Raw genomic sequence first — 59,180 nt, 5'->3', positions numbered from 1 at the left:
GTGGGCATTGGGTCAAAAGATTCTTGAAACGATCAAAGTACTTTCAAAATGATTCACCAGCTAGTTGGTAAAATTGATTTATTTCATTCCTAATCCTAGCTGTTTTATGATGGGGGAAATACTTTTTCAAAAATATTCTCACAAAGCCTTCCCAGGTAGTGACAGAATAGTTTGGCAGACTATAAAGCCACTTCTTAGCATTATCCTTAAGGGCAAAGTTGATTAATCTAAGTTTGACCTCATCCTCTGTCAATTGCAGTTTCATGGTTGCGCATACCTCCTCAAATTCTCTAATAAATATATAAGCATCCACTAATCCTGTGAATTTTGGAAGCATATTTATGATTTGAGGTTTGATTTCAAAATTGTTAGCTGTGGGTTGTGGCAACCTAATACAAGATGGTTGGATGGAGCCAACTGGATAACACAAATCCTTAAGGGTCATGGGTTGGATTGGCTCAGCCATTGGAACAACAGGAATTGACTCAATTCTAACTAGACGATCCGACACTCTTCTCCACACACGAGGTGTACGGTTCTCGATGTTTATACAATTTTTTTATTAATTTTTATGTATAAGAAAAAGAAAGAAAAGAGAAAAAGTTCTAAAGAAAAGATCCTAAGGAGTCCTAAATCTAAAGAAAAGTAACCAAATTAATTTAAATTTTAATAATTTTTTTTTTATTTTTCAAACAAGTGAAACAATAAATTAAACTCAATCTATCCTAGGGTTAACCTAAATCTAGACAGCTCCTAACTGTTCCAAGATGACCCTTCAAGCCTTCCAAGTGGAGATTGATCAACTAGTTAGCCAGGTAAGTATAAGAGGTGGGAGGTTCACTCATCGTTGCCTTTCTAGACACCAAACGAGTTGGCCAGGCCAGCAACTAAACCAATTTAACAAACCACCCTCAGGAACTTGCCTAGACACCAACTAATCAAACAACTCAAACTTAGTAGAACTCTTAAGGTTCCTTGTCCTATTGAGCTCGAATTCCTTAAGGTTGACGTCTAATTGATTTTAAGATTAAAGGTCTAGGTAATGCAATATGATGGAGATGGTTTTTGGACTAAGGAAGGGTAATGAAATCCCCACCTTATCTTGTTAATGGGTTGATGCCCTTAGATTAATTATGAAAATGCAAATGCAAATAAACAAGATGACCAAGAATGTAAAAGATTTTAATTTAGATTTTTTTTTTATTTTGATATTTTACTTCACGATTATGAAATGTCTTTTGTTTTGTTTTATTTTTTTTTATTTTTTTTTTGTGATTAAGTAAATTCAAATGATTAGGTCTAAAAAAAAATAATTAACTAAAAATAATAAAAGAGAAATTAGAAGCGTACCTGAGTTTTCCAGCAATCACCAACTAAATCTAGAAACTTAAAGGAAAAAGAAAGAGAGTTATAAAGCACGAAGAACAAATATTTGAAAATAATTTAAAACGCCAAATCCCCGGTAACGGTGCCAAAAACTTGATGTGCAAATCTTAAAATTTGTTTATAAAACTGCAAGCGCACAGTGTGCAGAGTAGCATGACCAGCGAGTACGGGTCGATCCCACAGAGACTTGGTTTAAAAACGATTTTCAAATCTATGCTCAAGCGAGCTTTAACGAAAATCGAAAATCGAAAGTTGTTTGCTAAAGACAATAAGACTAAGGATCTAGGGTTTTTGAATCCACTAGATCTAGATTAGGGAATTCTACCTAGAATTTTTCTTATTGATCCTAACGACTACTCCTCTTGTCTTTTCCAAGCATAGATTATGAAGGGACTAAGGCCCAACGCTAACCCATCAAGATTCTTTACAGGGAAGTAGTAACCAGGATCCCTTAGGATTTTCTCCTCCTATGCATTGAATCAAGCATGAACTATGAAGGGACTCTGACCCAACTGTAGTTCATCAAAAATTCTTGGCAAAAAAGGAAGAAAAAGAAACCCTAAGAAAAAGAAAGAACCCTATGTAAAATCCCTACTCATGATCTAGCTTCATCGCAAACCCTAGAAGGGATGCTTAGCTAGACATGATCTAAATCTACTTGCAAAATTTAAATATAGAAAAATAAACTACCATAATTTCATAAATTAAACTATCCTAATTGCATAAATTTAAACTGCATAATTTAAACTAACCTAATTGCAAGAAATTAAATTGCATAAATTAAACTATCCTAATTGCAAGAAAAATAAATTGCATAATGTAAAGAGATAAAATTGCATAAAAATAAGATTTTATATAAAAAAAAAATTATTACAAAAATTTCAAAGCTCGAGGCTTGAGAAGAAAGCTAAAAACCCCACTATCTAGGGTTACAAGCTTGATCGGAAGGAAAGAATCATTAAAACAAGGGCCTTTGGGGGCTTTTTATAGGCATTTGGGGGTTATAAGGTTTTCAAAACTTTAGATGTGGGACTAAGAAGTTTTAGAGGGCTGTTAGGGGGGTTTAGGGGCTCAAATCTCACTCAAAAAGCACTTAAATCCATCAAGAAACCCTAGAAATTGTTTCAGCCGTCTGATCTTCATCTAAAGGATCCAATTTATCTAATAAATCAAGCCGGGAGCGATTCTGGGCCGTCGGATCATGATCTGGGTGAAGCGCTGTCGTTGGATCATGCTGCAGAGATGGGATCAGGTCGGATGCATCGCGGACCGTCCGATCAAGGCGCTGGAAGATTTCGTCCGTTGGATCGCGCTGCAGAAGGATCCCGTGTTGTCCTAGTGTTTATTGATTCTTGCAATTGCCTTGATTACGGTTGGATCTTGACCGGCTGCGATGGTGGCCGTCCGATGGTGCAAAAATGTGGAGCGTTGGATCTTGATCGGACCATCGAGTGATGTGAAGTTACTAGGTTGCCCTTCGGACCTTCTTCTCTCTCCTCATGAGCCCTGGACCGCGCGCGTGGACCGGGCTCGCGATGTGTTGCGGTGAGCCGAGACTCGCTGATTGACTGGTTTATGGTGCACCGATGGGTCCATGGTCCAGGCGCCTATTGCTGTGGACCAGGCGGCTAACCAGATCACCAAATCATTTGATTTTTGACCAATTTTGACCTGATTTGACTTGGGTTTGACCCAATTGAGTCTTCTTTCTTCATTCTTCAATTCCTGGGTCAATGTAACTCCGTTTTGCGTAAAATTTGCGCCATTGAAATCCTCTTTCCTTGTTCTTTCTATTGATGATCTCTTCTTCTGCAAAATATAATAACAAGTATCAATTTCCTAATAAAGTTAGATAATTTAGATATTAATTGATATTTTTTATGTCAATTTGTGACATAAATCAGCTACCGAGTTTTACTTCTTGCTAAACAAAGATATTAAGTTAACTCCAAAAAATTGACAAGTTTCATTAGTACTTTTTCTATCTAATTTACATCCAGCAAAATCAGCATCTGAATATCCGATTAAGTCAATTGATGAGTCTTTAGAATACCATAATCCTAGAGTTTGTGTACATTTTAAATATTTAAGAATTTTTTTTAACTGTATTTAAGTATGATTCTTTTGGATTTGATTGAAAGAGAGCACATAAACAAACACTCAACATAATATCTGGTCTACTAGCAGTTAAATATAATAAATAACCAATCATCCCTCTATAAAGTTTTGAGTCTATATTTTTACCTTCTTCATCCTTGTCAAGCTTACATGATGGGCTCATGGGTGCACCAATTGCTTTGGAGCTCTCCATTCCAAATTTTTTGAGTAGTTCTCTTGTGTACTTGCTTTGGATGATGGAGATCCCTTTTTTTGTTTGTTTGATTTAGAGTCCGAGGAAGAATGTAAGTTCTCCCATCATGCTCATCTCTAACTCTCCCTGCATGAGCTTGGCAAAATCTTGACAAAGAGTTTCATTAGTAGATCCAAAAATAATATCATCAACGTATATTTGTATAACTAAAATATCATCATGATTTCTTTTAATGAAAAGGATTGTATCTACATTTCTTCTTGAAAAATTATTCTTAAGCAAAAATTTACTTAACCTTTCATACCAAGCCCTAGGTGCTTGCTTTAGACCATATAGAGCTTTATTTAATTTAAAAACATGATTAAAAAAAGTATGATTTTTAAAATCATGAGGTTATTCTATAAAAACTTCTTCAACAATATAACAATTTAGAAAATCACTTTTGACATCCATTTGGAATAATTTAAAATCCATAAAGTATGCATATGCAAGTAAAAGCCTAATTATTTCTAATCTAGCAACAGATGCAAAAATCTCATCAAAATCAATTTTCTCTTCTTGATTATAATCCTTTGCAACCAATCTTGCTTTATTTCTAATTATATTTTCATGTTCATCCAATTTATTTCTATATACCCATTTTGTGCAAATTACTGGATAATTTTTAGGTCTTGATACTAAAGTCCATACATTACTTCTTTCAAATGGAATAAGTTCTTCTTGCATTGTATTTATCCAATTATAATCTTTTTCAGCTTCATCTATGATTTTAGGTTCAAGATGAGAAATAAATACAAAATGATTGTATGCATCTCTAAGTGAAGAACGAGTTCTTACTCCATGTGTAGGATCACCAATGATTAGTTTCTTGAGGTAATTGTGATCATACTTCCATTCTTTGGGTAGATCATTTATACCTTGAGATTGTTCTTGTTGTTCTTCACCTTCATCATCCTGTTTGTTTTCATGTTCTTCTTCATTTTGAATTATTGAGTCTTTTAGGGTGAGCTCCTTCATCCCTTCTACAAGAGGATCTGCATCATCAATATCTTCATTCTTCCTTGAGAAAAGATCATTAGTCTCATCAAAAACAACATGTATTGACTCCTCTACTACTAAAGTTCTTTTGTTGAAAACTCTAAAAGCTTTGCTAGAAGAGAAATAACCAAGAAAAATAGCTTTATCAGATTTTGTATCAAATTTTTTTAATCTTTCTTTACCGTTGTTCAAATCAAAACATCGGCAACCAAAAATGTATAAATATGCAATATTTGATTTTCTTCCTTTTCAAAGCTCATAAGGTATTTTCTTTAGTATTGGTCTAATTAAAGCACGATTTAATATGTAACATGCTGTGTTAATTGCTTTCGTCCAAAAGTATCTTGGGAGGTTGCTTTTATATAGCATGGTACGGATCATTTCTTCAAGAGTCCTATTTTTTTCTTTCTACTACTCCATTTTGTTGGAGTGTCCTAGGTGCTGAAAAGTTATGGTCAATACCTTTTTCATCACAAAATTTTTTAAAATCTTAATTTTTAAATTCGATTCCATGATCACTTCGAATATGTTGAATTGAAAAGCTTTTTTTATTAGTAACTTTTCGATAAAATTTTGAGAACATATGAAAAATTTCATCCTTATGTGCTAAAAAGAAAATCTATGTAAAATGAGAGAAATCATCAATAATTACAAATCCATATCGTTTTCCATCCAGACTAGTAGTTCTAGTGGGTCCAAATAAATTCATGTGTAATAATTCTAATGGCCTAGAAGTTGAAATAATATTTTTAGATTTGAATGATACTTTTGTTTATTTACCTAGTTGACATGCATCATAAATTCTATCCTTTTCAAAATTCAATTTAGGTAAACCAATAACTAATTCGTTTTTAATAAATTTTGAAAGTAAATGCATGCTAATATGTGCAAGCCTATGGTGCCAAAGCCAACTAGTCTCATTAATTTTGACATTCAAGGCTACTAGACATTGCATGTTTATCTTGAAAAGATCATTCAAATCTACCATATAAACATTACCATGTCTATGCCCAACAAATTTAATGCCTTCTTCATTGGGACTAGTTACTATGCATAATGAAAATTCAAAAATAACTTTGTACCTTTTGTCACAGAATTGACTAATACCCAATAGATTATGTTTCAAATCATCTACTAACAAAATATTTTCAATATACTTGGAGGGAGTGATACCAATGTTACCTATACCGATGATTTTTTCTTTGCTATTGTCTCCAAAGATGACCATCCTTCCATCTTTTACATCAAGTGTGATGAATTAAAATTCATCACCGATCATGTGTCTTGAGCATCCACTATCAAGATATCATTTTTGATTTGTTCCTTGGGATGCAAGACACACCTGCATGCAAAAATCAAATTTTTACTTTAGGTACCCAAGCTTTCTTGAGTCTTTTTTGGTTAGTTACAGTGGTCCTTTTGGAACCCATATTTTTTTCACATTAGAATTTTCAGATTTGTTAAAGAAACAAGTATAAGATTTGTGTCCTACTTTACCACATTTAAAGCAAGTAGTATTTGAAAACTTGTTGCTTGATAAATTCGTATAGATATTTTTTAAGAATTTTTATTTCTTTAAAGAGTTGTAGCCAAGACCGGCTTTATCATAAATGGTCTTTTGACTATCTAGTATCATTTGAAGTTTAGTTGAACTAAGAGTAAATTTTTCTATCATAGATTTTAACTTAGTAATTTCATTTCTCAAGTTTAGATTTTCTTATGTCAAGATCAATTTTTCATTTGAAATTATTTTATTTTTTTTAGTAAAGATTGATTCTTTGATTTTAATTTTTTGTTCTTTATCCCTAACTTCTTTAGATTATCAACTAGATCATAAAATGCTTCTTGAATTTTTTTGAAAGTAAAATCATCAGGAATTTCAGTGTTTATCACATTTTCATATGCCATAAGGCACAAGTTGGCTTGCTCGTGTGAATCTTCTTCTTCAGAGATTGACTCATCACTATCACTCTAAATAGCCATCATAGTCTTTTTCTTGTACTTCTTGGAGCCCTTCTTAAGTTGTGGACATTCATATCTGAAGTGCCTTGGCTTCTTACATTCGTAATAAATAAAGGGCTGCTCCTTATCCTTCTCTTTGCTATGTTCTCCTTTTGTAGGTGGCATCTTCCTCATCCCTTGTCTTCTTTTCTTCAAGAATCTTTTAAACTTTCTAGTGATGAGGACCATTTCTTCATCTTGCTCTTCATTTTCAGTTTCTTCAGATTCCTCATCGAGTTGAGTAGTGGACTTGAGGGTGATTGTCCTCTTCTTCTTGACATATTCTTCTTGATGTTGTTTCATGCTTAGCTCGTGTGTCATTAGCGATCCTAGAAGCTCCTCCAAGGGTAAAATATTCAGATCTTTGGCTTCTTGGATTGCAGTCACTTTGGCCTCCTACGTCCTTGGTAAAGATCTAAGAATCTTTCTCACAAGATCGCTATTAGAGTAAGACTTATCAAGATTTTTTAGATCATTAATAATATCCGTAAAATGAGTAAATATTTCTGTTATTGATTCATCATTCTCCATTTTAAAAAGTTCATATTTGTGCACAAGCATGTTACTTTTTGATTCCTTAACTTGATTAGTGCTTTCATGTGTTACTTCTAATCTATCCCATATTTTCTTAGCTGACATGCATGTTGAAATGCGATGAAACTCATTAGCATCTAAAGCACAATATAAAACATTCATGGCTTTAGCATTAAATTGAGCAATTTTCTTGTCAACCACATCCCATTCTCTTTCGAATTTGGTTGATTCTACACCATCAATTATTTTAGCGAGTGTGTGTGGTCCATTAACTATGATACTCCACATATTATAGTCAAGTGCCTGAATAAAAATTTTTATCCGAGCTTTTCAATAGGTCTTGTTTGACCCATTGAAAAGTGGAGGTCGGTTTGTGGACTGCCCCTCAGCTAATGAAGTACCAACTTAAGTTGCCATAGATCTTTAGCTCTTTGATGGTTAAATCAAAGTAGGACTAGAGCACCGAGCTCTGATACCACTTATTGCCCAGCTATGCAACCCAAGAGGATGGGTGAATTGGGTTTTCAAAAAATTTAATGTTAATTTAGAACTATGAGGATTAAATAATAATGAGCAGGATATATGTAGAGAGTGATTTAAGCAAGGTGTAGAAATTAGATGCAAGAATGCAAGTAGATAAGAAAATTTAGAAAGAGAGCAAGTAAGCACAATACAAACAAATAAGATTTATAGTGGTTTGGTGCCAACCTTGCTCTTACATCTACTCCCCAAGCTCTTACTTGAGAATTCAAATCCACTAAACTGTATTCAACAAGAATACAACGTCGGTACTAGGGATGGCAATGGGTAGGGTTTGGGTCGGGTAGTATACTACCCATCCTCAAACTCGAACTTAATACCCTATACCCAAACCCTACCCGATACCCAATCGGATAAGAAAAGAGATACCCATCCCCATACCCAACGGGTTCGGGGATACCCGTGGGTAACCCATTTCCCCATACCCAATCCATACCCACCCCATACCCAACCTATACCCATCCATTCTATAGCCAAAAAAAAAGTAAAATAATTTTATGCATATTATCAATCAAAAATAGAATTACCAATTATATATATATACATACATACATACGCACATACACACTTCTAACACACACACATACATACATGCTTACATATATGCATGCATACATATACATACATACATATATATAATTATATATATATATATAGAGAGAGAGAGAGAAAGAGAGAGAGATCATATATATGTGTGTGTATATGTGTGTGTGTATATATATATATATATATATATATATATATATATATATATATATATATATATGTATATGTATATATATATTCGGATATGTATATATGTATATGTATATGTATATATATATTCGGATATGTATATATGTATATGTATATATATATATATATTCGGATATGAGTTCGGGTATTACCCATATCCATAGGTTCGGGTCGGGTTCGGGTAGAAAATAGCACTACCCATACCCTACCCATACCCGTACTATAGTTTTCGGGTTTTACCCAAACCCGAACCCAAACCCAGTCAAACCTTATTTTTCGGGTTTGACCGGGTTCGGGTAGGGTGTATACCCATCGGGTCGGATTAATTTTGCCATCCCTAGTCGGTACCTCCGACTCTAGCTATCCCAAACTAGAACACTTATTTTTCGGGTACAAACTAATCCAATACAATTCGATTAAGGTTCGGACCAACCTTTTCAAGTTTTGGAACCCTTCCAAAATTAAAAATCGAGACAAAACAGAGTATGTGAGTTAATCACACGAAAATACAAATTTAGCTCTTTTAATGAGTAAATAAAACTTTAAATGCACTTTACACAATAAGAAGAAAGCTTTTCTGATTTTTCTCAAGATAGTTGAAGACTTGAATGAGCTCTTGAGGGGTTGGTGAACTTGAAATAAAAGCTTCTTTAACTTCAAGAGGACTCTTTGCTTAGGGTTGAAATGAATACTTAAAAATCCTTCTTTATTCTCTCCTTTAAGTGCCTTTTCTAACTTCAAATGATGGTGGAGAGTAATCTGGATAGATTTAGAGCCATTGGAGATCATTAAATGAGCATTAAGTGTAGTCAAAACGAGCTGAAAACTAGCCGTTGCGGAGTTTTTCTGTCACAGGGGTCGACTCATGCACATGAGTCGACTCATGGGGTCGACTTCTGTGGCACAGAATAAAAAATGACTGTTCTGTAATTTTAACGTACACAGCAATAGAGATCGACTCATAGGATCGACTCATGCACAGAGATCGACTCATGGGGTCGACTCAATTGGGTGTGCCAGCCAAAAAAATCAGCGTACCGTTCAGCTCCTTTTGACATGAATCGACTCATGGGATCGACTCAATATTATAAATATGATTTTCTTTCAAAATATACATCCAAAAATTTTGAAATTGCCTCCAATAGATCATAAATCTTATGTTCTTGCTCTTGAGGCTTTCGAGTTAGGACTTGATGAAATTACGATTTTACCTCTGAAAAATAATAAATATTTTTCTAAGTCAAAATCATTAGTAATCCCCTCAAATACTTTGTAATCATCAAAATTAATTCAAGGAGCAACAGTAGGGTTGACCTGAGCATGAGAAGTATTGACCCTGGAGTAAAGTGGGAGGTATTGATATGTTATGTTGGATATATTCGATGACATTGGAATGCTAAACTTATATGGATAAAGGACATGATAACTTTGCTGATTTTGATATTAATTTTTTTGTAAAGAAAGATTGGTTTGAAAGTTGTGTAAATGATTGTAAGCTAAATCAAAGGTTAACTCAAATTAATTCTAGACATATTGGATTCTTGAGGAGTGGTGAAGCTTATGTAATAAGTTCAAATATAGAAAGTAGATGAAGATTTGATTTTGATATACTATGCCTAAGAGATAGTAATGACAAGAAAACTTAAAATTTTGTCCTAAGTTTTATATGAAATCTGAAAGTTGGATCTATCTTTGATTGATTTAACATACAAAGATATTTTTATTTTTGATAGACTTAGATAATTTGATAAGTTGAGATCAGAGTGTGCAGCAAAAGCATGGTGGTCTGAATTGATTAGAAATATTAATCCTTTAAATCAAAAGATATTATAGAATACATTAGTTGTAAATAAGAAAGGATTTTATTGATAATGAAAGGATACTATAGATCTTAATCTAATCTGATCATAGTCCGATAATTTTTGTCAGTAGGTTATTTTATTGTAGATACTGTCAAGATGAATCCTAGATATCTCAAACAACATAACTTAATTTGAGGACAAAATTATTTGAAGAGAGAGAATGTAATACCCAGCCCATTTGGGCCTTGGACCAGGCCCAAAATCTCAGAAGCCCAACAAAAAAAAAGAAAAAAATTGAAGAAGACTCCCACAGGGAATCTTCTTCTTCCTTCGACGGACTCCTAAATGGGATCGGAAACCTTACCGGGGAGGAGTCAAACTTCTCCCTCCGGCTCTATTTAAGGGAGAGATCCTTCTCCCTCCTTCCCACCAAAGAATCTTGGAGCGAAACGGCAAGGATCGTCAGAAATCACTTGCAGAAGCCGTCACCGTGCTCACCTTGATTTCTCGCCGGAGAGGTCACCGAAGCTCGAGGTAAGCCACGATCTCTCTTCCTCTCTTCTCTTCTCTCCCTTCTCCCGTGCCTGTGAGCACGATTGTCGATGATCGGAGTCATCAGATTTTGTCAGAGAAAAAGTCTCCTATTTTTCATTGTTTTCATATCTCTATCGATCGAATCTCGTCGCCGACCATCCTTCGCTCCACCGCCACCTTCACCTGTTGTCAGAGCTTCGACCATGCCACCGCCCTTCATTGGAGCCTGAGCCACCGAGCCTCTCCCCTCGGTCCCTCCTCCATTCGGCCAAGAAGGGAAAGAAGAAAAGAAAAGAAAGAAGAAGAGAGAGAAAATATTTTCTCTCTCCCCTCTTCCCCCCTCTTTTTCTCTCTTCTCACTCCACTTTCTCTCTCTATTTTCTCTCTCTAAAATTTTCTCTCTCCTCCTTTCTCTCTCTAAGAAGATCTATGGATCCCATATCAAGCCATCTTTTTTCCTTCTAGGGACCTATGACTCCGAATCGATTTAGTGCCTGGAGGGTTTATCTGACTGGTCATTCAGTCAATCACTTTCTATTATTATTTTATTTTTTTGAATATATGGAATGAAAATTGATCCTGATTTAATATTTTAAATAGGATTATCTGATTTATTTAAAGAAGACTAAAGATCTAAAATGATTGAGATAAGTAGATCTTATGCTCTTTATTTATTTTTAAATGATCATATTTCTGTACAAAGAATTATTATTGATGAAATCATATTTTTCATAAATTAAGGATCAGCAAATGTGAAGTTAAAAATTATGTTTTATTATGAGCATTGATTTCATGAATGTATTTTATAAAAATGGTATGATTATGAAGCATGAATTTCATTATTTTTTCCATCTATGTATACATATGTTTTAAAAAAAAGATATAAAGATTTCAAAAGCTCTCAGATAGCTATGAATGAATCTCTTCGGGAAGATCGACATCCGAAGCTAGTATCCACATGAAACATGACCCCGTCAATGGGTATAAAGTTGGCACACGAAACAAGAACTCTGTCGATTAAGAAACATGACCCTGTCATGGATATAATAGTGATCTTAGCATAAATATCTGAGAGCAATGTTTCGAAACTTGACATAAATACATGACAAAAATAATTTATGATTCATGATTGTAAAATATACATGATTTTATGCAAGCATTATTGGTTTATGATTTATTTTATTATATGCTCTATGAAATACTTTATTTTGTATTATCTATTATTTTTTAAATATTATATTATAATGAAAAATTTATGCTTGATCCGATAAGAAAGTGCAAGTTCTACTTACTGAGTTAGTGTAGCTCATATTCTTTTTATTTTTCTTTTCTTATACAGAAAAATAGGGATAGGACCAGTGAAGAAAATTCAGGCTCTAGAGATCTGCGATGCAAGCTTGAAAATTTTGTAGATGAAGTTTAGTTATATGATGATCACGAACTTATAGTAAATAATTATGAATTTTGGGATATGAATTTGTATTTGTTTTCAGATTTAGATGCTCAGAACCAATATTGATTTAATTATTTGATGAATAAAAAATTGAATATTTTTATTTGATGAATTTTAGATGATTATGATGAATTGACTTCGTGTTATCGTGGGCTCCATCCCTCGGTAGTATGACCGTGTTATGTCCCAGATTTGAGACGTGATACTTTATATCATGATTATTAATTTAATACAGATGTAACTATTTGTAGTTATAGTTTAGCTATAAATAAACAAATAGATAATTATTGCACTAGAGGAAATAGATTTATCTTACCCTCAAAATAAATGGAAATAGTTTTATTGCATTTATTATTTTGGCTTTTGAACTTGAAGATCAAATGAAATCTTAAAATGATAAAAATGAAAAATTAAATATTTAAGTGATTGGTATGAAAGAAATAAAATGTAAGGAGTACAAAAATGCATCATTTTAAAAAATATTAAAACCTATCATATTATTATAAATATGTTTCTTGAAAAGCTAAAAGAAAGCCGCATATTCAGTATCCATGTATACTGAATTAACAACTATAGGAGAGATACAATGAAGGGGAAAAAATGATAGCATGACCAATGGGGATATGTGTATCAAATTTTAATTTTTTTTTCTTCTTTTTTTTTTTTGAGAGAGGAAGGAGACTAATGGGTATAGTTTCCATTGGTCACCAAATTTTATTCAAAAAAAATGAAGAAAAGACTGTGTGGGGAGCATAAGTTAGAGCATAGAAAAGAAATAGATAATAAAAATATATATATAATTATAAGAGAAAATGAACTTGTTGCTTCTAAGAGATTCCAAAAGAAAATACTTCTTCATGGGTTGCAGACAAAAAAGAGACTCAATAGAAAGGCATCTAAGTGCAATAAGAATGTAGCAAGTAAAAATATCCCATGGATGATCACAAAGCTGCAGAATTCTCCATCATGGTCCCCAACAGAGATAAAGATTGAAGATAATAGTGTAAAATTCAAACAATGACGCAAAGGAAGAAGCTTCCCAATCATCACAGCCTCATATTGTAAGAGAAGCAGCAGCCTAAAATCCTGAGGGTTCTCCTGAAGCAGCAGCCTAAAATCCTGGAAGTTCTTTCGTTAGGAGAACCCCCCCCACAACACACACACACAAAGAAAAAAAAGAGTGGCTAAAGACTCAGAAATGCAAAGCAAAGTTCAAAAAACAGTAGGGAGATAATTGTAAAACTTCATATGGATTGTCCAATGATTTGTAAATGAATCAAAATATTATGAGTATCATTTGACCATTAAAGACTACTTTTTGTTTAAAAAAAAATCTTAATAAACACCAAGAAGAACAATATAGTACCAATATTTCATAAATATTGCAGCTCCTACTATAACGATTTTTTGAAATTCAGATAGGTCTCTTTTATAAATTATGGACAAACTGCTTAACATGGAAATAGCAAGCAAAAACCTCAACGTTCATCATGTTGCATGCGGGCTCTGAGGTGGAAAACAACCCTTCTTCCTTCACCAACAACAAGATGGCAACTAGAACTTGTTTAACTACCAAGCAATCTCAACCCTCTATGTACCTGAGGCTCTTCGAATCTCACACAGCTGGGTTTGCATAAGATTTAGACTTAAATTTAAATCAGTCTAAAAAATATCTAACACCTCATATGTTATGCTATCTTTTTTGGTAGGCATTTGTTATGTTGTCCTCGTGCAAGTGAAATTTAGACATGGGGGTGAGGGAGATAAAAGCATGGGATCCATGCATGTGATGGTTTGCAGGACCCACTAATGGTGATTGAGATTTTGTGCACTCCTAGGGCCTGTCAAGTAGAAACATACCCAGTTGCCATTAAACCAAAGGCCTCTGAAGAAATAGGCTTTAATCTTACCCAAAAAAAAAATTAAAAAAAATAAAAAGGCTTTATTGGGGCTGCAAATAAGTGCAGCAGGTCCATTAGGAAGTGTGAGGTGGACTGCAGAGCAAATAAGAAATTCTTTCCCAGATACTGCCACACTTGTCCAATCCTGATGAAAATAAAATATGAAGCCAAATCCCTGCTACAATCACCAAAAGAGCAGACTAGTCTGATAAATTGATCAATTTTGTACAAAAGTTGGACTGAGAACAATTCAGCAAAGACCAATCAGTGTCATATAAATAATTCTCTATAGAAATTGGTTGAGAATTTAGCAAAGGCAATTTGAACATATGAATAGGCATCACATATATTAATAAAAATTTCATACCCCTCTATAATTCAATATATAGTTTTAATGTTAACAATTTGCATGCCATTCTATTATGACATCATTAATCGGATCGAGATATAAATTATCTTAAAGAAAATATTTAGTTTTTACTGGACAAAATTGTTAGAATCAGAAAAATAGAATATGACTGATATAATTGAAATATAATATCCGGTGTTTGTTTGGATGGTATCACTTTTGCTATTTGAGCAAGATGCTGATGCTCGTTTTTGATCGGAGTAAATTTGTAAATTTTTTAAATATTAGACTATGGATCCAAACCCAACTTGACACAGGGAAGCGAGAGAGAGAGAGAGAGAGATTTATAACCTAATCCAATCTCAATTATCTCATTGGGTTTGGATTCAGCCAACCATCCAGACCCATAATAAGATCATCATGGGGGTCAACCATGTCAACTTAAGGTATTTACTAACAAAAGCACTATGGAAAACTACACTGTTTTATCCTAAATCTAGCAAAATATTTTTTTAATGGAAAAAAAAAAATCTAGCAAAACAGTTCTCTTCCTCCACGCGGCAGGTTCACAAATGTGGTATGACTTCAATAGAAAAAACAGTTGATTAAGAGGAAACTGGAAGCTGTCACTTCCAGCCCGTCCTTTCACTTTTGATCTCCTCCTTCAGCTGTTCTCTTCCAAGTAGTGGCTTCCACCTCCCCTATGTATATCCCTCTTGGTGGCCAATTCCATCCGAGAGAGAGAGCGAGAGGGGAAGGAGAGATCCCATTGCCTTCTGATCCATTGGGTTCCCTCCAACTCCTCTAGGTGGAGTGTTGGGTTCCTCCACTCCTGACTACTAAACTCTATATTTGCTTTTGGCCCTGGCCTAATGATTTCATCGGCCAACAAGAAGAAATCCCTCGATGAGTGGCTCCCGATCACATGGAACCGAAATGCAAAGTGGTGGAACTCAGCATTCCACATCTTGGATGGTCAGAAGAAAATGATGGTGCTATAAATTCTAGGCAGAACCTAAAGATTGTGCATCGAAATGATCACAACAATGTTTTATTGATTTGTGCAATCTGTAATGTTAATGATTGCTATATGTATGAGGGTTATGAAGTCTCTCTATGCGGGTTTGACAACTAAAAATTCGTTCAGAGAACAATCTCTAATCTTATTGTACCTTTGAAGGTTGAGTTTGCAAATAAGAAGGACGAGAAGAGTTTATGTAACTTTCAAATCTGTGCTTTACTCTTCTTTGTCAGATTCCAACATTTTCGACCAAAATATTTTTCATGATATTTCAATTTACTAACTCAGTATCTTTTTCTTGGTGATCATAGTTTTTCTTGACTTTTATCTATCTAAGGCATGTATATGATCCCCCCCTTTCCTCTTTCTAAGTTTGGACATAACAATTAGATGTAGTATAGGTTATTTCTTCCTTTGGTCTCTCTTCCTTTTTGTGAGGTTTTGTAATCTTTGGAGTTCTTTCCAGGAGTAAAAAGAAAGCTTTTCTGAGGTTAAAAAACATTTTTGATTCTGACCTCCATATGAAATAGAAAGATTTTCCCCCTAAGGAAATCAAGTTTTTACTCGTCGAAAGCAAAAGTTTATAATTCTACATTTGCATGCATCTAAATTGAGATATGCATGTGTTTTGAAGCTTGAACAGTTTTTCCATTTGAGAGTTACTATGAGATTGTTTGGCAATGGAGATTGGAAGCTTCCGAAGTGTCTATCAATAGAGTAATAAAGAAGGTATTGTTGTTGACCTCGTACTTGTTACTTTCATTAAACCAAGGTTGGCGAAGAAGTTTACTCTCTTGTGAGCACATTATCTGATTTCATGGCTAAAGAAATGATGGAAATTTTCTATTCTATGTGCTTTACCAAAAGTGCAGACCTTATGATTGAGAGGCTATTTCTAGCCTTAGGGTTTAAATTGGATCTTTCTACCAAGTAACATGATTAATGTTTCAAAGAGATTAAATATCACCTTTGTTAACAAAGAAAAAAAGATTAATGCTTTGCCATTGTCTTTCTGCTTTATTAGGAAGAGAATTATGATGACATTAATTTATCCTGCATAATTCTAGGGGATGCTAATGAAAAGTTATAAGAACATAAGAGATCTTACAATTTCTCACCAACAGTTTCCCAACTATTTTCCTATAATTCTCCTCTCATTTCCAGGGGTCCTGGTATTGCTGTGCTCATTCTGTTATGGGTCATAACCTTGTACACCCTTTGGCAAATGGTGGAAATGCATGAGATGTTGCCTGGCAAATGATTCGATCGATACCATGAGCTAGGCCAGCATGCCTTTGGAGAGAGTCTTAGTCTATGGATTGTGGTTCCCCAACAGCAAGTGGTGGAGGTTGGTGCATGCATTGTCTACCTGGTCACTGATGGAAAATCTCTACAGAAATTCCATGATGTTTTATGCCCTGACTGCAAATCCATCAAGCTAAGCTATTTTATCATGATCTTTACCTCTGTACACTTTGTTCTCTCCCAACTTCCCAATTTCCATTCTATCTCAGGTGTCTCCTTGGCTACTGCTATCATGTCGCTCGGGGAATCGAATTTCGCCACTTTAACTCACCCCAACTCCTCTTGCAATAGTTTAAATGACGAACACTTCTTAGTCTTGTTAGTATTTCCTTTTCCTTCTTTATAGTTGAAAGGCCTAAAAGAGCAAGAACAACTTGAATCGTAAGGTAGAAATATTTTGGTTAGATCATTACCTCTGAAGGTAGGGACTCTCAGTTGCTCTGCAATTAGATTATTTACCATCAATACATGCAGTTGTTATATACTCATCTTTTACTTTCTTTAGACTGATTCTCATAACTGGACCTGTTACTCCACTATTGCTTGGGTAGCTGCTGTTGAAAAGGGCCAGCAGGAAGGGGTGGACTATGGTTACAGAGCTTCGACCGCATCGAAAGTTGTCTTCAACTTCTTGAGTGCACTGGGAGATGTTGCTTTTGCCTTTGCAGGGCACAATGTTGTCTTGGAGATACAAGCAACCATTCCTTCTGTACCTGAGAAACCTTCAAAAAAACCAATGTGAAAGGGTGTTATTGTTGCTCACGTTATAGTTGCCATATACTACTTCCCTCTTGCTTTGATTGGATACTGCATTTTCAGCAATGCCGTCGATGATAACATTCTCATTACACTGGAGAGGCCAAGGTGGTTGATTGTAGCAGCTAACATGTTTGTTGTGATTCATGCTATTGGAGGCTATCAGGTGCTATTTCTTAAGTATCAATAATCCAGTACTGAAAATCACATTAATCTATAAATTTTGGATTTTGTTATGGTTTCTCCAAACCTACTCTAATATTAGTTCAACTTAAGGATGCTAAACATACTTGGAAATGGAGGCTACCCAAATGAAGGTTTTCCAGTAAGGTTGAAGAGATCATACTGTGTAACCAACAAGTCCTTTTTTTTTATATATCCCTGTGCAACCAAAATTAGTTTTCACATTCTAAAATCATGACATGCAAGAGTATCCAACTAATCAGATTGAATACATGAATTTTCACATACAGGCTCGGAGACTTTAAAGTTTGAATATGCGATATTGTTTTACTATTTCAAATAATTATGAATCCAATTGTGTGAGATCAAATATGTTTTAGAATATAACCTTCAGTTTTATTTTACTTCTTGTCAAGTATTTGATCTACTTAAACCATTAAATACAGAAACATATTACTTGTTTGATTTATTGCATCATGTTACACATTCAAGAACAAATAAATTATCATTAATTTGCATACAGGGTAATCAAAATGAAATAATAATCAATAGTGCACACTTCATCCATAACTAGGATCATTTTAATTTGATTTGCATGCCTTCTTTCTCTCTCTCTCTCTCTCTCTCTCTCTCTCTCTCTCTCTCTCACTCACTCACTCACACACACACACACACACACGCATACACACTCTGATAGTGATTGGCAGCTGAGTTCTTTGATCTAATCCAAGTGATTTATTGATGAGATTTTTGACATGCCTGTGTTTGACATGATTGAAACAATGCTGGTGAAGAAGCTTCATTTCCCACCTTGCATTGCTCTGCATTTAATTGCCCGGAGTCTATTTGTTGGTAATGTCCTTTTCCTTTGCCCATTTCAAACTTTTCACCTTCTAACATGTAACCAAAATGGACCCAAAATAACAATAAAAAGAAGCATACAATAAAAGTTGTTGACATTGGATTTATATGCATCTCCTCTTTATGCAGCTCTTACAATGCTTGTTGGTATATGCATCCCTTTCTTCGGTGGGTTGCTTGAATTCTTTGGAGGCTGTGCATTGACCCCAGCAACTTACTTCGTAAGTCATTATATCTGAAGATTTAATATTAGGAGCATCTTTATTTCTCTTTTCCTTTGTGACATTTAAAGGTTGGATCTTATGTTTCCATGTAAAACTATTTGGAGTTTGGACCTGTGTCTGCATTGAAGCAATAGCTATAAAGAGAATTATTGATCTTTGACATTTATTAAATCTGATTTTACAGCTTCCATGCATCATATGGCTGGTCATCTGCAAGCCTAAAAGGTTCAGCTTATCTTGGATCACAAACTGGGTAAGTTAGCACTCTTAATTTTGTCTCCTTTTCCTGCAGTTTTATGTTCATCAAAATGATACTTTGTTGTGGTTATGGTCTTCAGATATGCATTGTTCTCGGAGTCATGTTGATGATTTTAGCACCAATTGGAGGACCAAGGACAATAATACTTAGTGCAAAGGATAACCACTTCTTCTCATGAGCTTACTGGCCAAGAACTAAGTATGTCATGGAAATGGGATCACTGAAGTTAGATGACAGTGTCAACATGCTGAAATATTGCTTACTCCTAGTAAAAGATCCTTATGTTTATATTATAGAGAGTGGAAATTTAATTTGTTTAGAGAAGAAGCTTGTAAGAATGAAGCCACTAAGATGATCATCTGTACTGAATATTTTAGCATTTGAATGTGCAAGCTTGTGATTATAGGCATGTCAGCTTTGTGATGTCTTTTTTCTGGACAGATCTTTGGGGATGGATGTTAGGAGTGCATGAATAAATGGTAGCCACCAAATGATGTTTCAGAGTAAACCATTGTGCTGTTCTTAGAATGTAAATTAAAATTTTTGTATGATGTATAGCTGATGCAAACTAGGATTTGCACCTATCTTCAAAAGAAAAATGCTGCAGGACTGCTCGATCACTCCCCTAACATTACTCCACCAAATTGAGTTGTCTTGAGGTAATTCTTTGCAATCTGAAAGTAGATATGGATAGAGTCAGCATGAAATGAAGAAATCTTTATTCCACCTCAGTTGTTTGGAATTCATCTACTGCAAGATCTCAAAAGCCGGAATATCTAGAGTCTAGATCCTGTAATGGTGACCTAGTCCAATACTCTTCTCTTCATACAAACTTATGACGAGGGTCGTCTTCTAGTTTTTGAAGCCTCGCATGCTTCATGGACATTAGATAAGTCACTAATCTGATTCATTGGAACATGAGTATGCAAGTCAAATTCTTCCAATTCAGGCAGTTCCCTGCTGAGGGAAAGAAAAGTTTTTACTCTGCAAGGGCATTGGTCAAGGCACGGGATACACATGGAGGTAATTGAGTTAAGCTGCCAAGCCAGCATTAGCAGGCCTGACGAATATTTCATGCGCACATAGTGAGCGCCCCATAGCATTTTCCCCTCAACATTAATAGGACTCTAGCACAAACAAGGAGAACAATAGATGGCTTCTGGAATGCAGAAATTATACTAGGTATACATTATGTCATCAACAAGTTACTACCAAGTATGCATAAGTACATTCCTTGAGTTTCAAACATTAACAACCTTAATGATGTTGCTAACCCCTGATACTCTTAAGGTATATGGAATATGTCAAGCCATGTGCAAGGAACAAATCTATTTGGAAGGCTGGGAATGGCCAGCCCTTTTTAATTTCCCTCTCTTGCTAAAATATACCTGCACCAATTTAAAGGGACAAGCTGCAAATAGTTCAACCGAGAAAACACACAAGCTGTCATGGTACAAGGGAAGCTACTGGAACCTGCCCCTTACAAGTAAAGAGAGAACATTTAGCACCTTTGTTTACATAAAGTTTTAATTAGGACACATCGCTCTTGCATATTCTGCCAAAAATGGAACATCAATACTGCAGCAGAACTAGAAAAGAAAATGCTCCTCAAAAAAAAGATGTCATTAGAACCATACAATGCGCAGCAATAGAAGTATCAAGAACCAATATTTTCTTCTTCTTCTTTTTTTCCCATTCTAGTAGTAGCTACCTACAAATTACAGAGGTACAAACGCCCACTAGGAATTACATTAAATTACCAGAGGCCAACAAATTTGAGCACCATACCAAATCCAGCATATTGGATGCCAAAACATGAAATCTTGTTAAAGAAAATCCAGTACAAGGCCACTAACAATAGCACAAGTTGAAGGTCCCTTAATCCTTAACCTTGTTTGACTTGATAAATAGTAGAATAATAAAATAAACAGCAGAATGCTTTCCACATGAAAAGTACTCAGAAACTAACTTTACTACTTAAAGGCACTTTTGGTAAAGAATGCCCATAAATCTATGTCCATAATAGAATAACATCTTCTGACAAAGCAGTTAACTTGAAAAATCATTTTATTAAACTTATGCAGGATATGATAGAACAAAATTAGGTAACTTATTTCAAACATATATGTGCCACTAAATTTGTGGCATGTATTCACCAAGAATTAGCATTACTATAAAAAGTGAAGTACCGAGTGATCAGTGATTCTTGGTTTTTGATCCAAATTAACTATGAGCATGCAAATAGACGTACACTACTTTGTCTCCAGGCTTTTAATGCGGTTTATTCAAGGCAGTAGCAACTGGGTATGATTCAAGAAGAGAATAAGCAAGCAAACTTCTGGCTTAAAACTATTTGCAGAAGTCTTAACACTCACAAGAGAGAACAAACTTTTAAAGGTTACAAAAATGTATACAGAGGAAAACGTAGCTTTCTTCATGACTTTGGATTCTTGGACAACTGCATATGTAACTGGGGGCACATGGTAAAGAGGTGTGAAGGTGAATGCCTATTCGCATGAAACTTCAGTTATAAATCTGAAGATAAGCCATGGTTTCTGATTCTATAATTTGTTTGACATCATCAAGGTACTCTCTAGGCCTTCTTGGTAAAGAATCAAAATGAGAAGAAGACCACAACCATCGTGCCAAGGTTGTGTGTGCCCATGTGAACAAAAGGAATTGCAGTAGAAAGCAAGTTTGATTGGTATTCTAATAGAAATTCCAACAAAACACATAAAATTCTAATAAAAGTGAAAGCGGCAATTTGTTTTGGGTTCCTAGTAGAATCTTAATCGTTGGTTAAAGGAAGATAATTACCTGAAGATATAATAAAGGAGAAATTTTCTCAGAGAATAAATATACCTGTTGATCATTCTTTTCCTACCTAAGCTCTAAGATAGAGGCTTCTCCCTCTTCTTTTCCTCCCATCCATATAATACGGTATTCTCCCTTTTGATCTTTCTTCCAAAAGTAAATTAAGGTTTTCTGACCGTTCTAAGTAGAACAAAGTGATAACTAGCCAACAGATGAAAGTGGTTTATCTAGATGAAAATTGATTAGGCATTTTTATAAAAGAATTTCAAGTGATTCCATTCCATACTGCAAATTGCACAATGCCATTTGAAAAATAAATCTTGTTTAAGAAGATTAATAAGCAAAGCATATGATTTAAAAACGATCCCACTATATATCCCAGTTTTAAATGCCCAATTGACTCTTAAATACCTTCAGCTGAGCACAAGCTTTGCTGATGAAGAACTTCATTGAGTCATGAGGATTGGATACAGCTTATCCACCAAACTGCTGATCATCCTTCTCCAGCCAGCAACTACCTCCCTTTCTTCTCTTCTTTCTGATTCATCTCTCTGAACAGCTCCATCCAAAGATTTGAAATCCACAGGATACTGACAGCAATTGCCGCACCAACCACGACAATCCATGAGACAGAAACCCACATCGGAATCACATCACTAGCCTTCCCACTCAAATGAAAAGCACTCATCTTATAGAAGAACACGGGCCCTGCAAAGCACCTCATGGCAGTATACAAAGCATAGAAAGGAGGAGATAAGAACATATGTATTCTTGCTGCAATGGGCACTTCTTCTTTCCGGAGACCGGCCAGCGTCCATACATTCTGGCAAAAACTGGTAACCTCCGCAAACACCAAGAGGACTAGTATTGCAAAAGCACCATGAAGAACAAGGTAGCGACAGGTGACGAACACAAAGAGCGTCGCAAGGTGGTGGCCAATGAACAGATAGTCTCCAGGGATAAAAATCAGGTAGTGGAGTAGATCAGTTGTGAAGTAGGCAATGCTGAAGTCAAGAACCAGGTTCTGGAAATTGGTATTCTGGGAGGCAAATCCTCGAATAGGTTGTGATACAATTGCAGAAAGAGCCAAGAAGACAGCTGGCGTTCCGTGGAACAAAGAGATGAAACAACTCGAAGCATCCGGGAGCTGCTTTGGACTCCACTTATGGAAAATTACCAAGCGTCCAAGCAGATATATGAGACAGAACATTGCGAAGAAGGAAGGGAACAGCGAGTAATCAGGAATCACAACCTCCATTGCAAAATTAATGGAAAATTGAAGCTTTGAACTAAATAAATGGTATAAAAATTAGAGCTTTTCTTCTTCAAAGAGTTCCCGATAGCCCAAAATCGAATTTTGGGTGTAAAATCGATGTATAAACCTTCAAGTCGAGATTCTTTAATTTTTTTTCCAGCAATCAATGGTACCTACAATCCGCAATCCGACTCCTCCACGCAGAACTCCCTTCTTCTACTCTTTCCCGGAAAACCAAAGCTAGGGTTTCCCTTCCGAACACCAGACCCGTAAAGGCGCAAACTTTCGGACACGAGATCCTTCCGGACACCAGATCCAGATCGTGGCGATGACGAATAGGGTTAGGGTTTCAAGGGCCGCCCACCGAGAATGCCGGGAGAGCGGCTCCAAGACAACCCCTCCTCTTGAACGATCGGCAGCCAAAATGTACAGCCGAAGGCGCTCCGTTCCGAGCTCCAACTCCTCTCGAGGCCTTGGAGAGTTCGGGAAACAAAAGAAGAAAAGAAAACTACATATATAGAGCGACAACAGAGGAGGGAGAAAAAGAGGGGCTACACGAGAAGTCCTGTGTGGAGGCCTCACACGGAAGAAAAAAAAAAAATGGAGAGGCTTTTAGACAGAGATGTGGTGATTTAAAAAGGAGTTGTTAGGTTAGATGTTTGTTAGGAACTTTTTAAGTTAGATGGTGGATTTTGGTAAGGAGAAAAGGAGTTGAGATTTGTTTTGAAGTCAAGACAGCATGATAAATTGTGATGTTGATGTTGGAGATATGCTAAGATAGAGGAAAATGAGTGAATAAAAAATGGATAGCTGCTTAAAAATTTTGCTTGATGTGGAGGATGTTTAGTATTTATACACTATTTTTTGGTGATATTTTTCTAATAGAATAGCACTTCTAACCTCATCTCTCATCCTCATATGAAGAGTGGGAGAATTACATTATTTGCTTGGTTTAGGTATGCAAGTTTTTATTAGATTTGGTATCCATCTTTTTTTTGAAAAGTATTCATTCTTTGCCTACCAACTACCAAGCATATTTAAGGACAATTACATCATGCGCCACCGATTTTGTTTATCTATATAAATTTCGATCTACATGCATTAAAAGTAGCACTAATAATTTAGACCAAAAAATAATAAAAAATTTAAACTACATGTGGGTATGGGTGACTCATCAACCCTTTACAAGTTGGACCTCTATCATATCAATAATGATTCTATAGCATCTATTTCACTATTTATCTGAAACTTATGCAAATGCATTATATATTTTTACTATATAGCTTCATGTAAGAATTCATACGGATGTGTATTTAGTCCCACAATGATTATTCATTAGAAAAATCTTAAATATTTATATAGGATCAAGAAATCCAAATAATATCTTCTAGCTAGTCTTTTTGTGTGACATTCTAAGTTATTGCAAATGGTATCAGAGCTAATCTAGCCCATAGCTTATATAGATTAGGAGATCGTATAGCACGAATTCATTGAGCTAACAATAGATCGGTTGTAGTGTTTATGAATGAATGTATAGATCTGCATCTTTAGCCTAACGAAGATGTCAAGAGTTAAATGGAGGAAGTATATAAAAATCCATACAGATATATATTTAGTCCTATATTAGTTATTCATTAGGAAGATCTTAAATAATTATACATAATCAAGGAATTCAAATAACATCTTCTGACTAATTTTTTTGAATGAAGTCATGAATTTTTACACTTGATCTCCTTCTAGAATTGCCTATGAGAGATGCATCTATTTTCTATGTTCATGAGATACTTTGCGAGTGCCATATTCTATAAATAAAATATTATTTCTTATTATGCATTACGCATTTGCTCTCTATTTTGGCTAGCTATCTGTAAATTTGTCTCCTTCTCTCGGAAAACATATATAATAAAAAAAATATGTTGATAGCTCAATACTCTTAAAATATGTTTTTATGATGAATATTATCAAAAGTGCATAAATCTAGGCAAATAGAGCATTTGAATATGCCTAGCACGGTTGTATTAAATTATTTTTTCATAAAAGAAAAAGTTCTAAAAGCTTCTATGACTAGCTATTATGCATGTATGCAAACACACATATATACATGTATAAATGCGTATATCAGGTTCGTTTTCAAGTTTCCAGGTATAGTTCTCCATAAATCTAAACCTAACATAATAAAACTTTGGGTATAATTTTGGAATTCATAGCTAATATAACAACATAAAAAGTTTACTCTTTAAACTAAATTCTATATTTTAAATTAGTTTTTGGATCAAATTAGCAAGTTATCGGTCTTCATTGGCGCCTCTAGAAGCAAGATGGCAAATGAAAGGAAAATACAAAAAAATATGTGATAATTAGATAATGGTGAAGACAACCATTTAATTGTTGCTTCAATATAAGACACTGGTTGGATTTATCATTTATTAAAAAAATAGAATATACAAGTATTTCATTATCTAACCTACCTTATCTGCTTGAGATCATAGCATGCCATGTTGACTGCCGTGCACGAAGACAACTTTCTTGTGCAATTTGATTAAGCTAAGAAGCTTAAATAATTGATACTGTCCATTACTTTGCCCTGGCTATCTACATCTATGTCTTTTTTTCTTTGGGGTGGGGGTGTATACATTTTCTATATCTATGTCTTTAATAATTAAAGATCCTTCTAGTCTGAACCCTAACAAGAATCCACACACACAAAACCACCATAGCATCTTGTGGGCCCAATAATACTTTATGTTTTGTGACAACAAGATGATGAGAAATAGAGCTGCAGTCTTAGTGGTCATGCTCTTAACATTGGTGAGTATGGTGATGATAAACTTAAGCTAAAATTCTCTTTTTTCCTGAAGGGAGACGTAAGCTAATGGTGTCGAGAGGGGTAAGTAGTTAGGTGGGAAAGGGAGCTCTAGACGCAGGTCTTTCTTAACTAAGGTACGTCTGGAGAAGTCTTTTGCGCGCTACTTGACATTGATATCTGCCTTGAGATTTATGTCCATAAATTATTAAGAATTACGTAAGATACGTGTAAAACTTCAGCTGGTAATCGCTGGCAGACTTGTTTTGAGTAACAGCCATTATAATCATTTGGAGGGATTCCTTATATTTAGTTTTAGACTAGATCACAATGACTTCTCTCAAAGTCTAACATAATTATAAATTCCCATCCAATATTTTAGAATTATATATTCTACTAAGGTGTACTTTTGGTTTTTTTTTTTTTTTGATTCAAACAGAATCAAAGTTCTGAAAAAATCAAACTTTTGAATTTGTATTTTATAGAACCAAAAATTGAATCGAAGTACTCAAATCAAATAAACCAAACCGAAATTATTTTGGTTTTGGTTTTATTCGATAATTCGACTTTCAACTTCGCTATGCTGATCTTTTGATTTTGATTTGGACTTATTAAGTTTCTTAATTATTCATTTTTTAGATTGTAAAATTATATTTGGACTTAATATTGTTATTCAAATTCAAATCAACAACAGATAATTTATAAAAAAAATTAATTCAACAAAATTATCTCAAGCACTTTGTAATCTATCAATATAATATTTATTATAAGTCAGTAATCAAATCAAACTAACCAACAGATAGGCTCTTGATTTTTGAGCAAACAATCATAAAAAACATAGCCAAAGCTGCTAAAAATCAAACTAACTAACTAAATAAGTCATACAACTATTATAGCATTGACTACAGAAGTTAAAAGTAAAAGCAATCAACCATGAACCGATAAAAATTAAATTGAAGGAGATTAGATAACTTTGTTTTCGATTAACCAAAGTTATCAAATTAAATATCGAAGACCAAACGAATTAAAAAGTTTTAGTTTGGTTTTAAACCGAAACCAAAATTTTTTTAAAAAAAATCGAACCAAATGTCAAAATAATTAACGATTTGATTCAATTTTCGATTAATCGAACCCTTTGCACACCCCTATATTCTACCATATAACTTTTGCTGTACAAATGATACTTAACCTCCTACAAATATCTTTATGTTAAATAAAGTAATAATCTTACTAATATCATCACTGTCTATCTATTTAAATCTTAAAATATCTTATATTTTTTATATTGATAATTTTTTATTTTTAAAATTTTAAATTTTTATATTTGATCAAGGGGTTATATATATATATATATATATATATATATATATATATATATATATATATATATATATATATATATATATATATATATATATATATATATATATATATATTTGAAATATTGAGTAGGATCGTATAATTATTCCAAATCGGTTCAGATAATTCACTCATATTTTTATTTGCAGATGAGTGCAAAAAAGATAAATTAAAAAAGACTGAAGATAGGAGAGTTAGAAGAAGAAAAGTTAGATTAGTCAAAAAAAAAAAAAATAAATAAGGTCGCTCAGCAAACCTTCATTGGAACAAGAACCCAGAGAGAGAAAGAGGGGGGAGGGTGGGGCGGAAGAGAGGACCATAGATGGAGCCAAGAGTGTCACAGGAGGTATTTCAATTATTCAAAAAAAAATTAATCATAAAAACTTCTAAGGTCCGTTTGATTCGTAACTGAAATTAGAATTAAAATATATTGAAATAGAAATCAGAATGATCGTATTCTTTAATACGTTTAGTTCATAAGTGAAATGAAAATTGAATAAAAAATAAATTTTAAATATTACAAAAGAGCCAAAATTAAACTTTAGAGGGATTGAAATATTTTTATTCCTTTTTAGAATCGGAATAAGAAATAAGATTGCTTCCTATCAAAAGGCTATAACGGAAGTCACTTATTTTCATTCCAAAATCTAACTTCTTCCAATTAAACACATCTCTATTGTTAAAATTGGAACGAAACATGCGAGAAGCATGCAATAAATGAAAGAAAAGAAAGCACAGTATATGGGAGATATGGAATCCACATGATACTTGGAAAAGGAAAGAAAAGGCACAAAGAACTATTTTTAAATTTTTTTGATGGTATTGATACTCAAAATATCCAATTATGAAGAAAATCCAGTGCTAGTAATTTAGCTATGAAGAGGCATTCAGCTACAAATTAAAAAGCCTAGTCCCCTAGACTTCTCTGATCAAAATAGTAGCCACTGTAGAGAGCACAGCGTTTCATATGCGTCATCATGTGTTATCTTTGCCTCAAATAATATAATGCGCAATGCATGCATTTGTTTGTGGGTCAAGGCTAACTGTTTAGCAAAGTTTGAGATTAATTATTTTTGCACAACAAACAAACCAACACTTAGGCAAATAGAATCATTTGACCCATTTTCATAAATAAAATAATTTCATTAAAATTCCTGCATATATACATTTTGGCACCACAGTATAAGAAGGGAGGCAAACCATTCCACATTTCTAAATCTGCTTGACACACTCATGATTGTGTTAATACTCATGTGTTGATTGGTTTATAATTTTTTCCCATTATTATGGTAAAATTACATAGCACTTGAGTAGATACAACCAACATGGTCAAAAAAATCAAGACTCTCTGGTCATGGAGTTGGATGGTAAAATTACACAACACTAAGTAAATACAACCAGCACAATCAAAGAACAAGACTCCGATCATCGGGTCTACAAATAATGCCATCCAATCAGCCACACAATCCCTAATATTAATATGTTAGATTGAATTAGCCTTTTGTTATTGCCATCCTCTTAGAGATGTATGCTTTGCACTGGAGTCGAACTACATTAGACCATGCTTCATTAATGCTTACAACAAACACTGATACACCTATCTGGACATTGATTGTCCGAGTTTAAAGATTTTTGCCGTGCGTGTCCTCCAAGTTTCTGGGTCGTCGATGTGCAAGATAAGTAACATGCTTTATCCTACTAGGCAGATCCTCCCGCATCGAGCAAGGATGAGCTCGACAGCTTAGAGCGTCAAATTAAACATTTAGGAGGTATTAGGTTGGAAAGAGTTAGGATCTGGAATAGGAATAGGAACGGATGACTCCCATTCCAACAGTTTGGTTGGAAGGATTTCCATTCCGATTATAATTTCGAAATGGAATGAAAATAGTTCAATCCCTCTAAAACTCAATCCTGACTCTCTCTTTAGGATTCAAATCTCGTTTCTAATTATGATTCCGATAATGAACCAAATGCTTCTAGAGATATGGTCATTCTGATTCCTATACCAGTCCATTCCAACTCTGATTCTAATTTTGATTCCGATTGCAAACCGAATACCTCCTTAGATGATAAGACTACGAAGCTAGAGGAGAATGATGCCAATCTTGGAGGCTCACCTCAACAAAAGCCGGCATTGCTTCGTTGGAGGAGGAATCATCATAATGCCCTGGTCAGTGACGTGAACATCAGATGGAAACAAAAGGCTTGTCTCAAATAGGTCAAAGTCGGTGATCGAAATAATACCAAGCCCTTGCAGGAACGTTGTTGTCCTTTCTTTGTCTGATAGAGCTGTGTTCTTGCTTCTATTTCCAACTAATTGGTTGACCATGACTTGGGCCTATGATTCTATTCCTGAGTCTAACTGCTCAGCTCGTTCGTGAGTGGTTTTATCTGGGATGAAGGGCATGCCAGGGGGGGATGGTTGGGACACCCTCATGTTGCCAAGCAGTGGGATGGGTTGGATATTAGAGATCTTGCAACAGTGAAGGATTCGCTGCCCCTTCAACATGTCACTGCTGTGCTGCAGAATCATAATAAAGCTTTTGGTTTGGTTTATGGTCGCTCTGATCCTCCACTGAAGGAGTCTCCGGGTGGGTGGTGGAGATGGCCCGTGCTCATGCCAGACACATGGACGATGACTTTTGATCATATAGCCTGGGCCATAAGGTGCTGGGGAACCAACCATAAGCAAGAGATGTCCCTGTTACCTACAAACTTGTATACAGTAATATTAAAATTGATGCTTCTATTGTGGTATAGAATGGAGGACATCATTAATCCCACGTTAATTGAAAATCAAAGAAGACTTGCTTATATAGACTAAAACCTTCTCTCTGCCATAAAATATCTTTTGAAGAACAAAATCGTGAGTCCCCATGATATAGTGGTCTGAGACCAAAATGGACAATATCTTATATATGTGAGTACAGAGATCGATCTGAATCCAAATTATGAGCCCTGGACCACAATATTGATGCCCACCGTATGACTGATATGCCTCTGACGGACGGTGACACATCTCTCGCAACTTTGTCCAGAATTTTTATAACTAGAGAGCTATGTTGTGGTATAGAAGAGAGAGCATCATTAATCCCACATTGGTTGAATCAAAAAAAAATTCTGACTTATATGAGATGGAGCCTTCTCTCTCTCCTATGAGGCATCTTTTAAAGGCAAAATCATGAGGCCCCATGCCACTGCGATATATGTACTTCCAATGCTAATTTCTGATATATGTACTTCATCAGAATTTAGCACCAATTTGACCTTTGCCATCTTGCATGCATCCATGGATTTTACATGATAGAATGAATTCCTTTTTAATCATTAAGTTAGTCTAATCTGGTAAAGAAACACAAAAAAATGAATATAAATTTGTCCCGCGTAACATAGATCGGTTGCATTTTCTTGTTCTTCTCACTTTTAACTCACCTAACGAGTGGGAAGCTCTGAAACTACCGTATGGAGGTTCAGAACACACGAGGAAAAAAGAGTCTGGTCAGAGAGAGGCCAGAGCACCTCACCAACACGTCCAAAATCACCAAAGCAGAGGCCGAAAGCTCCGAACTACCAAGTGGTGGCTTAGCACGCAGGAAAACTATGTTGAAACAGCCACCCGAGCTTACATTACCAATCCACCATCAATGGTAAAAACCTGCATCATAATATTTAGAATTATTTTCGATACTTAACGAAAAGAAGACGTATCGGATTACGCACAACACCTTGCAAATCAATTTCATGTAAAGGAAATATGTGGCAACCTAAGATTGGAAATGACAGTCATTCATTTGGTTGAAGAATGTAGCCTCAGAATCATCAGACCAGCACTTAAATTGGAAATATAAATTAATTACTTTACCTGCCCAGTTATGTAATTGGCAGCAGGATTGAGGGCCAAGAACTCCACCAACCCAGCTACTTCTTCTGGTTGCCCAAACCTCCCTGAAAAGTTGTATCAAAAAATAACAAGATTTTCATCTATTTCAGTATCTTTACCCCATCTTGTAAGGTTTACACTTAAATAAATAAGAATCTTGCATCATCTGAGAGGAAAGCCAAATATAAATCTTAGTAGAAAAGATACAGTTGCAGAAACAATAACTTCCACTAGAGGAAGCTGTGCAGGTTCGGTCTGCAGAGGCAGCCTAAACAGAAGTACCTGTATCAGGAGCTACATAGGAAGCGACATTCTGAGGGTCTCAAACTCTCAATTTGTGTTCAAGGGTCTTGGCAAGATGACATGACAAAGTTACATAGAACATAGTACTAGGTCTGTCTTAAAGTTGAGAGATAAACAAGGAGAAATTTCAACCTATTCTCAAGTATTACCTCTAGACATTTTACGAGATGATATATCCAAACAAGCCATCAAACTTTCAAAGGATCTTACAGGACCTTCACAGTTTTTGCTCATTAATATAAATGACTTGACTAGAAAGCCAGGACAAAGACACATGGTGGCTCATGCTTACCTAGTGGGATGGTCTGCAAGAATTTCGTCTCAATGTCTGCTCCAAGTTTGGCAGTCATATCAGATGCAATGAACCCAGGGGCAACAGCATTCACCTAAAGCAAAGGTAGTTAATAATCATAGCATATTCCAAGAGCTAGGCTAGAATTCTTTTGGACCTCGACAGAAGCATAAGCTTACATTGATATTTCTGCTTGCATATTCCCTTGCGACAGTTTTGGTAAAACCAATCACCCCTGCCTTTGCAGCGCTATAATTAGCTTGACCTATGTTGCCAGTAAGACCAATAACAGATGTCATATTGATGATCTTTCCCTGCATAAAGATGAACACATAAGAATCCAGCAGTAAAAGAAGAATGATTACATTTCAAAGACTTCTGCAAAATTGGCCACCTGGTGGCATAAAAATCAAATTTCATGTGTCCGAACAATCAAATAATGCAGCAGTTAAGAAGCTGCCACAATGTAGTGTCTCATAAAACTATCCAGGCCAATTCTTCCAAAATGGAAATATGGATTTCAATTAGTCACGGTTAAGGTGGTATTGAGGAATCCATGGCCAGAAAAAGAGAAGACAAAGTGCATCTTGAAACATTAGTAGATGTCTCCAAGTATCCTTTTTCAATATGAAAAGAGAGTTGAACATATAACTTGCATTTACCCAAAAAAACAAAAAAAAAAAAAGTATAGCTTGAAAAAGTACAGAAACAAGATGTACCACTTATCCTTTTCTTACGCAGAGAGAGAGAGAGCGACTTAGATAACAGAGGAATAAGACGGAGTGACAGATGAGAAAGAATAAGAGACAAATAAAAGGGGAAAAAACAGCCAGAGTTGGAGTATGGAAGGAAAAAGGTTCTCAATTCATGCTGTTTATTCAATAGTCAATTATAACCTATAATCTCCTGAAATTTTTTGCTTGCATCCTCATGTAGAAATGTAGTTCAGATACCCCTACTTCTAGGATTCTTCCAAAAGAAGACTTCAAAATGCAGCCTACAAGATTCTGGATGGCAACAACATAACATAACCACTTTTATGTTTTGAGAGGGAGGGTGCATAAGAAATATGAAAATATAGCAATTTGTGCTGAATTGAAAATTTGAATCTGCAGGGACTGCAAATGCTCCATCCAAAAGATTTTGGAATCTGACATGTCTTGTGCATGTCAGCATTTTTTTAAAATACTGAACAGCATTTGCAACTACTTATAGTGGCTTCTCCTTACAAATGGCACAAAGTAAAACAACATAGATAAAAAATCTGCTTTTGATACAGGGAATTAGATCCATCTATAGGAAATATATTATAAGCCAGAGGACTAAATCTTAGTTCGACACATGCTACACCCTATAAAAGAGAAAAAGCACTTACATCACTAACAGATATTGATAAATAGTATTTGATAAATTAATCAAAGAGTTTCCATACAAAGATTATTTTGATTAAACTATATATATATATATATGAAAAGAATAATTATTTATTTGAAGAAGAGTTACAATATATATTTTTTGATTTCACTGGATGATTGACTCATTTTGACAATTCGAAAAATCGTTATAGGCATTAAGTTTTTGAGTTTTACATGAATATGAGTTCAGAATGGAAGATGAACTTTATAAAGTAGGCATCTGTATTATGGCAAGATGATGACTGGCAAGGCGTACCAAATCATGGAATTTGTCTACACAAGGACATGTTGCTGCATCTTCCAAGTAATTTCCAAGTAAAGATTGATAGCCTTTCAAGGAAAATGTACAAAAGGCTCAGTCAACTTCTGCCACAACTTAACCCATATGATGCCAGACAATCAAGATATGGATCTTTGATATCAAATTCAACATAGGAAGGTACATTGACAAGGATATGAAAAGGTTTGATTGGGTTGAGAACTGCAAAGAACAAAGGTAAATATTGCTGGAATGTTCTGTTTGAACTTGAAACTTCTCTTGCATTAAACAACAAAGGTTAGATTTTGACCTAGAACTTAAATAGGAGATATCATTTTGCCTATGATTTAAGGATGTACAATTGGAGTTGCAAATTTATAGGGTTTAATGAAGGAAAGAAAAAAAAAACAAAAATCTTCTGGAAATTTCTAGAGTTGAGTTTAAAAATTAGGTCCCAATGGAGTTAAGAATAAGTTTAGAAAGTGCAAGATAAGATGTGGTAGAGGATAGGAATGTGCACCTAAAAAGGAAAAGAAATTTCAAAGAAAAGACTTAAAGAAAGTGCAAATAGAGAAACCTAAGAAAGAAAAAAGAGGATAATAACTCAGAAGAGTTGTACCACCAAATAACAAGCTATCCAACCTAGGTTGAAGCGGTGACTGGCTGAGATTGCTGATATGCATGCTTTCGATTCTTGAAGTGGTAAGGAAATTTCATTTTTTTTTTTTTTTTTAAATTACGGATACAAAGGTAAAAAAAATACATAATGCTGGAAAAGGGAATACATTTCATGTAATGTTTCTTATGTCTTCTCACATACATAAGGAGAAGATGACATCACAGTATATGTAGAATTTATGAAGCAGTAATGATACTTCATTTTTTTTTAAAAAAAATATGGATATGAAGGTAAATAAAATAGATAATGCTTAAGGTTTTTTTCTTATGTCTTCATACATAAGTAGAAGATGTCATCACAATATATGCAGTATGTATATGGCTGATTTCTAGTTTTTAATAAGCAATGCCTTCAGTAGTTGAATAGTCTCCACACACGTGATGATATGTTATAAATGGTGGTTTTAGCTGATTTTTAGATAAAATGTGTTTACCCTGATGTTCTGACTTACATATTCGAAAACACAATAAGTTGAAAGTACCTGTTAGCACATCTAAACTATTACTTTTTCAGTAACATGCTAATTTTATCGGTTATGCCATAGTATGACGTAGTGCACATAAGAGTAACACAAATAATGCGGCTTGTGCAAAAATATCTTCTATCTTGGATCCACATAAAATAAATAATTTTTCTTGATACTGCACAGTGGAATTAATTGAATACCTAGGAGACTATTCTCTAGCAAAAAATTATCTTTCTCATGCATCTTTCTTTTGCTATCCATTCTGACCACTTTTACCCATCACTCTCAAAATTTTACTTTTCTAGTTTTTCCATGTACAATATGCTTCTGGGAGTAAATCAACAGAACCATGTCGACAACATAGTTATCATTGGTCATGATTTCTTCAGATTGTCAGCCACATGTCAATAAGAGTAATGTAAGGCACAAACACAAGAGTTGTCAGGCCACTTAAAGTGCTACTCTCCCTAAGTCACAAATTCCAAAAAAGGCTGGCAAGTAACTCTAAATGAAACAAAAATAGAATGTGGACTTTGAGTTACCTTTTTCTTCTTCATCATTAGTTTGGCTGCAGCCTGAGAAAAGAATATATTGCATTTATGGTGAATAAACTGATTCATGAGCTAACAATTGTGAGAAAGAAATGCTAAGTATGAGAGTGATACCTGTGTACAAAGAAAGACACCAGTTAAATTCAGGTCAATTACTTCTTGCCACTGTGGTTTCTTCATCCTCATCAATAATGTGTCTCGTGTAATTCCTGAAAGCATCAATAGTTTGGCTTATAAGAAGAAAAAGGTGACAGTAGCAAGTACAGAGACGTGAAATCCAAATGACCTGCATTGTTTACCAATATGTCAACTGTTCCCCATGCATCCACTGCCTAGAAACATCACATGAGCCGCACTAGCTTAGAAAAAACAAAATGATATCAAACAACTCCTAAATGCATGTGGTATATCTGACTCACTGTTTTGATCATAGATTCGGCATCAGCCTCTTTTGAAACATCTCCCCCAAATGTAATGGCTTGACCACCAGATGCCTCAATCTGCAGTTGAGATAGACATGAAACTTCATGATCTAATGTTCTGTATCTGACAACAAATAATGAGCAGAACCCCCAAAGAGATGAGAACATAACAAACAAAACAGGAGAAAAATATTTGTGAACTAAACAGTTGGCCACCCTGCATAGTCAGTATTCAACAAGGTTTCAAGCATTGGTGCCGCCAGACAGCAGCCGGACTGGCACTTGCTGTGCCCTCTGTGTCAATCATGGCTCATTATCCCTCTTTTCACATGCAGACAACTTAAACAATTAGTATAAACAAAATTAAAACAAAGTGACTTAAAGTTTGACAGATCTATTAGTGTAAATCCAAGATCTCGAGCAATAAGAACCATTTGTACCAATTTTAAGTGTTCAAATATATATATATATATATATATATATATATATATATGAGTTCAAAAAAAAAATGATTGCTGTATCATTCTAGATAGAGTATAAAAAGTCATCTTTTTATCTACATTCTAATAACACCAAGAATGAAACACATTTTTCTAAATAATAACAACATTTCCATTAAAATATAAAGATAAAGACAACCTTAATGTTGCCTCTGGATATTTATCCCTTGTGATTATGAATGATCTACCACGTTAAAAAACAAAAATTCAAAAAAAAAAATATCGGTGATTTTACCAATAAGAAAAAACATTTGCATCTAGAGTTTTAACTAATTTTGATGAGCTAAAAGAATTTTTACATGCAACATCCTAGATAGTTTGCGTTTATTAATAAAATCTCATTGTTATTAATCACATATAAATTCTGAGAAGTTCCAAACATATGGATACACACGGCCCACAGAACTGTCCTCTAGCACTGCATGTACCAGAATATAGTTCTCAAAATGCAGCAATTCATTATTTTGGGCTTAGCCACAAAAAATTAGCAATACTTGTAATAGGGATATTGTTAGCTTTTTTTTTTTTTGGTAGAGTTAGTCTAACTTTTCCAAAAGAAAAAAAGAAGTCCTGCATTTCAATTTTTTATTGGCAACTGCAAGATACTCTAGACATATCTTTGTGTATGTTACTGAGTATGAAGAGCATCTTGCAGCAGGAAAGTATGTTGTATAAGTTTGGCACAGTGACAAAAACTTCCAAAAAAAAACTCCCTCCTTGAAATTGTAGCATATCATGGACAAGATGTTAAATATAGCATATTAGTTTCCAGAAAGATATTTGCCATGTGGCCCTTGCAGGCCTATATTATGGCAGTTCTCTAGAAAATGTACAGGTTTGACATAATTTCTGGCATAAGGATTGTAAATCATGAGACAGATGAATGAAAATTCAAATTAGAGGCTGCTATCTCCTCAAAGCAAAGTCTTTCAAATTATTAAATGGGACAACTTGGATGATGTTGAATGGATTAATTTGCAATGGCAAGTCATATCATCAATAAGCCAACAAAGGTTATCTCAATTAAATAATTAAGCAACAAAACCATATGTACATATTGGTTCTCAATAAAGGGTGAATGAGGAATCCAATGATTAGAATGTTTGACCAGCTTTCATTGGTCAGACATGTTTAAATAGTTTTTACAGATACTGTCCAACCACTGCAAGAGAAAAACAGAAAGGTGATGGTGGCTGTGGTAACACAGTTTATCATGTTACCTGTGCAGCTGATGCAACTACAGATTTAGCATGCATGAAAATTGCATGATACAAAGCAACAATACCTTCAAGGAAAAATAAGAATAAATTCAATCCATGATAACTTATCCAACACAAGCAACTAATCTCAAGGCTTCTTAAACATTTCATAAGTTCATTCTAATTATAAGAAAGCAATTGCAGCAGATACGAATGGTAACAAGAAAAGTAGATAAATTACTTGCAGTATTAGATAAAAAGTAGATAAGATACTTTCACAAGTATATAAGGAGACAGTTAGGCTTACTTCTTTGGAGACTTCTTCAGCTTCCTTTGCTGACCTGGCATAATTTACAAGGACCTGAATAGAATTTAAAAAACTTCAGCTCAGGCAAAATTGGCAAAACAAATGCAGCTTGACAAGAAGTCTTCTTATAACTTAAAGTTTTCTTGTAACTTTGAGAGAGAGAGAGAGAGAGAGAGAGAGCATAAAGTTTTCTTGTAACTTAACCAAAAAAAACCCAAGAACTGTTAGAAAAAGTTAATTAAAGCCCTAAGCAACCCCTACAAGAAGAATCCCTATTTCCTGCTCATACATCATTCACATTTTTGTATAATGCTGAGATTCCACATGCCAGATGCTTCATCTTAATTATAGTAAGAGAATCAAAATGTGATATAAACCTCCTGACCTTGCAACCAGCTTTGCCGAAGGCCAATGCTATTGCTTTTCCAATTCCTCTAGAAGCTCCAGTAACGACAGCAACAGGAGTTTCCACTTTTTGAGCCTCTTCAATGCTTACTGGTTCAACGGCTGCAACCTGAGTTCTTACACCTGTTTGGGCCATTAGTGAATAGGACATAATTATTAGCATGTTTAGGTTAATGTCATAGGAAAAGTATATTTAGAACTAAACTATTGATTAAAAAAAAGATTGGCCCAATGCACGAGGTTTTTGCTATTGCAGGGTCTGAGGAAGTCAGTTGTATGCAGCCTTAACCTTGCATGCGAAGAGGCAGTTTTCGTGTTCTGAACCTATGACCTCCAGATCATGATGGAGCAACTTATCGTTGCACCAAGGCTCACACTCAATTAAACTATTGATTAAGAGTAACTAAAAGGGTAGAACATAATGAAACTTGGATATTTTATGATGTTTAAACTTTAAATATGATCCTGCACTTCATTAATCATAGAAATTATAATATACAAAAGATCTTACAATAAAAGTTGCCGATATACATGATATAAGAAGCTTAACGGTTGCAAGCTCCTATATAACCGGAATTCTCCTTGTTAACCAGAAGAGAGCCATATCACATCAAAATTTTCACTCAAAGGGGATCACAAACACTTCCAGATTGTTGAATAAGAACAATCTAGTTCTAAGCTACTATAAGAACACAAACAATGCTAAATTGGAATTGCTAATGTCTTTCTAATAGTGTCCACGAGAAGACAATCAAAGCAACTAACATGAAATATCAATAAAGGCAATAACTCCAGTATGTATGCTCTCATTCACACTAGCCAACACAGCCGAATTTTCAGGCGACCATGAAATGAATGATAAGAGCCATAAAACAGTTGATTGCCCAGAATTTCAGTATAAACTTGACCATAGCTTAATCTCCAGCTTCTTGATTATGCAGTCAAGAAAAGAAAGAGTTTCATTTTTCTATTTGGGAGCAAAAAATCATCACTGGGGACCCTTATTTTCTCTATATCTTTGTCTTTGATTCACTTAAGCCTCGACCTACTGTTGATGTCCTGCGCTTTCCACATAAATATCCAGCTCACCCCTTGAAAAAGAATGAACTAAAATTACAACTTTTGGGATATCAGCTGAGATGAACTTCAAATTTCCCTTTAAAGTGAAAGCCTTTACGTGGACAGCCATATTTACATATCCAAGGATTAGAGTTGAGAGGTACTGTCCCCACCATTTAAAGAATTCAAGCAGTCACCTTATATAGAAGATGAAGAAGCAAGAGGATTTATGTCTTTCAGGCCCACTTCTGAGCTTACAGGAACTTCTCAGTGACAAATGGAACTGGCCAGAAAGTCATAACAGAAAACTACACCACGCAGAACAACTAAAAAAGAAACACAGGATCACAAATGATCTCACAATCATACAAACTTAATTTCCAGGCAAAGACACACATTCACACATACCCCAACCCAAACATTTCCCGGGTTTTCATATATCCAATAATCTATCATGAATTTTTGAAATGAAACAGAGCAAAAAAGTTACATATTATGCTCCAATTCACAAATCAAGAATTCATACTTATTAAACTTGAATAATCTATCAGACAAGAACACAAACTAAATATAAGAATGGGCTTAACCGATCAACCCACTGAAACAACAAGCATGAAAGAAAGAATCAACTCTTCCCAATTCTGAAGATTTACCAGACCCATGCATCAAAACAGGAACTTTTTCCATCGCTCTTCTCACTATGAGTTGAATTCTCCCAAAACCGAGTTCTTCTCAGCAAGCCCACTACCCAGAAATGGGACTTTTTAAAAGCCGATTTCGAACCAAAACCTCAATCACACGGCCGAAATTAATCAAACACGAGTGCGAAAAAGAGAGAAACGGTTACCGGAGAAGGCAGGGGGGCCGTCCGAAACGAGACTGGAATTGAGGCGAATGGACCGGGCAGCGAGGCCAGGGGCGGCGGAGATGGTCTGGAATGGTGCGATCCTCCTTGGGGCGGCGGATCTCCCCGGGATGACGGGGGGGTTGAAGGCGATGGAGGCAGCCATGGGAGGAGATCGGGAGAGGCGGAGGAGGAGGAAGGAGGAGAGCTTGGAATGGTAGGTTCGGAGGGTCGCCAGCGAAGACAGAACAGAGTATACAAGAGGGTAGGTGGGAGGTGGGAGACTTTGGAATCTCCGAAGAGTGAGGAAGGGAGGGAGGGAGGGAGGCGGCTCGGCGGAAGGACCCAAGTTTTGGGGCCGTGGAGTGGGTCAGATCACTCCGGCATTTTGTTTTGTGGGGCTAGCGGTCAGGGGTTAAAACGATATGATTATTATTTGTTCAAATTTATTTTTATATTTAAATTAATTTAAAAATAAATAAAAATTTAAATATTTGATTAATATTTATATTTATATTTATATTTATTAAAAAAATAAATATGGATATAAATTTTTAATTTAAATATTCGAATTTATATATAATTTTATATAACTTTATACAATACGCGTTAATTTTTAAGAAAAACATACAATCATATAAATATATTATTAATTTAATTTATCATCTATCTAGTAATATTTTTGATTCTATAGTTATAAAATCTAATTATTTAAATTATATCTATACTTCTAGAATTCGAATTGTATCTATATCCATTTAAAATAAATATAGATATAAATTTTTATATTCGAATAATATTCATATCCGTATTTATATTCATCAGATAAAATAAATATAGATATGGATATGATCGGATTTCAACCCTATGAATGATATGATAGGACACGATGATTTTGCTTTGACATTCACTACTGCACTTGTTCATGCTCGAGTCTGGAGCCCTTGAGGCATTCTCGGACCACAAGCTTTGGGCTACTGGGCCAGGCCGAAAAAATAGACCCATTTAGGATCTGTTTAGGTACTTAGGGTTTATAACATTAGGATATACTTCATGATAGGACTTAGGTTTTTGTATAAGATTATATGGAAAATTCTATTGAAAGAAAAATCTCATACTCGATTCTATGTTTGGATCCTCTCTTCCCCATCTTTAGCCAGAGGGCCCATGCCTGTCATCATTTGCACTGTACAATAGCTTGAAAACCTCCATGATGGGGGGGGGGGGGATGTTCTTGCGACAAAGAAGGATGCAAACATTGTGGAAGTTGCTAGCATGGTAGAGGATGGAGAAGAGGGTGTTGTAGATAGGATTGGTCTAAGGGCAGGAGAAGTAAGGGAAGCGGTTGAAGGCCTCAATGGCAAGGGTTAGGATAGTGCAACCGTTGGTGTCAGTAACAACAATGGAGTCAAAGAAAAGAGGGAGGGAGAGGGCAAGTACGTTGGCAACAGGAGAGGAGGTGGAGGAGGAGAGAAGAGGATGGGTGCCCATGGAGGAAGAGGACTAGACCAACGAGTGAGCATAGCATTTGATTGGTTGCTAGAAATGAAGAGCAAAGGAACCCAGCACACCATCTCAAGTCTATTACAAGTGTGAAGGTTGAGAAGAGGAGCCCAATGACCATGAGATTAAAATAGTACCCCCTCTATTTTTATCCTATAAGATAAGTATATTCCTATAGGATAGCCACCCTCAAGATTAATCGTTCAAACACTTATTCCTGAATTTTTATCCTTAGGATTGTTGGATCCCATAATAACTCTGATTGCATCCAAATAGGGCCTTAATAAACGGGCCAGAGACAGACTTAAAGATTAGAGCCCATGTTCCCATGGGATAGCCATCCTCAGTATGAATCATCTAAACTCTCATTTCTAATATGTACAGAATTTTTATCCATAGGATTGTTAAATCCTATAAGATAGGCCTAAATTCTATTGCATCCAAATAGGGCCATAGTAAACGGGCCAGCCTCTGACTTAGAGAATAGAGCCCAGTTCGAGCCTGGCCCATTTCAAAAATTCTTTTTCTTGTTTTATGTGCTTACGTTTGATATAGTTGTGGACTTGGTTGACAATTATTGTTAATATGTAAACTCAATAGGATAATAGACATAGGTAGATTATTAACAAATATTTAAATATTCATAATTAGTTTTTTAAAACTATTTTAAAATTTTTAGATTTTTTTATCCCAAGCTTGAGTAAGAGCCAGCTTGGGCCTAGAGGTTAGGCTGGGAGGTGGGCCTATGGGCCGGGCAGAATTGGGCCCAGGCAAAAGTGAATATGCTTAACCTTTGGGCACAGCCCGGCTCGAGTGCAGAGTTCGAATGTAACAATAGCTAGATTGGTTTTGGATAGCTTGCAGTTTGTAAGTTCTACCTGTGGCTCAGCCGTCATTATTCTCCCCGGCGCATTTCAGCTGCAAAATCTTATAATAGGATCATCATAATTAGCTTTCACTACATGCATTACTAAAAGTCCAAAAAAAAGTTTTTAAAACAATCAAAACTGTGATGGGTTTTGTGATCTTGTGGCAGCTAGCTCCTAAATATTTTTTGCTTGCTTTTTGTTTCTCTCTAAATATGATCGAAATCTGTCACATAATAGTGCTTAGGTTATTCCATTTCTGCATATGATGTTGTAATGCTCACCTTATGCTCATGCACTCTCCTTCATCGAATTCGCTTCTCTTTACTCTTTTTCAATCTTATAGGAAGAAAAACAAGAGAAGTTTAGCATATCAGCCATAAATCATGGGTTTATTGATCGACAAACTATAAATAAATAATTGGCAAGATACTCATCTTGAGTTGTTTGTCATCTTTTCTTGTTCTTATCTTTTGGTATTTGATCTATATATTTAAAGTACCTTGGTTATGATTGAGTGTTGCTAAATGCATTGTGTCACTAATGATCTCTCACCTTCAACATGAGGTTACTCTCATAAATAATTGAGAGGTCATTATTTGTTGGGATGGAATTTTATGTAGTGTATCAGTGGAAAACTTTCATTATTTATGAGTAACTTCATGATTTTTATATCTTTAAAACCAATCATGGATGATTAGATGTAATGGAGCAGTCCTTTTACATGTGATTTTATGTCTGTCTGCATCACCATATTTTAATCCCACAGCAATTTAACACTGTTTCAGGTGATTTTGCTTGCATGACACTTGGTGACCATGTAGAATGTGATGTATGACACATGAGCAAAACACTACTTAGAAAGTCTTTTGAATCATGTAGTAAATTGTTTTTCACCACTTAAGCATCATTGATGGATCCCAACCGTTCAAAAGCATACATTCATGCAATTCTTCTGGAATTTAAATTAGCTAGACTTTTAAAGAGAACGGTCACAAGTTTGGCATTTGGGAACAACATGTCCTCGGAGAAAATATTTGAAATTTGGTAAAGAATCTACCAAAAGTTTGAAAGAATTTAGATATTAGTAGATATGAAAGTGCTGAGTTTAAAAAATAAGTATTTGTTCATTAATATTTTTTTAAATTTTATTTTATTTTTTATGAGATGCATAACTCATGTCAATCTAGTATGAACACGTCCAAAAAAATCAAAATATAAAATATCTAAAAATAAAGTAGAAGCAGTCTTCTTATCCATTCAGAGTGCTTGGCAAAGAAGAAAGCTACCCAATCTGTTACGTTAAAAAAAAAGCATTAGGCAACAATAATAACCAATAGCGATACTACTGCTGGCAATAACAAGATACAGATTAATTAATTTTTAATTTTTAAGTTCTCAATGAAAAATTCAAAAGTAAATTATAGAACTCATAAAGCCCTAAATATTTGCTGTCAATTTAACTAATGGAGAATAATTTAGCCATTTATGCAAATAACTTGTAACAAAGCTTGATTTGCCAATAATAACCATGAAAGGGATCTTCTACCAGCCAACCTCAAAAGCTTCTCAGATTATTAGGAAAAACATATTATCCCTGTTAAGCATATTTATCATTGTTGCGGCACCAATCTAAGTATGGTTGATATTTTCTTTGATAGCTACACTATATATTGTTGTGAACATATTATGGCAATTATAACTGATTCTCTCACTTCGCGTACCTTTTCAATCTCAATGTGGCAAGCAACTTTTTCCTCTATAGACTAATGTATGTCCCTACAACTTTGCTTTTGGGTAAAGATGTCACTGCCATGAACTGACTTCGGGCATTAAGATTTCTATTTATTTCGGAGCTTCCTTCCAAATCGACATGATTAGACCTCACGATACGTTGCACTACAATGATTTGTTTTAGTCATGCTTCACCCATGCCCACCTACTAAAAGTAAAATGCAAGGGTGACCCAAAATTAAAAATTAAAATCAAAATCCAAATAATTTGATGCAGGAATCGAAATTATCATATTTCTCAGCATATTTGATTCACGATCGAAATTAAAAATTAAAATAAAATTTTAATATTTGATAATAGTCAGGATTGGACTTAGGTGTTTTGGGACATTCCTATTTTCCTATATAATCAAATATTTTAAAATTATTTATTTTTGTTTTCATTCCAGAGTCCAACTCTCTTCAATTGAACATGCACTGAGAAGAGAAAGAGTCTTAAATTCTGTGGCTTTCAGTGTGGCACATCGTGACTGGTCCAAATAGTGACTACACTATAAAATTACACCAATCCTCATGTTAGGTGGTGAAATTATTGATTAGCTCCTGTTTGGACCACATGCTCCTCGTCATCACGTGGACCAATCATCGTAAGGCCACATGTTTCAGGTCATAGAAGATCCGGATTTGCTTTCACAAAATCTTATAGAAACTAGATTGTGTCTGTCTGCTCCAAGATTTCATATGATCCATGTTGAGCTTCGAGATATATGTTGGGTTGCATGATGTTTCTTGTTTGGACCAGATGTTTCTCCTTATGTGGACCAATCATGGTAAGACCACATGCGAGGCCACATGTTTCAGATCATGAAAGGTACATACATGATACATAAAGACTCGCAAATGGAAAGCTTAGTGGAAACTTGGTTACTTCTGCAACATAATGGATTCTTTGTTGTTGTTTTTGTAACATTGGATTAGATGCATGCTGATCTTTGAGATTCCTCTTGGATGTTTCATTTTAGCAGGAATATTCAGAAGTAAGAAGGATTTACCTTCCTTGACATGAATCTACGGTTGGATGGCACAATAGTCGCCTCGAGATCTATGCAGATGGTGAAGAGTTCGGAGTACTTTGAGACCTATGCGGATGCGATCCGATGTCGTGAATGAAGATTCATCATTCTTTTGCACGAAAGATATGGTCTGAATCTGGTCCACAAACATGTTAACCATAATCCGAATGCGAATCTAATATCCCATTATGGGTATAAAGATGCAATCCATTCTAAGCATTACTTACTTCTGGCTGTTTTCATAGCATGCTTATGATTTGGATGAGTGGGGTAGCAGCAATAATGTCATTATCCAAGCATCATGATCAGGTCTAATTTGTAGCCAGATCCAAGAGTCTCGGCCTTGCCAAACCTGACCCAGACTCTGCTAGAAAGAGCCAATAATTCCAGCCGCATCATTGATTGGGACCTCAAGCTGATCAAATCCAATGTCCATCTTAGACCATCTATGAACCTTGTACGCGAACAATGAAGAGAGAAGACCCTTAAAAAAAAAAAAAAAATTAAATTAAATATGATTGATGCCTCCTACTTAGGTGTCTCATTCATTTGCAAGGGCCTTAGTTTATATACTGAAAAAAAGAAAAAAAATACCAACAACAACAATAATGTGCTCCATTCGAGGCCAGTAACAGTTAGATTTTCCATACAAAAGAAAGATCCATCTTCTCTTATTCAGCTTCACCATTGAATCATGCAGTAGCTACTTTAAGATCCATATAAATAGATGGATTTGTTTGGAGTGCTTTGCAATCTTTGCAAGATGTGATCTAATAGTTAATGTTGAGAAAGAATACCAACCATTCTTTTATGCAAAGGATACAATCCGAATTCATTCAGGCAAGAAACTAATATAACAACGGAATAAGATGATAAAATAAGCACAATGTGGGTGAACCGGCCAATGAATAAGAGGACATATGCTTCTAAATATGGCATCATGTGATCCGTGCGTATTTCCTAGAATGTACAAAATAAGTCTTTCCAGACATAGAGACTTCCCTGCTAGATATGATTGTTAGGGAATACCGACCGACCCCGCCCGTACCGACTTATAATCGGACCGACGGCCGACCGATCGACCGACCGTCCGACCGTCCGACCGACCGACCGACCGAACGCCATCACCGGCCAATTAGCGGCCCTTAACCGACTGAGGATGTGTCGGTCGGGCATACTTTTTCCATTCTCCCGACCGACTGAACCTGGAAGTCTGATGGCCGACTCTCGCAACACGCCCGGCTGGCCTTCGGAGGAACCCCAACCTCCATCCGACGCCACACAGCTGGCCACCGACCTAGGATCGGTCGACTCTTTCAATCGCCGTACGACTGCCACAAACTGTCAGCCCTGACAACGGCATGCGGCACTGCCGCCTAGGGGCATTGTCAACCCTAGTGATTTGACAGCCCCACGGCGATGTGACACTTTTACGGCGACTCTGACAGTCTACAGTGAGTTGACAATTCCTCAATTGTCCGCGCCATTAATGACGGCGTCATACCACGCTCCACTATATAAATCGGGGAAGGCAACAGTGCAGGGGGGTTCGACTTCGAAACCACAGGCTTGCTCCCTCTCTTTCTCTCTCTCGTTTGAGCTCTCTGTCTTCATTTCACTGCTGCCCAGTCATCTCTCTGACTTGACCGTCGGAGGGTCCCTGCCGGAGCCGCCTCCGGTCAGTGTGGACTTCCTTTTTTGCAGGCGCTCGTTCCCGGCGATCAGGCGACGAGGGGATTGGCCGCAACAGATTGGCGCGCCAGGAAGGGGCTGACATGGCACCAAGCCTTCCCAAGCAGAAGATATTAATGACAAAGACAAGAGCCCAAAGATCGAGGGTCACCGGATCGGCGAGACGCTCTTCCCGTCGGGAAGAGGCCTCCCCGCCACCCTCAGCAGCGGAGCCCAGCTCTCCACACCTCGCGGTGACCACGGAGGTGCAGATCGCGGCCATCGTACGGCAGATGACCGTACTGACGGACGCGGTCAAGAACCTCCAGCAACAACCGGCGGCCCGTCCGATGCCCTCCAGGAGCAGCCGCCGACGCCCGCGCCGATCCCCGTCGTCTCCGCGCGAGCGCCCGCAACAGCGCTCCCACGGAGAGGAGGAGGGACGGCCACGGCGCGATGCCCGACAATCCCAGCAGCTCTCTCCTTCCCTGCTGGAACGGGCGAGGAAGGAGAAGCGACCGCGAACGCCGTCCGCCTCCCTCTCGAAATCTTCCGGAGACTCCACTCCTGGGGTCTCCCAGCACCGACGGGCGGACGACTACGAACGCAGGTTCGAGAAAATCGACCGTCGGCTTGCACAGTTGCAGGTGGACGGCCAGAAGTCTTCAAACGACGTCGACTTCCAGACCGCCCAACCTCTCTCCCGACTCGTTCTCGACAAACCGATCCCCAGTCGGTTCAAGATGCCGCACGTGGAGCCATACGACGGCTCCACCGACCCAATCGACCACCTCGAGAGCTACAAAGCTCTCATGATGATTCAGGGGACGACCGACGCTCTCTTTTGCATCGGCTTCCCCGCCACACTCCACAAGGCTGCCAGGGTCTGATACTCCGATCTTCGATCGAGAAGTATCCACTCCTTCGGGCAGCTCGAGCACTCTTTCGTGGCTCACTTCAGCACCAGCCGGAAGTCGCCGCGAACGTCGGACAGCCTTTTCTCCCTCAAACAGGGAGAAAATGAGACGCTCCGACACTTCGTGGCGCGATTCAATACGGCCACGCTTGAGGTCCGGGACCTCAACGAAGACATAGCTATCTCAACCATGAAACGGGGGCTGAGGACGTCCCGATTTACCTACTCCCTGGACAAGACCCTCCCCCGGACGTACGCCGAGCTGTTGGAGCGCGCATACAAGTACATGCGCGCGGATGAAGGAGCTTCCGACCGACGCTTGGCCAAACCCAGAGGCCCGAAGGAGAAGCGGAGGAAGGGTCGGGAACCCGCTGTATCCAACAGGCCCCCGATCGATAGTCGGGTCTCGACACCGCGACAGAACCAAAAGTCGCCCCAACGGCAGACTCCAAGGCCGACACGCTCCAGGTATGATTCCTACACTCCTCTCTCTGCCCCCCGTGCGCAGATTCTAATGGAGATTGAGGGGAAAGAATACCTGCGACGGCCTCCGCCTCTGAAGGCAAAAGGCCTTGACCGTCGGAAGTACTGCCGATTCCATTGAGGCCACGGCCACAACACCGAGCAATGCATCCAGCTTAAGGATGAGATCGAAGCCCTCATCCGCCGGGGGTATCTCGGTAAATTTTGGAAGAACCCGCCGACCCAACCAGTTGCCGACCGACGACCCCAGCCGACCGAAGAAGCGACGACTAATCAGCCGACGGCCGGGGTCATCAATATGATCTCCAAGCGACTGGGCCCGGGGACATCTGCGGGAGGGGAGCCAACGAAAAAGCTGTGCCCGGATGACCTGATCACTTTTACAGAGGAAGACGTTCGGGGCATCCAAACTCCCCACGACGACGCTGTTGTTGTTTCGGCAACAATAGCAAACTATGATGTAAAAAGAATTTTTGTAGATAATGAAAGTTCGACAAATATTTTGTTTTACTCGACCTTCTCCCGGATGCAACTATCAACCGACCGACTTAAGAGGGTCTCTATGCCCTTGATCGGCTTTGCCGGAGATGCTGTCGCAACGGAAGGAGAAATTACCCTGCCTGTGACGGCCGGCACCGAACCACGACAAAGCACGGTCTCCTTAACTTTTGCGGTCGTCCAAGTGCCTTCGGCCTACAACGCCATACTTGGACGACCCGGACTAAACGTCCTCAAGGCGATTGTCTCGACCTACCATCTCCTCGTTCGGTTCCCGACCAGGAACGGGGTCGGGGAGATGCGCGAAGACCAACAGCTCGCTCGCCGATGCCTCCAGATCTCCGCTCAAAGCGACGAGTTGAGGGGCTCCCTGACGATCGACAAGCTGGACCAATGGGAGAAGGAAGAACGGGGTTCGCCGGCCGAGCAGCTCGTGTCAATCTCGATAGCGGAAAATTCTGACCGGAAGGTATGGGTCGGGTCTCAACTGCCCGACCCCGAACGACGATGATTGACGGAGCTGCTGATGGCCAATGCCGACATATTTGCTTGGTCGGCAGCAGATATGTCGGGCATCCCCCCGGAGACAATAACCCACCGACTCAACATCGATCCGACGGTGAGGCCGGTGAGGCAGAAGAAAAGGTCCTTCGCTCCAGAGAGACAGAGGGCCATCGACGAAGAAGTGGACAAGCTGCTCGAAGCGGGCTTCATCCGAGAATCCACGTATCCCGATTGGCTCGCCAATGTTGTTATGGTCATAAAAGCCAACAGGAAGTGGAGGATTTGCATCGACTATACCGACCTGAACCGAGCCTGCCCAAAAGATAGCTTTCCACTTCCAAAGATCGACCAGCTGGTGGACGCGACGTCCGGATTTCGACTGCTCAGCTTCATGGACGCCTTCGCCGGATACAACCAGATCCGGATGGCGCCTGAAGATGAGGAACACACTGCCTTCGTGACCCCCAAGGGCCTCTACTGTTATCGGGTGATGCCCTTCGGGCTGAAGAACGCCGGTGCCACCTACCAGCGACTTGTCAATAAGGTCTTTAAAGACCAGATCGGACGCAACATGGAGGTATACGTGGACGACATACTGGTGAAAAGTGCGCAGATCCCGGATCATGTTTGGGATCTCGAGGAGACCTTCCACACTCTACGACGACATCGAATGAAGCTCAATCCAACCAAGTGCGCTTTTGGGGTAACCTCGGGAAAGTTCCTCGGATTCCTCATTTCTCAGAGAGGGATCGAGGCAAACCCTGAGAAAATAAAGGCGATCATCGACATGCGTCATCCGAACACCAAGAAGGAGGTCCAACAGCTGAACGAAAAAATCGTCGCTCTCAGTCGGTTCATTTCTCGATCAGCTGAAAGGTGCCTCCCGTTTTTCAAAACTTTGCGGCAGGCAAACGGTTTTTCTTGGTCGTTTGAGTGCCAACGGGCCTTTGAAGATCTGAAGAAGTACTTGGCTTCCCCACCGTTGCTCGTGCAGCCGCAGGTCGGGGAGACCTTGTATCTCTATTTGGCCACATCCTCTGAGGCGGTCAGTTCGGTGCTCGTCCGAGAAAACGAGAGCCGAACCCATCAGCCTATCTACTATACCAGCAAGGTACTCCACGGCGCCGAAGCCCGATATTCGGAGACGGAAAAGATGATTTTCACCCTGACCGTCTCCGCACAATGACTCCGTCCATACTTCCAGGCTCATGCCATAGTGGTTCTCACCAACCAGCCCCTGAGGACGATATTGCGCCGACCGGACACATCGGGACGACTGGCAAAGTGGGCGATGAAGCTCAGCGAGTTCGACATTCAGTACCGACCGCGGCCTGCCCTGAAGGCTCAGGTCCTGGCCGACTTCATCGCCGAATGCCCGACCACCGACCAAGGGTCGGGAGCTGCGGACCCGGGACGAGACGCGGTCTTCGAGCCAGGCCCGATCTCCTCCTGGGTACTGCACATCGACGGAGCTTCAAACGCTCAGGGGAGCGGGGCAGGGTTCCTGCTCACAAATTCGGATGGGGTAGTCACCGAGTACGCCCTCCGATTCGATTTCAAAGCCTTCAATAACCAAGCCGAGTACGAAGGGCTCCTCGCCGGCTTGAGGATGGCAAGGGAGCTGGGCGTCGACAGCCTCCGGGCATTCTCCGATTCTCAGCTGATCGTGGGGCAGGTCAAAGGCGAATTCAAGGCACGAGATCCGACCATGGTTAAATATCTTCAGAAAGTGAAGGACCTCGTAGCGCGCCTCAGGTATTTCAAAATTTCCCACATCCCTAGGTCAGAGAACGCCCGTGCCGATGCACTCTCCAGACTGGCGACTTCGGCCTTCGACTCTTTGGGTCGGACGTTCGTGAAGAACCTCGAGCAGTCGAGTATCGACCGAGTCGAAGAAATACAGCAGCTGGCGCCCGAACCAAGCTGGATGGACCCGATCATTCAGTATTTGACCGACGGAATCAGCCCCGAGGATCCCGCGGAGGCCAGACGGCTCCGATGGTCGGCCTCCCAATATGTAATCATGGGTGGCCGACTCTACAAAAGGTCGTTCTCCCTTCCATTGCTTAGGTGCTTGGGACCGACCGACGCAGACTATGCTCTCCGAGAAGTGCACGAAGGGATCTGCGGGAATCACTTGGGGGGCAAGTCTCTGGCCTACAAAATCCTGCGACAGGGTTACTACTGGCCCACCATGAGGAAGGACGCAGCTGACTTGGTCCGGAGGTGCGAACCCTGTCAGAAGTATGCCAACGTGCAGCACCAACCGGCCAGCCAAATCGCTCCCATCGTCGCTCCATGGCCCTTCGCCTAGTGGGGGGTCAACATTCTCGATCCTTTTCCTCCGGCGTCGGGTCAAAAAAAGTTCATAGTTGTCGCCATCGACTACTTCACCAAATGGGTGGAGGCCGAACCCTTGGCGCAGATTACCGAGCGGAAGATGGAGGACTTTGTCCAAAAATCCATCATCTTCAGGTTCGGGTTGCCGCATACTATCATCACCGACAATAGGCGACAATTCGACAATCAAAACTTCAGAGACTTCTGCGCAAGGTTTCACATCACGCACCGACTGACTTCAGTCGGGCACCCACAGTCCAACGACGAAGTCGAGGTGACCAACCGGACCTTACTCCACGGACTCAAAACCCGACTAAATGAAGCCAAAGGCCTCTGGGTCGACGAGCTAGGCTCCGTCCTGTGGGCTTACCGAACGACCCCCCGCGTTCCGACTGGGGAGTCGCCTTTCAGCTAGGCCTATAGGACGGAGGCGATGATCCCACTCGAGGTTGGACTGCCGTCTACAAGAGTCGAGCGATATCAAGAGCCAGACAACTCCGATTGTCGGAGGGCCGACCTAGACCTCCTCCCCGAACTGCGAAACGAGGCTCAAATTTGCATGGCTTCATACCGACAGAAGGTAGCTCGGTATTATAAAGCCAAAGTCAGACCAAAGCTCTTCAGGCCCGATGACTTGGTCTTGAGAAAGGCAGAGGTCTCGAAGCCCCTGGACCAAGAGAAGCTGGCTCCAAACTGGGAAGGGCCCTACACGATCGCAGATACCTATGGTCCGAGGGCCTACCGATTGGAGACTCTGGAGGGGAAGCCTATTCCCCGGACGTGGAACGCCGACAATCCGAAGTTGTATCACCAACGAACTTTGTACCTATCCAGTCAGAATACAAATCCAGTTTGAAATCTCGGAGTTCTAACTCTTCGACTAACGATCGGTGCTCACCAAGGTCGAGCCCCGACATGCCGACTCGGACTTGGTATCCGCCTGAAACCGACGACCCCATCGTCGGTGACGCATCGGACTCTTGAGAGGACCGATATATCTACATGGATGGGGGTCACAGTCTTTCGACCTTCGACGACACATCGGACTCTTACAAAGACCGACACATCCATATTGACGGGAGTGGACACTCCTTCTACGGTCGAACTTTCAGGCCAGACCATCGGCTAACATGCCGATCGAGCCCCGACCAAAGAAAGGTGGAATGCCTGCGCGACCGCCGTCGCGACTCCCGACCGAGCTACGGCCGGTCGAAGGATATTCGGCTTGCCACCGTCTATCGCACAATGCGACCTCAGTCGCATTCATGATTCACCGATCGGGCTACGGCCGGCCGGAAGATATTCGGCTTACCACCGTATATCGTGAGGCGCAGTATGGATACCCGACACAAGGGTATCGGGGTCCGACTTATCGGTGCTCCCTCGACTAAATGTGCCGGACGACATTCGACTGAACGCGTCGGAAGAGACCCGACTACCGGACCTTTATCACGGTCGGTCGGCTTCCGACTCAACAAACGCGCTCGACTCACGGCGGGGGAAAGGATGCACGACTGACGACCTTGACTATCAAAGGCCGATCAAAAGTCGGGACTTATCCTACCTTCGTGGCGGCACGAGTTGCCAAACGTCCTAACCGACCTATATGAGTTAGCGACTTACGAAGGCATTCTACAACACACAAGAGAAAGAAAAACAAGCAGAGAAAAAAAAAGTTCAAGTCCATTACTGATTTCATTCAAGATCAAAATAGATTTTACAAAGATAGGCCGAAGCCCGATTACAAGCCGGAGCAAAATGCAAAAAGGGAAAACAAAGCCGACTAATCGTCGGAGTCGGCCTCTTCCACTGGGAAGCGATGGGGGATAGTCGGCGGATCCGCTCTGACTTCAGCAGTCGGGGCCGACTGATCTTCGGTAGCCGACTCTGCGTCTTCTTCGGCTTTTGCCCTGGTGGAAAGGTCTTCTGACATTGGTTCGGCCGTCTCCTCCGCAGCTGGGGCCTCCGACTCTGGCAGAACTACGCTGCTGAGATCAAGTTCCGGGTACAGGCCTCGAACGGCTTCCCGAGCATCCTCGTACCCGACCCGGTACGAGAGGAAGCCGCTCTCCAGAAGTTCTTCTCGGTACTCTTCCGAGTCTCGAAAGTCTTTGACGGCCCGACTCAGGGCCTCCTTCGCCGACTCAGCCTTGGCCTTTGCGATGTCCGCGTCGGCCTGGGCGATGGATAAGCCTTCTTCGGCCTTGGCGAGGTTTTCGAGACTTACTCGGAGTTGCTCGCGGTCGGCCTCCAGCTCCTTAGCGAAGCTGTCTCGCTCATGCCGAAGCCGGCGAACGGTCCGGGACTTCTTCTTCGCGTCGTCCCTGGCCAACTACAGCTCCGACTCCGACGATGCCAAGGCTCTCTTGAGTCGGGAGACCTCCTCTGTAAGTCGGGAGACCTCCCCCTCAAGTCGGCCCTCCCGGTCGGTCGACTGTTGCAGCTGGTCGACCAAGATGACTTTGTCGGCTTCAAGGCCCGCGACCTTGTCTCTCCAGGCCGCGCGCATGTCGCCGAACTTTCTGTATTCGGTCTCTAGCTCGGATATGTTGAAGACCAGCTGCACAGAATAAAAACCGACCGTTAAGGGACCAAACTTACGGAAGCTACATTAAAAAGCAAGGGAAAGGGAGCTTACCCGAATCATCATCGGATAAAACGAAGACAGCATGTCAGACACACGCTGGTTCTTCATTGCATCGATGTCGGCAGGAAGGAGGAGCGCCTGGCACAATTTCCTGGCCAAGTCGTGGTTGGCCAGGCCCGACGCACCTTCGGGAAGCGGGAAGTCAGTCGATCCTCCACTAGCCGACCGACCTTCGTCGCCCGACGCCATGGGGGCCTTGCCTCGACCGGACGCCCAGGCCCTGACGCCGGAGATCGACGGCAGGCTTGAGCCCGATCGAGTCTCCGCCGACGGTGCGGCGGCAGCAGGCGCCGGTCGCTCAGGTCCGCGAGCCTCCTCCCGGTCGTCATCCGCCTGCTGGGCGGTCGGTGCGCCGTCTACGGACTCAGCAGCCCGTCTTTCAGGCGAAGCGGTGCCCTCGTCCGACGGTCCCTCGAACGGGACTTCGACGAGCACTGTCAGCGCTGACAGTGCAATAACCGGCTCCACCTCCGACCCAGTCGGTTCGCTCGGCGGAGCCGCACGGGGCCTTTTGGGAGGCTGCGACAGCACGGTGCCTTGCGCCGGCCTCTTCCTCACGGCGTACTGACGTACGTCGGCTGCCGTCAGTCATGTCCTCGGCGGCATATCTGAAAAGGATGGTAGATGGTCAGTGTCGAAAAGAAAAAATAAAAAGAAGAAAGGGGGGTAAGAAAAATGAAAAACCGACCTAAACGGGGGACCGGGCTAAGGCCGGCATCGTATAGGGCCTGCTCGGTGACAAGCTCGCTCTGCTTCGGCACCGAGATGTCCTTCAGCCGGTGGAAGTCCTCCCGATCTTCAGCCTCCACCCGACTGTTCTCGTTCGGCTCGGTTCGGGGATTCCCCCAACGAACGGAAAACCCCCAAGGAGCGGAAGACGACGCAAAGAAGAAATGGTTCTTCCATCCGTGAATGGACGATGGAAGATCAGTAATGAAGGAGAGCCCTTTCTGAGGAACAAAGTACCACCACCCTCGGGCTTTAAGGTGGGGTCGGAGGACGAAGAAGACTCGGAAAAGGGAGATCCGAGGTTCGGTCGGCAAAAGCCGACACAGGAGTGCAAAGCTAACTATCAGCCGAACCGAGTTCGGCGTGAGTTGTGCCGGGCACAGCCCGTAATAGTCGAGAATATTTCGGACGAACTCCGAAATCGGGAAGCGAAGGCCGGCCCGGAGGTCCTCCAAGTAGAAGACCACCTGGCCCTCGGGCGGGCTGTTGACCCGACCGTGGGCGCCAGGGGCGAACAGCCGAAACTGCTCCGGGATGAGGTACTGCTCCCGAAGCCGATCGACGTTCGGCTCCGAAAGTGAAGAAACCTCCACCTCCGGGGTCGACCGAGTATCGTCGGTCGGCTCTCCCGACCGACCACCTCGTGGAGACGTCCTGGCCATGGGTCCAGACGAATGGCAGAAGAAGAAGAAGAAGAAGGAGACGGAGAAGACGACGGAGAAAGAACTACAAAGGAAAAGAGAAGCGGAGGAGGGTACCTGGAGCAAGGACTCTCGCGGGCAGAGTCTCGACAGTGAAATGAGGAGGATAAAAAACTAAGTGGAGGCGACCCTGTATATATAGTGCCCCCCGACGGTCGAGATGAAGGCACGACCAACGAGGACTCCCCAGATCCTGCCGCATGGCGTCATCCGGACCGTCCGTCGGTCCGACGGTTCGACGCACCTGCCTTCAGATCGAGCCACGTCACCTCCATCCGCTCCAACGAACCCGTCCCAATGGCCGCACGCCACGTGGCGTGAAGGCCGCGACATTTCGTATCCCCGAAGGGACGGCGGGAACGGTGGTTCCCCTTCCCGATGGGACGAGACGTCTGACACCAACATGATGTCTGACACCGACGAGACGTCCGATACCTGCAGGACGTCCGGCGCCGACATGACACCTGACACCGATGGGACGGGGCATCTGACACCGACTAGACATCTGACGCCAGCGAATCGCTCGGCATTCATGAGACGCCTGACATCGTATCAACCTGCGGTACGGTCGGAATTTGGCATACGACGAATCCACTCCTTTTCGCCCGGCGTTGCTGCCCAAATGGAGGCATCGGTCAGCGCACCGTCCGACTTAGGAGTGGAGGGAGGCAACTGTTGGGGAATACTGACCGACCCCGCCCGTACCGACTTATAATCGGACCGACGGCCGACCGACCGACCGACCGTCCGACCGTCCGACCGATCGAACGCCATCACCGGCCAATTAGCGACCCTTAACCGACTGAGGATGTGTCGGTCGGACATACTTTTTTCGTTCTCCCGACCGACTGAACCTGGAAGTCTGATGGCCGACTCTCGCAACACGCCCGGCTGGCCTTCGGAGGAACCCCAACCTCCATCCGACGCCACACAGCTGGCCACCGACCTAGGGTCGGTCGACTCTTCCGATCGCCGTACGACTGCCACAAACTGTCAGCCCTGACAACGGCATGCGGCACTGCCGTCTAGGGGCATTGTCAACCCTAGTGATTTGACAGCCCCACGACGATGTGACACTTTTACGGCGACTCTGACAGTCTACAGTGAGTTGACAATTCCTCAATTGTCCACGCCATTAATGACGGCGCCATACCACACTCCACTATATAAATCGGGGAAGGCAACAGTGCAGGGGGGTTCGACTTCGAAACCACAGGCTTGCTCCCTCTCTTTCTCTCTCTCGTTTGAGCTCTCTGTCTTCATTTCACTGTTGCCCAGTCACCTCTCTGACTTGACCGTCGGAGGGTCCCCGCCGGAGCCGCCTCCGGTCAGTGTGGACTTCCTTTTTTGCAGGTGCTCGTTCCCGGCGATCAGGTGACGAGGGGATTGGCCGCAACAATGATCATTCTTTTTGACATAATATATGCCTTCTTTTGACCTATGAAAAGTTGGGAAAGGGTAGGCGGAAATATTGGATATAATAAATTTTAAATATATTTTAAACACTATTTTTTTTAGAATTATTAATGCACAGGTTAATTTTATGTTAAAGAGATGACCATAAACACTGGAATACTGTTATATGAAAACACAATATCCTATACTAATGTTGAATGCCTGCTATGAAATGGTGGGATGGCAAGCATGACTAAAATCAATGACAAGGCTCACGGTGACAATTTAGCAAATACTAATGTTCCAACAAAGCCTTTAAGGAGAGAAGGTGCAACGACCAGGACATACAATATCACAAACTAAATATTTAATAATAATGCAAACGACACTTAGAAAATTATTTTTTAAAAAAATCGAATGTATCGTGAACCAAAAAAATAAATAATTAAAAAAATTATGTTAGTAAATATTCTGGATTGGTTTCAAGGCAGGTGAGACTGTCACCCATCTCTTATTGGAGTTTTATTTTAAAAAAATAGATTTAAAATTTTTTATTCCCTAAATTTTATTTTTATTTTTAAAAAAATAACATCGAAGAGATATGACTTTTCAGTAGATAATATCGATTTTCGAAGAATGATATTTTTAAAATACTGTGTTGGGCATAAAATACCCTCGGCCGAAGTTCTTGGTAGGGTCGACCCTCGCGGGACTCTGCCGACAACTTCAACCGCAAGTAGACTCCGCCCGGACTCCTACGGGAGCCGGGCTCCATCCTCAACATCAACTGCTGGTAAGCCATGTCCGGACTCCTACGGGAGCCGGACTTCGCCTTTGACTTTAATTGCAGGAAGGCTCCGCCCGGACTCCTACGGGAGCCGGACTTCGCCTTTGACTTTAATTGCAGGAAGGCTCCGTCCGGACTCCTACGGGAGCCGGGCTTCGCCCTCGACTCCAACGGCTGCAGACAGACTTCGTCCGGACTCCTACGGGAGCCGGACTCTGCCGACAACTTCAACCGCAAGTAGACTCCGCCCGGACTCCTACGGGAGCCCGAGCCGGGCTCCGTCCTCGACTCCAACAACTGCAAGTAGACTTCGTCCGGACTCCTACGGGAGCCGGGCTCCGCCGACAACTTCAACCAGACTCCGCCCGGACTCCTACGGGAGCCGGGCTCCGTCCTCAACATCAACTGTTGGTAAGCCCTGTCCGGACTCCTACGGGAGCCGAACTTCGCCTTTGACTTTAATTGCAGAAAGGCTCTGCCCGGACTCCTACGGGAGCCGGGCTTCGCCCTCGACTCCAACGGCTGCAGACAGACTCCGTCCGGACTCCTACGGGAGCCGGACTCCACCGACAACTTCAACCAGACTCCGCCCGGACTCCTACGGGAGCCGGGCTCCGTCCTCAACATCAACTGCTGGTAAGCCCTGTCTGGACTCCTACGGGAGCCGGACTTCGCCTTTGACTTTAATTGCAGGAAGGCTCCGTCCGGACTCCTACGGGAGCCGGGCTTCGCCCTCGACTCCAACGGTTGCAGACAGACTTCGTCCGGACTCCTACGGGAGCCGGACTCCGCCGACAACTTCAACTGCAAGTAGACTCCTCCCGGACTCCTACGGGAGCCCGAGCCGGGCTCCGTCCTCGACTCCAACAACTGCAAGTAGACTTCGTCCGGACTCCTACGAAAGCCAGACTCCGTCTTCTATTCCGACTGCGGGAAGACCTCGCCCAAACTCCTACGGGTACCGGACCTCGCTACCAACTCTAACCGAACTTTGGCCGACTAGTCTGGACCCCCTAGCAGGCCACAGTAACGGACAACACTGCTCCACTCCCTGCGGCGAACCCTACACAGCTCCATTACTCCCTGACAGGCCGTATTAACGGCCACGATTCTGCTCCACTCCCTGTGGCGAATCCTGTGCGATTCCACCATTCCCTAACGAGTCACAACAGCGGACGCCGCTCCACTCCCCGTAACTGATTCCACGTGGCGAGCCACGGCAATAGCCACGATCCCACTCTACTACCCTCCGCAATAAATTCCTCCTGACTCTGGGCGGCCCACTACCATACGGTTACAGGCGTCGCCATCAATTTGTTGCCCCCTTCG

General features: G+C 39.7%; 2 protein-coding genes and 1 non-coding gene across 7 annotated transcripts in view; 1 reads left to right on the top strand and 2 right to left on the bottom strand.

The window, feature by feature from the left end:
* LOC140854963 (small nucleolar RNA R71) overlaps positions 1 to 97 on the top strand; it is a 107-nt gene extending 10 nt beyond the window's left edge. Inside the window, exon 1 of the small nucleolar RNA XR_012138056.1 lies at positions 1 to 97. This exon is cut by the window's left edge and continues 10 nt beyond it. This is a non-coding gene — a small nucleolar RNA (small nucleolar RNA R71).
* A 16,498-nt stretch (positions 98 to 16,595) lies between these two features.
* On the bottom strand, positions 16,596 to 23,805 carry LOC105038673 (TLC domain-containing protein At5g14285). Of its 5 annotated transcripts, none has more exons than XM_073260574.1 (3): positions 22,419 to 23,805; positions 17,370 to 17,632; positions 16,596 to 17,265 (listed from the first exon to the last, which is right to left on the bottom strand). In XM_073260574.1, exon 1 carries the CDS (start codon positions 23,263 to 23,265, stop codon positions 22,522 to 22,524), a length of 744 nt encoding a protein of 247 aa, XP_073116675.1. In that variant the 5' UTR covers positions 23,266 to 23,805; the 3' UTR covers positions 16,596 to 17,265; positions 17,370 to 17,632; positions 22,419 to 22,521. The 5 variants fall into 5 exon arrangements, with proteins under 5 accessions (XP_073116675.1, XP_029118456.1, XP_073116676.1 ...); XM_029262623.2 differs by having other exon boundaries at positions 16,596 to 17,350; positions 17,436 to 17,632; XM_073260575.1 differs by having other exon boundaries at positions 17,436 to 17,632.
* Positions 23,806 to 30,718: 6,913 nt separating this feature from the next.
* On the bottom strand, positions 30,719 to 40,346 carry LOC105038672 (3-oxoacyl-[acyl-carrier-protein] reductase 4-like). The gene is made up of 11 exons (XM_010914549.4): positions 40,009 to 40,346; positions 38,083 to 38,225; positions 37,698 to 37,751; positions 35,689 to 35,769; positions 35,556 to 35,601; positions 35,384 to 35,478; positions 35,261 to 35,293; positions 32,079 to 32,213; positions 31,900 to 31,993; positions 31,287 to 31,369; positions 30,719 to 31,079 (listed from the first exon to the last, which is right to left on the bottom strand). The coding sequence occupies exons 1-11, from the start codon at positions 40,169 to 40,171 to the stop codon at positions 31,047 to 31,049; spliced, it is 960 nt and encodes a 319-aa protein (XP_010912851.2). The 5' UTR covers positions 40,172 to 40,346; the 3' UTR covers positions 30,719 to 31,046.
* Positions 40,347 to 59,180: the final 18,834 nt, after the last annotated feature.

The sequence above is a fragment of the Elaeis guineensis genome, chromosome 1 (assembly GCF_000442705.2).
Source record: "Elaeis guineensis isolate ETL-2024a chromosome 1, EG11, whole genome shotgun sequence".
NCBI lineage: Eukaryota > Viridiplantae > Streptophyta > Magnoliopsida > Arecales > Arecaceae > Elaeis > Elaeis guineensis.
This window is presented reverse-complemented; position numbering and strand designations above follow the sequence as displayed.

Coding starts and splice junctions, on each gene's coding strand:
- LOC105038673 (XM_073260568.1), bottom strand. CDS start 23,265: ATGGAGGTTGTGATTCCTGATTACTCGCTGTTCCCTTCCTTCTTCGCA.
- LOC105038672 (XM_010914549.4), bottom strand. CDS start 40,171: ATGGCTGCCTCCATCGCCTTCAACCCCCCCGTCATCCCGGGGAGATCC. Junction 37,752..38,082: donor TCGGCAAAGCTGGTTGCAAG/GTCAGGAGGTTT, acceptor AATTCTATTCAG/GTCCTTGTAAATTATGCCAG. Junction 31,080..31,286: donor CCAATTACATAACTGGGCAG/GTAAAGTAATTA, acceptor ATTATGATGCAG/GTTTTTACCATTGATGGTGG.